The sequence below is a fragment of the Rosa chinensis genome, chromosome 1 (assembly GCF_002994745.2).
Source record: "Rosa chinensis cultivar Old Blush chromosome 1, RchiOBHm-V2, whole genome shotgun sequence".
NCBI classification, from domain to species: Eukaryota; Viridiplantae; Streptophyta; class Magnoliopsida; order Rosales; family Rosaceae; genus Rosa; species Rosa chinensis.
In genome coordinates this window covers 13,746,352-13,818,440 of record NC_037088.1, presented here as the reverse complement: position 1 = coordinate 13,818,440, position 72,089 = coordinate 13,746,352, and the positions used below count along the sequence as shown (strand labels likewise).

Here is a 72,089-nt window from a genome sequence, read left to right as displayed (position 1 = left end):
AAAAGAATTAGATAAGAAGAAAACTCCCATGTTATTCCAAGAATAATAATGTGTGCATTGCATGGATATGAAGCTAGTATATTTAAGTTATTCATTTTTTTCTCTAAATGTACAAGATATTATACACTTACTCACCCGGAATTAATTGAGACTACACCACATGTTTATGCTCCAGGACAGTAAACCACAACTCAAAATTCTAACCAGTGGAAAATAATTGGGTTAAAAAAAGAAAGAAATTAAAGATATCAATTTGCAAGGTGTCCTTGATCCAATTACGTTTTGGGCAAGTTTTCATTTTCTTTTCTTCATTAGATGTGTAACGTATTGCTTAAGTTTCAAGTCAAGGGTTAGTATAAATAGGGTTAGTGGTCCACAACTCCACAATATCTAGCATCAAATCCCCAATTTCTTGTCGGTTACTAATTTTCATTACCATCCTCTTCTTCCAAGTTCATCGATCAAGAGTAGTACTATCATGGCCAGCACTTACCTGTTTCCTCATGATCCCCTCGTTAACCTCGCCAAAATGGCTGCTGTGAAGGCACGAGATACTGCAGAAGCGTTTTTCAAGCTTCAATACTTCGAGTTGGCGATCAAGCAGGCTATGGTAGCCAAACAATTCGACCCGGATTTGCAAGACGTCGATCACTTCATCCTAGCATACCAGATTCATAAAGCAGTGTCAGAGAAGAAAGATTGGTATCATGTTCTTGGCTTCCAACAGGTTACTGACTATGTAACCATCAAGAAACAATACAAAGAATTGGCGCGCTGTGTGCACCCAGACAAGAATAGCTCTGCTGCTGCAGAAGGGGCTTTCAAGCATGTCAAAGCGGCATTGGACTTTCTCTCTGACTCTGCCAAAAAGAAGGCTTACGACAAGTTGTTAAGTACTGCGCGGTTTCAAGGGTCTAAGGTCAAGAACACTCGCAAGAGGGCTTGCCCACAGGCTAAGACCAGTACTACTGGAGATGATCGGGATGTTTTCAAGAAGACTATCAAGATAATGAGGAAAACGAACCCAGGTCAAAAGACATGTTGTATGAGGATATCTGTATGTAGGGTTGCTTGATTGATCTTTCAGTTTTCTGTACGTACGTAGTTAATTAATTATTGCCTCCATCAGTTTTTGAGTACGTGCTTTTTAATTAAGTAATAACCTACGAATCATCTCAAGGTTCCCTACTTCTAAATTGTATGTAAATCATTATCAAACTCGAATTTGTTCGTCAGTTCAACTTATAAAAGTTTCTCCTGTTTTTACGTGCAGTATCTGAATTATAGACAAATTAATTGATTCTCTGCACTCTGCGGTTGTGCTTAGGGTTTGTACTCGCTATTATCAGAAAAGGAAGTTTCTGTTTACAATTACAATTAATTAATATCAACATAGATTGAATTGTAGTAGATTCGAACTCAGATTAACAAAGGGAGCTTGGTGTCAGTGTACTACCATCTATCAATTTCAAAGAATGGTTACTAGGACAGGCTATGCACCTCAAATTAATTGGAAATTTTTAAAAGGTTACTTATGATCTTATGGGCTTTATAGAATAATCAACACATGCAACAAGTTATGTTACATATCTGTATACACAGATCTGTGTATATAGATATGGAGAATACGGTAGTGGAATTGGAAGAATCTGAGGCGAGATCCGGATTGTTGTTGCTAATGAGATCCGGATCGTTGTTGCTACTCTATCAATTTAAGATCAGCCACCTATTGGTTTCAGAATAACAAAAGCAGTCAAAGAAGGAGTTGCAAAAAATACAGAAAGTAAGAGAGTACACAAGAAATTTTCCTTTGACAACTTCATTATTTGGATCCAGTTGCAAGGCTGCATGAGTAAAATCCCCCAGTTAGTATGAATATGGTTACTGCCACCTTCGTTTAATAGATTTGCTTCCCATTTTTCAGTACACTATATAAGCTTTGCATTGGGATGTTGCTCAAAAGAGATTTCCTTACTAACCTTTCTTAAATCCCATATCAAAAGAGATGCCTTGTTATAGTTTGGGCCGATCTCTATACATTTGAGGCAATCTATGACTGCTTCAGAATGCACAGTTGGAGCATTTCACATGCGCCGAATCGAAGGGGTTTATCTTATTGGGCCTATGAAGCCTTTGGGTTCCTCTTGACAAAGTAAAAAAAAAATGACTGCTTCAGAATATATGTGTATCTGAGTGTAAGCAGCTACCCTGAAGTATATACATCAGAAGTTGAAGTTTTTAGATAGTACCTGCGGGATCTTTTCTCTTGTCATTAGCTGTGGTAAATTTAAGTGGACATAAGCGTCCTGCTGCGGTTGCAATGGTCAGATCGAGTAAGAAGATGCTTGCCTTGCAACTCCGGCTTTTGTTGTGATGAACGATGAAATGGCTTTGGCCACTCCTCAAAAGAATGGGAGGCTAGACAATTTCACCTCATAACAAGAAACTTGGAAAACCGGAAGAGAGTAAAGAACAAACCTAAGATAGAATAGGAACTTCTCACGCTAAGACAAAAGAGACTCGACTTAAACTCAAAGGAAGAAAGCAGTTTCTTAAATTGTTGGAGGATAAGGTTATTTCTGGGGAGGAATCTCCATTTGGTCAAGGAAGCTACGGCTTCTTCCATTTTTTTCATGAGAGTGGAAAAGATCAACATGCAAAGAAGATAGAAGTTCCATTATTTCATTTATTCCTCTTCAGAGCTCTAGTTTTCTTTGTTTTAGGTGTAATCCTAAAAGGTTGGTGTGCCAGCGGTATGCTTAGTGTACTCTGTTTAAGGATGTGCTTGGTAATGTATTCTAAGTAATGACTATTTTTTAACAATCCTCGGAGGCAAGACATTAGTATACTACTTCCTGAATTGTATAATAGATACCCTTTTCAACTCAAAAAAAAAAAACAGTTCCCAATAATTATTGCAAGTTTAATGAAATAGTGCATAGTAGAATGTAGACCACCAGCTTGAATCATAAAACTTCAATTGTGGAATTCAGCTTAATCACACCTTGCCAATTCTTTTCTTTTTGTGGTCAAAACAAGTGATTGTTAAATTGCAATTTTGGGTGTTTGAGGGCAAGATCGAAGCTCCATTTTGATGCTACCAGCAATTATGTACGGACGGATATGATAAAGAAGGCATGCGATTGTAATAGTTTGCATTTCAGGTGTGACACATGATGCCATTAATGATGCAGAGAACACAGTCAAATACTTGCTCCCAAGAAGAAAATTACTTTTCTTGTGGAATCAATTACTGAAGCTAGTTGATACTAACATCGGTATACTTGATGGATTATATTTTCACACATAACATCAGCTATCAAGAATTCAAGATTATGACAAATAACAAGATAATCTAATCAATTGGAGAAAGATTATTCGAAAAAAAAAAAAAAAAAAAAAAAACCATTCTCAAGTAAGTAGTTGGAGACAGATACTTTACATAACATCCAGGTCATACATGATACACAAAATGCCTTGCCTAACTAGCTGGAAACAGGCTACATTACCAGAGTTCTTTTTCACACAAGTACTTTCAATTAGAAATAGGCCATAAACAAAATGCTTTGTCTAGAAACTGCCTTATCAAAAACCATCACACAAGTACTTAATCACCATACGTGATAATGCCATCCATAATCTTACCCACAACCTCCTTGGATTCTTTAAGCTTGTTGATGCTCTTTTTCAGCTTCTCACGCTTCAATGCTACTGACGGAGACTCTTCCAGCATCTTCTCAATTCCACCTGCATTATTCGGTCCCATTAATTCTGTAACAATCTTCATCTCCATGTGCTTGTTCACAAGATTGGCAATACTTAGCTGCAAATGCAATGCCATGGAATCAACCAGCCTTCTCAGAACGACCTTCCAATATGCAATCATCCGCATTTTCAAGTCAAAAGCTTCAGATAAAAGATCCCGCGGGTACTGCCTAAAAACTTCAACTTCAACCATGCCAATATCGTCCACAACAAAGCTAGGAGGTTTGTGCTCATCCTCCAGGACTCCATGGAGAAATCCGCCCAGATTATTCATAAGCTTTTGCCATTCAGTAACATACTCGGGATTACATGTATAATCAGTTTTCTTCTCCATTTCTACAATCTCCATCATCCACTTAACTGATCTTTCTTTCATCTTGGCGATCAAATTATGACCAGCTCTTTTAGCACACAACTGAAGCTGAGAATAATTTTCTGAATGTTTCATTAACACAGATATCATCACATCCTCAATGTAGTCCCATATCTTCTCAACAAATCGAATCGGAATACTCGAAATTCCCTTCACTTTTCCCTGCAAAATAACCAGAAAAGCACTGCGGGGAAGAAAATTTGGAAGACTCATACGTTTTGCCTCCCCTAAAATCCTAATCTCCTGCATCAAGAAATTACTTGCCACATCAGTTCCATCACACTCGTGCAGTTCTTCAGAATACTGATTAAGCAACTCAACCAGTCTAGCTGTCCCATGCTTGTGCTTCTCTTCTGGGTACTCATCAAATTCTCCTCTCACAAGAATTTTACTGAGCGATTCTTTCGACGATCCAATTATCTGCATGAAAGCCGTTATCGCCTCAGCAAAAGATGAAAGACCTTTAGGCAGTTTGTTCAGCTCCGAAAGACAAATATTCAGCTTGTCATCTATCTTCTTCACGATCTCAGGTAAGCTCCTGGCTATACTTGTAGCTTGAATTTGCACCAACTTCTGTGCTAAAACATGAACTCCAACCATGGATTTATCAATTTTAGAAAGCAGAGGATGAGTTTGGAATAGTTGGTCAGAGAAAGCCCTTGCCTCCTCATAGGTTTCCTCTCCAATCCTATTCCTGACACAGACATAGCCAAGCCCTATGTTGACATCATCACCTGTTACTTTCTCTACAAGTCCCTCCGGAGCCTTGTCAACTTTTGTAACCACGGCAAGAGTCCTCTCACCAGTTTTGTCCACACTCTGTGACATCCTAATTGATTCACAAGTGGTAAAATCGACAGTAGCCGATAATACATTCAGAATGATACTCTGATCAGGATTTATATATTCCATGATCATATCTTTGATCTGGTCATAGATATTCTCAGGCTGACCATGAACAGGAACTCTGGTGATTCCAGGGAGATCCACCATTGTTAAATCCGGAACACCATTCTTCTTCACTAACAGAGTTAAAGGCGTGTTAGAGATACCCTTACCTCCGCCTGCAATATCATCAGTCGCTTTAACAATATCTTCAGAAACTCTGCCCTCATCAGTCCGCTCAACTTTACCATTGTATTCCAAGGAAAGCTCCGGTTCTGAACTTGAATGGTGTTGAAGCCTCATTATAAGAGGCACCCTGGTGCAGATACCTTGTCCACGTGGCAGGCTGATGCTCGCGAGGGATTCCAGGACGCTAGACTTTCCAGATGATTGGTCTCCAACGACGACAATAGTGGGGAGCTGGATCCCTTCTTCCATAACCATCAGGTTACGGAGCTTGTCAACGGCATCTAGGAGGGGACGGATTTTGTCGTTGTAGGAAGACACAATCGGTGCCTCTTTGACGTTGAGAGATACGGCATGTTGCTGTTGGTCTGCTTCATTACGTGCTCGTGGTGCAAGTGAAACTGATGATGATGAACCTTCTTCAAATTTTGCGAAGACGGTGCTTGATGGTTTGACGCCTAAATCAGTTTGAGTATGCTTTCCTCCCATTTCTGAACTACTACTCCTGGTGTCTGATTTGTTTTTGTTATTTCCCATTTTGTGATGTTGAGAAAAGTAGTATGGGCTTGTGAGGAAGGAGGAGAGACTATATGATACGGTTTAAGAGGGATAGAGTATACAGTTTAAGAAGACGCTCTGGACGTATGTGCTTTGGACTTCAAACATTTATCAAATGGAGTGGAATACTTGATAAAAGTGAAGCAGTCATTGCTCATTAATGTTACGTGACAACACAATGGCTAAGGCCATCTTCTCAAACCTCAGTGATGGATTCGACATGACGATGCCTACAATAGCCTACAACCCTCTATGACACCAGCGGCCAGCCTAAATTAATTTTTATATGTTTTTTTTTTTGGTCGTGAAACTGATATTCATAAAGCCAAAAGGCATATGGAGGCCCAAACAAAGCCAAAGGCAGGCAAACAAACCCCTCAAAGTCAGAAATTCATAAGAATTAAGACATGAGTAGGATAACAACTAAAAAAAACCAAATTAAAACTAAAAGCCCAAGCAGCCCAACAAAACCCAAGCCCTAATCAAAGCTTCTTCTTCCTCTCCACTTTGCAGCCGCCATAGCAGATTCGTCACCGGAGCTCCGACGGAAATCGCGAGCAAGGATTGGTAACCAAGGGTGGTCTGCAGAGGTGAGGATACGGACAGAGCCGCCATACATTCTCCAGTTGACCGATTACGAAAAGATCTCGCATAAAAGGATAACAACAACCAAACCACAATAGATCTTAGCAAAGAAAACTGAGATCTGAAGAGGTGGTTGCAGAGGTGTACGAAATCTTCCATGGCAGGACAAGGTAGACAAGAAGAAGGAGATTTGTTCACGGTTTGGGAATCTTGAGGAGCAAAGGGAGAACAAAAACTGAGAATGACCATGAGAACAAATCTGTCCAGATCTAGATCTAAAAACAAATTTGATCTGTGAGGGCTGAAACTCAGATGCAAAGGAAGGGGAACAAACAAGGAAATCAAGTCACCACTTGGGTGAGGAATCACCACACAGGATGAGGAGTCACCACAGGGGATGCGGAGTCACCAGATGGGTGAGGGAACCAAAGAAGAAAGGTTTGCTGTAGAGATGAGAGAGCTTGGGTTAGAGAGAAGCAGGAGCTTCTCTCTCTGTCAGCACCACCTATTAATTTTTATATGTTAGGTTTTTGTTTTAGGAGAAATGACCTTAAAGCAAGTTCACCCGTAGTCAAGAAATGTCAAGGTCAAAAAGTCAAGGCGTCGACCAGTCAAGTAAGAGTAAGTCCACCGGATTATTTTTCGCAAGATCCCTTAGAGAAAATTCACCCGTAGTCAAGAAATGTCAAGGTCGAAAAGTTAAGAATTCGACCAGTCAAGTTACTGTTCACTGCCACTGGACATGGGTTTCCACCCGTTTTTTTCTTGACCAGTCAATACTGTTCATATTCCACTGTTCATCATTTTTACTGTTCATGAATTGTTTTTGCTGTTTAGTTTTACTGTTCATTGGTTATATATATATATATATATATATATATTTTAAATTAAAATATATTTGATGATAATAATGGAGATTTATGAATAATTAATGTCATAATTATGCAATTTACTTTTTTTTTTCTAATATTTTCGGTGGACAAATTATTAGCCACCGACAATTTATCTTGAAATGAGTTAAGGCACCATCGACAATCTTTTTTAAACGCTTGAAATAACCACCGACATCTTTGAACGGACCAGATCATTTGCATACTATTCAATCTAACGGTTATTGTTAATGTAATCTTATCTAAGATTTCGGATCAGATTACGTCAAACAAGAAGTGGACACGTGTCCTCGAAGTCTGATCACGTTTTATGTGAAAATTATAAATAAATAGAGCAAGAGGCAGCACACCATTCACACACAAGCTAATATTCACAAATCTTCTTCTTTTTCATATCTCCAAATCCAACACATTTCCTCTCCTTCTCTCATTTCAATGAAGAGATTGTGGGCTAAGTATCGACAATCTCGAGATGAAGATCATGAAGAGATGTGTACTACTAATGCTCTTGTGGTAGCAGCAGTTGCTGAAGCTGAAGCATCCTCCGGATCAAGACGACGGGGTTCTCAACTGGGGCGTGCACTGAATGAGGAGCGATTTAGGGAATTAAGAGGGAAAAACAAGATGGAAGATTACTTTGTGGAGCGTCCAGTTTTCAGCGAAGAGGTATTCCAGACACGGTACAGGATGAGTCACAATGTTTTCAACCGCATCTCTAGTGACCTTTGTCACTAGCTATGACCAGTACTTTGTCCATAAATCAGATGCTGCTAAGAAAGTCGGACTACTTCCCCAGCAGAAGCTGACATGTTCCTTAAGAATGCTTGCTTATGGTGTCGGGGCAGATCAATGCGCTGAGTATTGTCGGATGGCGAAATCTACCTCTATCGAGACTCTGAAATGATTTACAAGAGGAATCGTTAATCTGTACTCGGCAGAATACCTCCGGGCTCCTATTCCGGCCGACCTCAGAAGACTTCTAGCCAAAGCTGAGAGAATAGGCTTTCCTGGGATGATTGGAAGCATCGACTGCATGCACTGGCAATGGAAGAATTGCCCAACAGGTTGGGCTGGAGAATACAACAGTTGAAAACGTGTGCCCACTATCATCCTCGAAGTAGTCGCTTCTTATGACACATGGATATGGCATGCCTTCTTTGGAATGCCTGGATCATGCAACGACCTCAACGTGCTTGCTAAGTCCCCGTTGTTTGACGAGCTCACTGCTGGTCGAGCCCCTCAAATCCAATTTCAAGTGAATAACAGGATTCACAATTTAAGCTACTATCTTGCTGATGGTATCTATCTGCATTGGGCGACTTTCGTGAAATCAATTCCAAGGCCTACACGACCCAAGGATCTGAAGTTTTCAGAGGCTCAAGAGGGGTACATGAAGGATGTGGAAAGATGTTTCGGCATTTTACAGTCGCGCTTTAGTATTGTTCGAGGAGCGGCTCGTGGCTGGGATAAAGAAGACGTTCGATACATCATGCTGACTTGTATTATATTACACAACATGATAATCGAGGATGAAAGACCAAATGACAGAGATGACGATTTAGAGTCCTATGAAGAAGAGGATAACAATATGAGGCCCAGGTTGGCCTAGGTTTGGGAAGGACCGACCGGTGATGACTTTGATCCTGTTGGTAGAGATGGTTATTACTTCAACGGATTCATGGATCGATACGATGCCATTAGAAGTGCAAACAGTCACTCAAACCTTTAAGAAGATCTGATAGAGCATTTCTGGAACGTTCAAGGCAACATGGAGATCTAGATCATAATAGAGGTTTTTTTGGAATAATTGGCTAATATCTATATTTTGTTATGTTTGTGGGCTTTGAATTTGGCTTGTATTATGTTTTTGGAAGTTGGTGTGCTTTTAATTTTGCTAATGTCTATGTTTTTTATGTCAATGTAATTTTAATTTAGCTTGTATTATGTTTATTATGTGCTATGATTTTGAATATAAGGTGTGTGCTTTAATAAGGGGAATTTTCAAATACAATTTTTATTTCATAAAATTTATGCTTACATAAATGAAAAATAGGAATAAGTACAATACAATTACACAACAAATTAATCACCTAATTATTCAAATCATGATCCTCATCCTCTCTACGAATCCAATTTGTGTTTGAAACATCATTAGGGTTAGGGTTGGTGGAATCACCCGTAGAGAAAGGTGAAAATTGTGGTTGTGTAGGATATCCCCCGGGGTAAGGTGGTTGCGGATAGTATCCACCGGGGTAAGGGGGTTGTGGGAATCCACCGGTGAAGGGAGGTTGTGGGAATCCATCGGGGCAAGGTGGTTGTGGGTATGCACCGGGGTAAGGTGGTTGTCGGTATGCACCGGGGTAAGGAGGTTGTGGGTATGCACCACCAAAATTTGGTTGTGGGAATGCACCACCAAAATTGGGTTGCGGATAGTATCCACCCATAGAAGGTGGCGTCTGCTCGCTAAGATCTTCTTTCTCCGCCATCTTCTTTTTCTTTATTGACCAATAACGCTTTTTATTTGACGTCATTTGACTTGTATCAATCTCCATAATACGCTCTTCCCTCTCTTGTAATAGGAGTTGCTCTTTTCGAATTTCGATTTGCAAGAGGATACATGCTCGTTGATTTTCCTCTTAGAGACTTCGAGCGAATTCCTCATCTAGTTTTTTCTTGCCCGCGGTTGCCTCTATTAGGTTGTTCGCTATACTCTCGAGTGTGGTTGACAAAGGACTTTGATCTTTCGCTGCCTTCTTTCCTTTTCGAATTGCTTCTTTCGCATCATTCCTTCCTTGAGGCCTCACATTAGGATATGCAGTTTCACCTGCAATTACCTCATCTACATCAATGTCCAAGTTGATGGGGGAATTTTCAGCAATTGGTTGTGTGTGGTATGTTGATTTCCTACATTTGATGTTTCTCCGGATGTATGGCTAGGGATGTCTTTAAATTGTGCAAAGCCCTCCACAACAGCGTAACTATCAAAACTCTGAAAATTGTGTCTTCTTTTCTTCCTTTTTCTCTTCATCCCGGCATGCCACAATTTATGTGCTTCCTCTTGCTACATAATTAAAAATAAAAAATGCAATTAGTACAAATATAAACTCTATTATGAAGGGTCATCTATTATAAAGGTCATAATTTTAGTAAAAAAGTATCTCAACGTTTTACAATAAAAATCAATAAGTACAAATATAAACATCGTTGTAATTACATCATTATTTATCAACTAATTATTTTAATTATAACGAAAAAAAATTACTACAATTAAAACGATATTATAATTACTACATTATTTATCAAGACATATTTTACTATAATGTATCAACAAATTAAATGATTTATTAACAAATATAAATGTCATAATTTTAATAAGAAAGTATCTCACCGTTTTACAATAAAAATCAATAAGTACAAATATAAACATCGTTGTAATTACATCATTATTTATCAACTAATTATTTTAATTATAACAAAAAAAAATTATTACAATTAAAACGATATTATAATTACTACATTATTTATCAAGACATATTTTACTATAATGTATCAACAAATTAAATGATTTATCAACAAATATAAAGGTCATAATTTTAATAAGAAAGTATCTCACAGTTTTACAATAAAAATCAATAAGTACAAATATAAACATCGTTGTAATTACATCATTATTTATCAACTAATTATTTTAATTATAACGAAAAATAATTACTACAGTTAAAACGATATTATAATTACTACATTATTTATCAAGACATATTTTACTATAATGTACCAACAAATTAAATGATTTATCAACAAATACATACGCATTCGAACCGCTCTTGTATGAATTTTTCGCTTGCCTTAATGCACAATGCCACTCAAAGAGTTCAACCTTCAAAATTTTCCACCTTCCCTGCAAACAGGAAGCTGATCGGCTCTGGGGCCAATTTGCGTCAAAGTGTCACTTCACGCGCCTCCATAGGTTTTTTTTTTTTTTTTTTTTTTTTTCTGATTTGTGCCCACAGCCGGATCTTTGCTTACAATTTTCCAAGACTTGCACAATTGAACATCTTCCTCATCCATCCATCTCCTTTTGTCTTGGATATAATCATCTTCACTTTGATCTCCCTCTTGTTCGACCACTAGACGTGTGTTTCCCCTTTGTTAAGCCATATTGGATATAAATAAATTTGGAAAATGAAAGCGATATGAAGAGGAGGAAGCACAAAATTGGGTAACTATGAAAGATAATTTTTTGGGTGTGAGATGTAAAATAAATGGTAGGTATTTATAGAGAAATGTTTAGAATTTTTTTAAATTTTTTTTGTTACCGTTTATTAACGTTACAAACATATATATACATGTTAATTGTAAGCTGTAGGATTGGCCATTTAATTGAAATGAAGGGTTGGGATTAATTGACCATTAGGCCCAGATTTCAAATAGGACCAACGACTATCTTCCACATGGCAGGTCGGCCCCCTCTCTCTGTCGCTACGCGACTGGCTTCACGCCTAGTCTCTTTGCGGCGCCACGCGTCGTCAAGTTGTCGTCCACTTCCCTCCCTCGGCGCGTCGTCGTTTGCTGAGATAGTGATCACGTCAACCACGATCAGGGCTGGGCCGAGCTGGCATGTGGGCTTGGTCGGTCATGGACTTGACTATTTTCTTGGCTGTAGTCAAGAAGGGGTGGGTTTTGCCCGGTCAAGCTTCCACCGCTGAAGCTGTTTTTCTCCTACAGTCGGTCACCACATCAACTTTCTCTTGACTATGACCAGTCAAGTTCACACCGGTGGACTTGCTCTTAGGGGATTAAGCATAGCGGGCCAATACCTGCAGCCCAAAAAATAAGCTTACTTGGATTTGGGTTACAGCTTCACCCATTCCGAGATCCATAAGGAAAACGAGCCCTTATGGGAGTCAAATAGCGGAGATTGAATAAGAAACTTCAATCAATAATCCTTCTGTGGCAAGGAACAGTCGAAACCCTAGAGTATAAGTACCAGGTTTCAAGGACGAAAAACACACAACTCTTCAATCAATCAATCTTAACGATTATCAAAGCCTCTCCGGAGCAAACCTACCTGCAACCTAGTTGCGAACCAGCGAAGCAAGGGTAACACCCTCGCAACCTAGCGAAGCTAAAGTTGCGCTTTAGCAAACCCTGTGCTTTCTCCCAACTTCCCAGTGATTGCTCTGCTTAGTCTACAACACTAAGTATCGATTCGGTGAACGCAAGAGATCACAACCAAAGCCCTTACTCGTAAGGCAATAAGTCCTTTTCCGGAAGTCAGAAAAAAGAACCTTGTGACGAGGTTGGTGCTCTCCTCGTCCACATCATTTGATCAAGAAGTCAGGTCAAGGGACACCCCGACGACTGCATCCCACGGTGCTGACACGCCTGCATACACGCTCAAAAGAGACTGTTTGCAACCAGACTGGTTTTGGATCCAAACAATAACATTGTAAATTTCGGGTGTCATCCCAAAAGTCATCTTAGTTTTCAGACACTGTTGGTAAAAAAAAAACTCTTATTTAGTTTATAAAATGGTGGTTCTAGTTGGACCTCCAAATTTGATATTTGGACCTCCAACTTTTTTCATTTATTAATAGACTTTGTCAAGTCATATGAAAAGACAAATAAGGACAAAGAAAGAAAAAAAAAAAAATATATATATATATATATATATATATAAAATACTCTTCATACCTCCCTAAATATAACATTCAACTAAATTTTTTTTTATTTCTTCCGGAATTTCCTTATATTACAATATAGTTTTATAATTTACCTAAAATAATTAAGTAAAAATAATAATTTCTGTACATGGCCCATTATTTAATACAAAAATAAATTCATAACAATCTGATTTAGAATTACCTTAAACTAAATTCATTAAATATTATGCTACAGTTATTACTTGATCTCCAACCCAAAACCCTTGAAATTCTTCTTTTCGTAAATTCAAAATGATTCTAGCAACATATCAAGATCGAGAACCTCTGATTAATTTTGGTGGAGGGGAGACTTACTCATAAGGAAGAAATATCATGTGATTTTGATTCATTCTTCTTTGCATGGTTGAAGATATAGATAAAAAGTAGAGTAACAAATTGTTGTATGTATCTCATGTTTAAAGGTGTTTTGGTAAAAATAAGGAGGTCTACTTAGCTTTTCAAGTATTCTAAAAATTAAGTAAATTAGATATGTACATAGTATGAGAGATCCAAATACCAAATTTAGAGATCAAACTAGAACCACCCTTTATAAAAGGGTTTTTCTCCATTTACCCTATTTCTAGGGATTTTTTTCCCACTTACCCCATTAAGGTTTTTTAATTCTCCCTTACCCAAAACACTTTAAGGAAGTCTTCCCTAATACCCCATTAAGTTTTTTTTTTTTTTTTGAGACTATTTTACCTTCACCCCTTTGTTACTTAGAGAGAGAGAGAGAGAGATGGAGAGAGAGAAAATGGAAGAGAGAGAAACCATAGGAGACTTCGCCGGAGCCCAGTCACCGGCCGTTGGATTCTGGCCATTTTTCGCAGGAATCCGGTTACCGGTCGCCTAATTCAGGTCACCGGTCGCCGCTCACTTGACTTTTCAGAAAACCTTACCAGAGGTCCCCAAAGAGGTCATCAGAGATCTCATAAGTTGCCGGAAATGTTTATTGCCCCCCAATAGAAGGGCAATAGACGTTTATTGCCCCCCTAATAGAACTTTCAGTAGCCAGAATGAGAACTAATCTCCCTAAATTTAGACAAATAAAACTTTGATTAAAGAAAAAAAAACGAGGAGATTACATCAATTCAAAACGTCTATTTGATACACCTAAAATAGGCGTAATAATTTAACCCTGAAATCACAAATATCAGTTCATCGTAGTATAAGAAAGAAGGGGTCTCCCGTAGAGGATTGTGCTTAATATGCAAATCTAGACTCAAAAACAGAAAAAACACTAAAACTAACCTCTAATAAATACGAAATTAAAAACCCTATCTAGACTCAACGAAAAATTATGAAAATTTACAGACACGAACTAGACACGCTAAGAACGATTTACACAAAATTTTAGGGGAATCAGAGTTGATTTACTATACTAAATAAATAAATAAAAACAGAGAACAGAAAGTGACGAAAATAAAGAATTGTTTTTGGGTTTTTGAAATAGATGAGATTAACAATAGCTAGGAACAACCATACACCACTAGACCATGTTTCACCTAAGATTTGTTAACCTATATGCTTCTTTTCAATTGAATGTCTTTACTCAAGCTAAGTCAATGATGTGTTGAACTTAACCTATTAACCTTTCATACTTGATATGTTAAGTGCATGATGTCTGCATCCTAATCTAGCTTCTAACATGGAACCTAGAGTGATGTTCTCGCACAGCTCTCAAGTCAAAAGTCATTAAGAACAAAAAGGTTGTGAATAAAGCTAGGCAATTTCGGTACTGATGTTGTCCTAATCTATCTAGATGCTAGATCATATGAATGGGGCTCAAATCACTCATGTGCTACTCTAGATAACATGCTTGACATGATGATCTAAACACGAAATCATAGCAATAAAATCCTATCATGCTTACTACGTTTGCAACCATAATAAACGAAACCAGAATTTATCAATGAGAAACAATGAATTAACAAACATTCAATATCCAAGAAACTATAAAATTAACGCCAAAATCTTAGTATACACATGTTTAGGGCTCAGGCAGCCCCTAACTATAAAAAACTATTAGCAATACATAAAAGAAATAAAATAAAACATGAAAAGAGAGGGAGGAGAGGATGGCGGCAATGGACTGATATTGTGCATCCCAAGATGTCTACAATGATGCCCTAGACTCCTTTTTATATAGTTAATGAGTCGAGACTTCTCCTCCTCCAAGAACTAAGGATTTTGATCTCTAATTAAAGAAGTGTTGAGATATAAAAAAAATAGTTGTTGCGAGCAACTTTTGAAATAAAAAAAAACGTTGGTTGCTACATATATATGGCTGCCGTAAGAAAAAAAGAAACAGAAATACAAATTCTCAAGAACTACAACGGTTTGATCCCTTTGTAGGGTATGTAGGCAATCTAGCGACCCACTAGATGCAACCGCAAGTCCAAACAGAATCCCTGACCTCCATCAGTCAAATTCATCCAATCTGAATCCCTGGCCTAGGCCTCATCATATGGCCCTTGGGCCCAAAGCCCGCCCGGCCCGGCCTTTCCATTAGGGGGGCCGTCCCGACCCTTTCTAAAATAGGGTAGGGTATGGGTCATACAAATGAAGCCCGGCCTTACCCTACGGCCAGGCCCGATTGATCCCTTTAGGGCTAGGCCCGGCCCTACCCTAAAAATTAATATTATATTTTTATTATTTTCTATTACATAATACATAAATTACATAGAAATGAAAATATATGCTTCTGTCAATCTCTCTTAAACCTAATGACCCAATTAATGTTTGACTGCATGAGGCCCATTTTGCCTGGCCCGAGTCCAAGTCCAAATCCAAAGTGAAATACCTATCATCGAAGGGTCAACGTAAACTCAGTTCTGAGCGACTTGGCTTAGTAGCAGGAGGTGGCAGCCATTTGGAGAGAGAACTCGCACTCGCACAGATCTTCCCGGTTTGACCCTCTCTTCTTCTCTATTACATAGAAATGGAAAGAAGAAATCTGCTAGGGTCCAACCACGTCGCCGCCCAACGCTTCTTTGAGACCCCGTGGGTAGTGAAAAAACCCGAATGTTTCTTGTTGCATCAACTGAGCTGATCGTAGCCGATATCAAATACATCCATATCAACACAATCACACCTAAAACTCCAAGCTATCCTCCAATTCATGAATTTACAATTATGCACATTAAATAACCGCCTCCTTTAGCCACCAAAAACATCAGATCTGGATCGAAAAGAGAGCCATCCATAACCATCACCGGCACACCTCCAGCAATGCAGCTGGAGATTCCCGAAGCTCCGCCACCCAAACCGTGAACCCGATTCCAAACTCGAAGTTACTGCCGCATATCCTCAATGCCTCCGGCGCAGAATCTGAACCAGCAGGTGTTCAGTTGTTCACTTGCCTGACGAAGCTCTCCGACCGTGACACGCACTCGCTGGCGGTGATGGAGCTCGTCTCCATAGCCCAGACTCTAGACCCGACCACCGTGCCGACTTTCCTCTCATGCATCCACTCCACCGACGCCTCCGACAAGTCTCTGGTGAGGAAGCAACGCGTGCACCTAATCGCCAATGAACAACACTAGCTGAACACAAGAGCTTCAGAGACCAAAACCACCATCAATACGCAGATTCGAAACGATCTCATCGAACCTGATGGTGATATGCACAGAGAATCATCCATGGAAAGTAGATCTGGAGAAGAAGAGAGAGGCTAGAATGGTGGTTGAGGAACGCGGAGGCATTGAATGGTGCATAATCATCAATTCATTCAGACTCAATGCGATTCCTTGTTTAGGATTTTTTTCTTTTCTTTTCTTTTCAAGTGGTGTAAACAGTGAGAGGCTCGGCCCGACCCTATTTGGAAGGGCTAACCCGGCCCGTCCCGTTCGACCCTTACCAGATGGGCCTTAAGGGCGGGTAAGGGCTTGCATATTAAAGCCTCGGCCCGGCCCTAAATTCTGTTGACTTAGTCAAAGCCCGGCCTAGCCTGACCCTAAGCCCTAAAATTTAGGGTAGGGCCGGCCCTAGCCCAGCCCATGATGACCCCTACCCTGGCCTCACCAGTCAAATTCATCCAAACATCAGAAAGGTCAAATCATTCCCAAAATGACCTCAGACACAAATCGAATCCCTGGTTCACTCACACCAAATTCGTCCAAACACTATTCCTATTCTAAATAGCAATGCCCTCCAATGGGTCATACACCCATTGGAACTCTTGAACTACGAGTGGCTTGATCCCTCTCCAAGGGTACGTAGGCAACCCATTCAAATATCTGGGTGCAGCCGCAAAAACAAACAAACAAACACACAACCCATCATTGGTTTCTTCATAAATGGAATCAAAGGGTGTTTCCCTGTAACAAGGGATTGTAATTAAGAGGCACATTTTGTCTTGAATGGGTCGAACCCAAAATAATAAAAACTCTATTCTTTTAATGAATACGAGTGAAATTATGTTGGGGGACATTTTCGCTCACTGTGTGCAAATTTTCTCTCAACATAATTTTTGGCACGCCCAGTGGGACCCATTCTCCTTTTCATCTCCATTTATGATGTAACTAACATTTTTGTTGCTTGTTTGCCTCAGGATATAAGATGGCGCCACAAGTGACAATGAACTTCCAAGAGCTCAAAGCTATTAGGTCGAAGGCTGGACAAGCAACACGAGCTGAACATCATGTTTCTTTCACCGTTGATCAAGCTCCACTAACAAGCAATGTTCAGAATCTCAACCATGATGTCCGAGTCATCAAGACCGCCACACTCAATGCTAACCATGCCCTTTTCAGTACTCAGATAATGATCGGGTCTATTCCAATCAGTTTGGTTGTTACACCACATAAGCCCGAAGCCCCATGCCTCAAGTCCCCATAACAAGTACATCTACAATCAGCGACAGCTACTATAGCTTCTGAACCTCAGATAGTCAAGTTCACCTCAACCTCTGACAGCTCATCTGGCCCGAAGGACAAAGTTGTTAAAGTGCACCACCAACAGAATCTATCAGTGGTCAACAAAAAAGCTTCTACAAAGTCCAAGAAAACATGTATACCAGTGGGGGCATTCGAAGCACGTAAATCACAGGGGGCACTCCCGGACTCTTCAGTAGAATCAAGACCATATATGGTCCCTGTTGTTAGTCCAAATACTCAAGAAATGTTTGAGACAAATAACGGCACAAAGCCTGAGGCCATGTCAGTTATGGTCACAAACGCATCGATAATAGAAGAGCAGCTAGAAGAAATGAAGATGATGCTAGCTGAAAAAGACGCTCAAATAGCAGCACTGACTTCTCAATTAGCTGTTATGGCTAACATAGGCAATCACAAAAATGATGACAAGATTGATCGTGAAAAGAAAATAGGAGGACATGGATCCGCAATCGCAAGTCTTGAAGACATAAAGACACTAATTGTAGAAGGAATCCGTGAAGTATACACGTCCTCAAATTTACAATTCTCTGGGTACTTGAAACCCTACCCTGCTCATTACGATGCATTACCATTCCCTAAGGGCTATCAGAGGCCAACTTTTGACAAGTTCGATGGAGTAGATGGCTTTCCGCATGAACATTTGGCTCATTTCTTCTTAGCCTGTGGGGAAACATCGCAATCAGATGCACTGTTGGTAAGGCAATTTGTTCAGTCCCTAAAAGGAGTAGCTTTTACTTGGTACAATCAATTACAACCTGGTTCTATCCTCACATGGGCCGATTTGCAAAGAGCATTTCTGGCACAATTTGTCAGCTCCAAAAAGAAAATCTCGATCATCGACTTGGCTGACACTAAACAGAAGTCTGATGAAAGCACCAATGAATTCATTTCCAGATGGAGGAGCTTAAACCTCTAATGCTCGGAAAAATTAACGGAGCTATCAGCAGTACAAATGTGCTCAAACAATCTCTTACCACAAATAGCAACTTTTGTTAGCACCGTAGAACCTCAAACATTTGAAGCACTAGTCTTAAAAGCTAGTAATGTTGAAAGACAAGTTGCCCATAAAAAGTTTATGACACTGTAGATACCTCTCACTATACATGGATAGTTGGCTACCTCACCAAGCATAAACAACACCCTCATGGGATCCAACCACTACTTGCATTTTGTAGCCCTATGTTCAAGCTACGCTACGGTATCCGGAAGCGGCAAATACGTCGCCGGGAAGCCACCTTCCCGCCCTTGCCAAGTTGCCCTCACAACATAGCTTTTCTATACTAGAATAGTGGTATTTGAGTCCCACATCGGAAACCATGTAAAGGAGATGGCTTCTTTCACCTATAAAAGGAATGCCCCCTCCCACTTAAACATCATCCCATTACATCTCATGTAATCCTCTTGGGCCGCAAGGCCTAACACACTAGTTAAGCTTTCAAGTGGACGTAGTTTCCCGCTAAGGCGGGAGATGAACCACTATACATCTCGTGTCTCTCACTCTCTCTCTCTCTCTCTCTCTCTCTACTTATCGTTAATTAGACCCCTCGGGCACAAACGTTAACAGACACAAAGGGCATCCTTTAAAGACCATAGAGTTGACAACACAGATGAGTCACTGGCAACCTTTGTCGAGACTGACAACAAGTCAAACACATGCAAAGGAAAAGAAGGGTCTAGAAAGCTCACCCTCAAAGAAAGAAAAGAAGTCAAATACTCTTTCGACGATGATGATGTCGAACATATTTTCGGTGAGCTCATCAATGCACAAGCTATTGAGCTTCCTGAACCGAAACGACGTGGTGAAGTCAACAAAACCGACGACCCCAAATTTTGCCAGTATCATCGAATAGTAAGTCATTCAACAAGGGATTGTTTTTTCTGAAGGACATAATCTAAAGGATGGTCAATAACAAGGAAATTGAGGTGGAGACATCGTCGGCAAAGTGAAATCCAAATTTGCCTCCGAACTTATCGGTCTCTCAAAAGGTGCTTCAAAAAAAAAAATCCTTCATGGGAACTACGTATGGCTTGATCGCTTAAATGGGTACGTAGGCAGTCTAGTCTCAAATTCTAGATCCAGCCACAAAATCTTCAAAAATCACTTTCTCACCACTACAGGTTGCGATAAAATGGCACAAAGCATGGCACCTCTGAAGAACTCTTAGTACGAGTATAAACTACGAATGATGAGAAGAATGATGAAGAATATGAGTTGCAAAATAGATTCTATGTGCAACTTTCCCGAACTCTGATTGACCTTCGGAAAAAACAAAAGTTGTCAAGCCTCGCACGCGAAAGCTATTCCACGCACGACGCTTGAGGGGGCAACTGTTGAGATATAAAAAAAAAAAATAGCAGTTGCGAGCAACTTTTGAAATAAAAAAAAAAACGTTGGTTGCTACATATATATGGCTGCCGTAAGAAAAAAAGAAATACAAATACAAATTCTCAAGAACTACAACGGTCTGATCCCTTTATAGGGTATGTAGGCAATCTAGCGACCCACTAGATGCAACCGCAAGTCCAAACAGAATCCCTGACCTCCATCAGTCAAATTCATCCAATCTGAATCCCTGGCCTCACCAGTCAAATTCATCCAAACACCAGAAAGGTCAAATGATTCCCAAAATGACCTCAGACACAAATCGAATCCCTGGTTCACTCACACCAAATTCGTCCAAACACTATTCCTATTCCAAACAGCAATGTCCTCCAATGGGTCATACACCCATTGGAACTCTTGAACTATGAGTGGCTTGATCCCTCTCCAAGGGTACGTAGGTAACCCATTCAAATATCCGTGTGCAGCCGCAAAAACAAACAAACACACAGCCCATCAATTGGTTTCTTCATAAATGGAATCAAAGGGTGTTTCCCTGTAACAAGGGATTGTAATTAAGAGTGATATGAGCATTTTTATGCGACGTTTTAATAATTATTTCCTCATATTTTTTTAGTTATTTCCTTTACTTAATCATTTTTAATTTAGTTTCTATTTTCTAGGTACATTGGAATAAATGACAAGGAAATGAGCTGAAATGAAGAAATGGAGTTTTCCTGGTCCAACTAGGAATCCTAGTCAACGCAGGAATCCTGATGAGGCTAGGAAACCTGAAGGCATTAGGAGACCACATGGCTTGAAGATGACGTGGGAGATATTATGGGAGATTAAATCTGATTTTTGCATGGGAAATGATGGAGATAATGTGAAAATCAAGGAGAGAATCAAGGAGATTACGTTGAGAATATGAAAGGAGAGTTTCAAGGGATTGTGCAACAAGAAAAGACTCATAACAAGTCCAGATTCGTTCCTTAATTCCCTCAAGATATGTTGGCTGAAATTAGGGAATAAAATCTGCAATTTTAATGCGAAAATCAAGAGAAAATCAAGGGGAGGATGTTAAGGATAAAGCCATGGAAAGATTTAAGGGAGAAAAGGTCCAAAATGCATCCAGATACATTGTCTAGGTTCATGCCCAGATATTTGGCCGAAAATTGTGAATAAAATCAGATTAAATCATGGGAAAATCAGCAACAAAATATTAGGGATTGATTTTGGAGCTTTTTGATTGATTGGATGACACAACAGAGTTGACGTGGCGCTACGTGATTGGTCAAAGCTGTGTGGTGAAACCAAAAAATTCTTTGGAAATTAAATTCATGAAGCCTTGCCTTCCCCTATATATAGACACCTCTTCATTCAGAACACACCATGACACCATAACATAACACACCTCTCTCCATTAGAAAATAAACATCAGAAAAATTCTCTCCATTCTCTAGTCTTCAGAAGCTCTGCGTCTCAACTAAGGAGGAGAAGAAGTCATGCCATACATCAAGATCCTAGCCACCATCCACCCTTGAGTCATCCCTAGAAGATTGCTTGCTTTCAAGGATCTTCAAGTTCTTCGTCTCAAGGCCATGTCATCCATCTTTCACGGTGTATTTCATACTTTCTTTTGTTTTCTTTTGTTTGATTTGTAGAGTTATGAATTCTAGTTAACATGACTTTAAGGGCAAAGTTTAAAGCCCATTTATATGTTTTGAAATAAAGTTGTGATTTCTTTATGTTGATTTATATGTTGCTTATGTGAGATTGCTGGATTGATTTTGGATTACAGAAAACTTTTATATGTATGTGTTCTTTGGTGGCCAACTTAGGATATATGCATGTAATTGGGGCTAGATTTAAGTAGTAAAGGCTTTGGATAAAAGTCGAAATCAATTAAGGAGGATTGCAAATAGGTGAACTTATTCATAACTAGGTTGTGCACTTTGGTTAACATCATTTCTTTGTTCTTCATGCATTGAATGTGTTCTTGAGTAGCTAGCTTTCTAGACTATGATTGCATGTTCAATAGGATTGATTTAAGTGCTTTCACTTAGATTAATTATTCAAGGAAAGTAAAAAATGGGAAATCGTTTGCTTTCTAACGTTTCACATGGTCAACTTCTTTCTCATGACATAGAAGATCAACTATAGGAATTGTGATTGGATTTCATTCATATGGATGTGGTTTTGATCTTTGTTCCTTGCGTTCCACCCTTGTACATGTATTTTACATTTTTATTTTTGTTTCTTTTAATTTTTAATTGGGTTAAATACTTGTTACTTCTCAAACTTTTCCCCGAAAAACAGTTTAGTCCCTCGCCTTTGAAATTAAACTGGATAGTCCTTATTCTCTCTAATTCTCGCACAACAAGTCCACAATAGGCCTAAAATGACTATTATAGCCTCACTTCCTCTTTTTATTAATTTTCTCTCCTTTTTTTCCTTTTTTATTTTCATTTTCTCTCTCTCTCTCTCTCTCTCTCTCTCTCTCTCTCTCTCTCTCTCTCTCCCTCCCCCGTGCCTTACGATATGGTAATTTTTCATTACCATCTGTTCTCCTTCATGTTTCTTCTTCTCCTCTACGCCAAGCACTGCAAGGGCGGTAGCTTCGTCGTCATCGGAGGAACCACCGACTCCGGACCTCCCAGCCGGGCGGGTCTCGTAAAAACTCCGGAATCGACCGGGCCGTCGTCGAGGAGTGCGTCAACACGTGGCTCGACGCCCACTCCACTTGCCCGCTCTGCCGCTACCGGGTCGACCCAGAAGACATCCTCCTAATCGAAGACGCCAGAATCCTGCACTACCAGAACAGCCAGCCCCAGACTCCCCACCAAAACGACGTCATCATCAACATCGAAGCCGACTTGGGAATCCGCCGCGTCTCGGGGCGCCACTCCTCCGCCTTGGAGCAGCGACCCGGCTCCTCCTCTCACGACAATACTTCGTCATTCCGGAGATCCCTCGACAGCTGGACCTAGTTCCAGAAAAAAACCGAACCCGCGGTCGCCGCCGGAAGCCAAGAACGTCCGAGAAAAGATGACCTCCTTTTAAGCCACGACAAAACAGGTGGCGGCGGTGAAGCAGACATTATAGCAATGTCTGGTCTGGTTCTGGTACCTAGATGGTAATGAAAAATTACCATCGTCGTAAGGCACGGGGCGGGAGAGAGAGAGAGAGAGAGAGAGAGAGAGAGAGAGAGAGAGAGAGAGAGAGAGAGAATGAAAATAAAAAAGGAAAAAAAAAGGAGAGAAAAATAATAAAAAGAGGAAGTGAGGGTATAATAGTCATTTTGGCCCTGTCGTGGACTTGTTGTGCTAGAATTAGAGAGAATAAGGAGTATCCAGTTTAATTTCAAAGGCGAGGGACTAAACTGTTTTTCGGGGAAAAGTTTGAGGAGTAATAAGTATTTAACCCTAATTTTTAATAATCCTAAAACCCCCTTTTGTTTGTTTTATTTTTGTAAATAATACTTTATACTTATTTTAATTCTTTAGTTGTTTTTGCAATTACAGGTGTACCCTCAATCCCCGGAATAGAACGATCCCTATTTACTATATACTAACGATGACATTTTCAGGATTAAATTACACGCTTGCTTTTAGCGTATCAAAGAGGCACATTCTGTCTTGAATGGGTCGAACCCAAAATAATAAAAACTCTATTCTTTTTATGAATACGAATGAAATTATGTTGGATGACATTTTCGCTCACTGTGTGCAAATTTTCTCTCAACAAGGACTTTTAATTCTTCTTCCCTTATAGCTCTAGGAGACAATCTTTCCTTGTTTGGACTCAGATTCGCGTGCAGCCTGACCTCCTTGTACTAAATCGGTCATAACTTCTTCTAGAAAAATCATATTCACGAACCGTAAAAATATTTGGAAATTAGACATCCGAGATTTTCCATTAATATAAAGATCATTATCTAGATCGTCCTGAGTTGCCCACAGGTTACCACAAAAAAAAAAGAGCCAGCGACTCGAAGTTTGACCAAGATTAAGCACAGAGAAGAAGAAGTGCTCAAGTAGTCGTCGTTTGGGTTTAAGAGGTTGAGATTCTCCAGCAACCAAATCTTGGCATAGGAGAGCACGCCGTAATTGGTCCACTTGTGGAGAAATCTGGTGACGGTGGCCTCATATCCAGTCCATGCCACTATTTCCTCTCTTTTTCATCCCTCCGATCCACCACTTTCTCACCAAATTACTCTTTCTCTAGCCGAGCTATCAACACCGGAGCTCCGGCAAAACCACAATGATATCATTACATAACCAAATCTATTGTGCGCGGGTCATTGCTGTCATCTCTCTCGTTCATTCTGTCATCGCCGAGATCCTCTTCGTCTACGACGATGTTGTCTTCAAACTGCTTCTCCCCCCTCACATAGTCACTTTGTTCTAAGAGGTTCTTCGGCATCTGATCATTTCACATAGGGCTGGGCCCGGTCCCAGACCGGCACTGCTTTTATAGGGACCGAGACCGGTACCGGCATAGCTACTTCGGGCTGGACTTGCAGATGCAGAGAACAGGGACCGGCCTAAACCCGGATCGACTCAAAACGAGCCAGTTTATCCGAGCTTTCGGTTCCTGTCATTCTCTCCTTCACGGCACAAAACCAACCATCTGAAGCCGCCTTCTTCTTCTTCTTCCTTTCTTCCTCTTGTGAAAAAACCCACCATTAACAGACTCAAGTCACTCAACCTTTAAAACCAACCCACCATCACCAAAGACTCAACTGTAACATCACAACCAACACCCAAAGACTCAACCTTTTAATCACGATGCACCCAATCACCCAATCCCCGTCACCCTCATCCCCTCAGCCACCGGCTTCTCCCTCCTCGTCTGCTTCCGCAAAATCACCTGCATATGCACCACCCCCGAAGCAGACTCCAAGCCCCCGAACCGCTTCTCCTACTCCCTCCTCTGATGCGCCACCGACTCCTTCTCCCCCTTCAACATTCATTTGAATGGACAGTTGTTATATCCATCCCCCTTCAGTAGAGAAGAAGTAAGAAGAAAGGTTAATCAAAAATAAGAAGAAAGAATTAAAGAAAGAAGACGCAGAGAGAAGAAAGAGGAAAGGTTCATAAATAAAAAAAGGGAAGAAGAAGAAGAAAGAGGATAGAAGACGCAGAGAGCCAGAGAGAATCTTCTTCTTTATTAAGTGATAGTGATAGGGCCACAGGAGAGACAAAAGTATTGAAAAAGTGGGAGAGGAAGATAAAAAAGACTAGAAATATGTTTCTGACAAAAAAGAGGGAGATGATAAGTACAAAACATTAAAAAAATATTATTAATTAATAATATTCGGGTCTACGGGCTTTGCGTTCTTTCAAAATTCAAAACCGGGACCGAACCCAGTCTAACTCGGTTCAGGACCGGACCAGACTTTTTCCTCAAAATTTTCCCTAGAACCCGGACCGAACCGGTCGGTTCGGATCGGTCTATGCCGGTTTTTCTGTTTGCATTGGTTTTTTTGCCCACCCCTTTTTCACGGCATTGCACCAACGGCAAATACGACATCGGTGCTACTTCTCGAGCTACGACACGTCGCGCTGAGGCTCGATCTGCATTTGGAGGTTCTCGTCGCCGTTGCTGTAGGCAACTTCTCTGGTGACAACGTCGTTGACAGTGAGGTGACGGGAGGGGGGGGGAGAGAGAGAGAGAGAGAGAGAGAGAGAGAGAGAGAGAGAGAGAGAGAGAGAGAGAGAGTGGCATTTGATGAAGTTGTTTAATTAAGTTGAGGGTAAATTTATCATTTCTCTCTAAAATAGGTTAGTGAGAATAAAAATCTGTTGCTGGAGTAAGTGAGATCATTTTAGCCAATTTTAGTGTTTTAGGACAAGAGCCCTTTATAAAATAGGGTTTTTTTTAATTTTTTTTTTTCCTACTTGTCCTAGGGAGACAACTCCAATTGAGTCATGAACAGTTTTCTTATAAAATAGAATTGAGTGTAGGGGTTCAATTTAATAATATTGTACACTTCATAATTTTCCTGTGAACTTGGGCGCCTAGACGTATAAAATGCAGTATTATGCATAAGAGAATTATTTTATCTTGGTCATTATACGTGGCGATTCTCTTTGTTATACTGCTGACTTTATCAATAGATGTTATCATTCTCAAATTATTATATGGTGGTAAAACACACTTTATTATCGTATGATTTTTGTATTATGTTTTATGAGTAGTATAAATAGAAGAATAAAAAAAAATTAACAAGAAGTGTATTTTAATGAAATTGGTATGAATTGCATTGTCTTTTTTTTTTTTTGATACTGTATCAGTGCGATACACATGGAAAATGTAGGGGACAAAAAACATTTGTAACCTTTTTATTTTTTAACGTAAGCAAGGCAGTCAACAATATTGGGTTTGTGCTAATTCATGCACTAGTGTCTGTACAAAGATCATCTTTGGATATGGAAAAGTAGGTACGTGTTCAAGTTTCAAGCATAAGTGTTCATACATTGCACTGAGACGCACTGTGAAAAATTCCTGGCTTCTATAATGATTTGTATTGCAACCCCAGCATTCTTGGATTTCGAGAAGCATCTTTGAATCCTTTTCTTTATCATCAACACTTTTCAACGGCCGGGCCTTTTCGATCGTATCTGCTCTGGTATTGGGGAAAGATTTTACACAAAAACACACCTCAATCTTCTATTAAAACAAAGTTATCTGTCACAGTCTGTTCATATTTCGTCATTGATATTGCATTGTTTGCATATATAAAGAAAATTGGTGAGTCTGATAGAACGCATAGAGGGAGTGGCAGCCAGACGAAAATGTTGACAGTAAACAGTATTGTAATGGTTCATTGAATGAGTTATGCCCAACCAATCTGCTGCTGATGTGATGGTCTTGGTTTGTTGACTTTATCGCTTTAGGCATTTCTCTAAACTCTTGAACTAGTAGTTAGAAGGGTCCTGGACCAGTATATGGGAGTAGTGGAAATCACAAGTGAAAATATCGCATCTTATTCCAAAATGATAAATATACCGAACCTAATATTTAAATTTGGATCAAATAAGAAATTTAGTTTTATAATTTTCTAGAGTTTCGACTTTTTTGTTGAAATAGTTATAACTGTTGCATTAATACATGTGAATATTTTTTTCACGGTTATGCTAATTAAATTACTCAGCATAACTGAAAAATATGAGTCAAACTTTAAAATTTCTCTTCAATTTTAACTAAAGTATGAGCCGGTTGTAATGATGTTTTTGTAGCTAAAATTGCCTCGACTCATGTCAATTTTCTCAACCTTAAGAAATGTTAAACAATAGAAAAGTACAAACAAATAAAATAACTAAAAACACAAACAAGAATAATGAGAAGTGATTTTGATACTTTTACTTGACTACTTGCGCTCTACTTTTAACTGCATAAAAATATAGTAACCTTATCTAGTCAAGCTGTATCGAGCCCATTTTGCAAATCCAAATGGTTAAATTATTTTCATTAGGTTTTCAAAAAAAAAAAAATTATTTTCATTAGAAAACAAACGGTTCCATTAACATATCAAAGTTGTTCACAAGTTGTACTTGTACCACGTATTGAAAGTATCTGCATTCATACCTTAGGAGAAAAACAGGATAATTTATTTAAAAGGAAAATAAATTATGAGAACACCTAACTTAACAGAGGAATTAATAATAATTAAAATCAATTTGCAGTAGAAGTTGCTCAACGTATCAGCCGAAATATCTCGAGTCTGACGCCTCTGATTCTCCCCGATTCGGACCATCACCCCAAACACAATTTTTTTAATCCCCAGAACCAACGGCTCCGATCACATCTTCCTCATTCAACTCCATGCACACGCATGCACCGGATATCTAACCCGCCAGCCTATATAAACTAGTAAAACCCTCGATATATTCCATTGCCATTTGCGCGGAGACATCAAGAGTAAACCTTCTTTCTTATTGCCATTGCGAGGTTGTTGTCGTTTGCTGACGTGGCATTGCCGTCGGTGAGAGAAATGGTCGGAAGGACATCGTCAATATTATCATCATGGTGCAATGTATGAGCTTGGGGTCTGTTATGGTGCTGGCGGGTCTAGCGGCTTTCATGGTGGTGCTGCCGTTAATGCTGCCTCCGCTGCCTCCTCCGCCGCTGATGTTCTTGTTCTTTCCGGTAGGGATAATGGCCGCCCTCATGTTTCTGGCTTTCTCTCCTGCCGAAAACGTTATGGTTTCTTGTTCTGTATAAAGATGATTAGATTAGATCCATCTCAAGAGTCAAGACTCGGAGTCTGCTGCAATTGGGACATGGTGGAAATATTTAGTGATAAATGCAGTTGTTTTGTTACTGATTGTAGTGAATCAGTTAACTGTGGTGATAATCTGGTTGCATTAAAGCCATACCAATGCTAATTAATAGAAACCAAGAACTTTCATGAATGCAATGAGATTTTCGTAACTGGTGTTTTTCCTTTTTAACTATTCAAGTTTATCACTCTGATGGCCTTATATTTGATTCCTGTGGGTGTTTGTTGTAAGAATTAATATGGACTTATCAATGTTCACTATGGACCACAACAACTTAGATACCTTATTTGCAGAATACATAATTAGACAATGCTTTGATTATTCAAGTCTGTAACCTCTATATATAATCAGTACTGAATACGGTATATATTGTTGATTACTTAATTATAGAGTAATCTTAAATGTACATGAAATAGTTTGACAAAAGCCTACATTAATTAGGACTAAGAATCCTTTATGGGAGGTACCTAGTCCTTGATGCCTATAAAAGTCTTAGATCCCTACTCTATCAATCACCACGCTATTCATAAGCTTTGCCCCATAAAAGTTTGCATACAGGATTGGATAGAGGAGAAGATCTATCATGACTAATTCAAGTTGGTATACATGATTTATATTTTGTTCATCTTAGTGTTATGCACTTATCCTTATGTTAATTTAATTATGTTTTGTGTTGTTAGATTGAGTACAATCTTATTTTAGTTTTACATTTGGTATCAGAGCCTTTTGTGCTCAATTAAGAATCAAAATGTTTTGGACCGATTGATCTTAAAAGAGGGGGAAGAGCATGTGTTTAAAAAAAAAAAAAGTGCTGCAGATTATTTGAAAACAAAATTGTAGAGGGTCGACCCGTCTTTAATGGGTCAAACCAGGTTTTTAATGAAAACCCAAAAACCTTTAGTCTTAAAAAAAAGAAAAAAAGTTCTTTCTTTCTGGGCGTTGTTCTTTCTTTGACGCCCGAAGTTCAAAAGAGAACATAGGGTTTTGCAATTTGTTTTGTCAAAAACGTTTTATGGGTTTTGTTTTAGATACTTTTGCAACTCGATTGAGGTATGTTTTGTGAATTTTACTCTGATATTTTGTGGCAAATTTTCAAAACCTTGAAAAGTTGGAGTTCTTCAGTAAATTCTTCACTAAAGCTTGATAAATGTATTTTGTCAATTGGGATGCTTTCTCCCAGCATGTAATTAATCTTTAAGCCGTAGATTGCCTTTCTCTTGAGAATTTCTAAATTTTATTTTCTTTGTGGGTTCTATATTGAATTTTTTTTCTTTTCTTTGGCTTAAAGGTTTTACTACTGGCACTTATGCAAACCGTTTTATACCTTCAAATTGACCAAACTAGATGTTTTTGATGCAAACATTATTCAGTTTTAGTAAACATGGTGTTTAACTTGATCTTTACATGAGTTTCATATATGCTTTATATTTTATCAATTTACTACTGCAAATCTAAATTCCATTGCCTTGAGGCCTATATGAAACTGCTGCAGGTGTTAGTTGAATTCTATGAATGGTTTGCTTATCTGGTTTTGTTTTGTGTGTTTTGTTGGCTGTGTGGATTAAGTACTCCCTTTTTCGGTAAGCAAAACTAAACAATTCCTTAAGTTTTTGTGTAAAACTCTGAAAGATTTCGACATAAGACACTTAAAACTTGTTCTGATCTAAGTTATCTAAAATTTTAATTAACATTCAATATTGCCCTAGCAATTACATGTTAAAAGTTTTTATAACTCTATAGAAAGGATCAGAAAACTTGTGATTTTATTGCCTAAAGATTGTAGTTCTTGCTCCCACAGGAGGTTTAAATAACATGCATCTTTAGGTGTGAGATCAGCACCTTACAAGCTGGGATAATCACTTTCAGATGGTGTAGGAAGTTCTTCATGCCTCCAAACATGTTGACTTAGCTTATAACCTACAGTTGGTTATTTCAGTTTTGGGAATGTGATTCAGTATGTCACAGTCTTGGCACTACAGCTGAGCAGACATGTTATACAAAACTGGAACTTCAGTTTATTTTCTGATTTTTCTTTGGTTTGCATCTTAATAAAACTTATGCATGAGTTTGCACGAAAGATTGATTCTTTTAGGGAAAAATTCACCAACGGTGTCTGGACACTTTGGTGACTTTCAAAATGATACCTGAACTCCGAATGTTATCAATGTGATACCTGGACTCATTATTTCGTATCAACGTCGTACCTAGGATCAATTTCAGTCATGGAGCCGTTAAATTTTGCACGTGCGATGCACGTGAGTTACTAAATAAAGATAAAAAGACCGATTTACCCTCAATTTTTTTTTTCCTTTTTCTTTTTCTTTTTCTTCTTCTTCTTCGATCTTTCTTTCTTTCTTCTTCTTGCTTTCTGCCTTCAGACGCCATCAAATCTGTGTCTTTTAACCCCTCCACCCCTCGTCTTCTTCCTCTCCCCTCAATCAACCACTCTCTCTGACTTCACTCGCCGATTCTTCAGGCACATGACACCGACACAGTTGGCCTCGACGAAAGGATCGGCAGCGCACTCCATGGCCGATTTCAGATCTTCGACAAGCGAGGCTTCGGGAAGACTCTGTCCTTCATTTTGGAGGACGAAATTGAAATTGAAATTGAAATTGGGATTGGGATTGGGATTGGGATTTGGATTTGGATTTGGTTGGGTTCTCTGTAAACTTACTAGTGTTTTGTTGTAGTTAAATAACTTGATATTAATGGATTTTGAGTTTGAGTTCGATTGGCGGAGGTGTGGTTGTGGATGGTGACAGAAAATGAAAATCAGAGTTTCTGCAAGGTCTTCTGGGTTCTCGCCACCGCCGCTGGTGTTGCCATCTGGCTCAGCGGTGCCGCGACAAACTTTATGGTGATGTCGCGGTCGAGGGAGGAGAAGGCGTGGGCGGATTCGTCCTCTTCAGCAATGGGCAACCTAACCCCTTGCACCCTTGTTTTCCGGACCTTCGTCGGTAGGCTGGTGGTGCGCTTGATCGGCGGGCTGGGAGTGAAGGTCGGCAGAGGCAGAGGGAGGTGTTCGAGCGGCGGAGGAGGAGGAGGCAGTTGCTCAGTGGCGGTGGAGTCCAGTGGCCATTGGTCGTGATGGAGGAGTAGCTCTTCTTGTGTCTGCTGTGATTCTCCGTGGCCGTAATCGCTTAAGGCGGCGCCGGTTTTCTTCAAGGCCATGACGTTGCCGGAATGGCCTGCTACTGAGATGATTTGAATTTTGATGATTCAAACCAGGGGAAGAAGAAGCGTTACTAAAAAAAAAAATAGGGGAAGAAGAAACCAAAAAAGAAGAAGAAAGAAAGAAAGAGAAAAAGGAAAAAAAAAATGATGGTAAATCAGTCTTTTTATCTTTATTTAGTGACTCACGTGCATGCACGTGCAAAATTTAACGGCTCCGTGACGGAAATTGATCCTAGGTACGACGTTGATACGAAATAATGAGTCCAGGTATCACATTGATAACATTCAGAGTTCAGGTATCATTTTGAAAGTCACCAAAGTGTCCAGACACCGTTGGTGAATTTTTCCCATTCTTTTATGTTCAGAAAATAAGAAATTTTTGAAAAGAACTCATTTTACTAAAACCAATTCGATTTCACAATGTTTATCCTGACAAATATTTTCGCTTTTTTCAATTTACTTTGTTCCGCCTATATTTGTGTATAATTATTGTTGAAAGCGTGGTTAAGGAAGCCTATTGCTGTGAGTATGCTTTCATTTTGTTGCTATTTCCAAGTTGCAGGATAATTTTGCTTCCAGGTGCGTTTCCGTACCTATCTTAAAATTAAGCAAAACTATATAGTTGCTGTAGTTCAATCATGATTTTCTACATGCTTTACATGATGAATTGTCCTGGTTTTAAGTATTTTTTCATGACCTTAGTGAGGCATGCATGATTTTGGCAAACTGTGTTGATTTAATCCTTGTATTTTATCGAGTTTATGATCCTGGATGCTTCTGTATGCATTGTTTGATTCACTATATGCTTAAAAAATAGCTGATTACTTGTTCTCCCAATTCAGTAAATAGTTATTAGTGAACAATTCATAAAACTCGAATAAAATACATAAAAGTCTGCATACTTTTTGGTCCAGTTTAATTAACATCTTTTAACATAATGTATTGTCAATAGCAATCCCATGTAGAAGACTGTAATTAAACATAAGTATTGGATCAATACCTTATAATATTGAGTTTGGAAGTCAGTGTCTTTGCTCCCCATAGGAGGTTTAAACATTCACAACTTTTAAATTCAATATTAGCACATAACAAAATTAAAATTCACATTTAGAGGTCATTAGAGATGTTCTTCTTGCCACCCTAGGTGTTGACATTATCTAACCGACCTATAGTTGAGTTTTGATCTTTGGTTATGTGATTCAGTAGTGTCAATTGTCCTTTTGCCACTCTAGGTAAGGCTGACACGATGAAGCACTTGGGGCTCTTCAGTTTTAAAGCCTAGTTCTCAATTTTCAAACTAGGGTAAATTTTAAGGAACTGTTAATGATTTGTTACAACAATAAGTATTCTATTAAGTTTTTCCACTTTCTTATTTAAGAGGTTAAATTGGGGCAGCAACTAGAGTTGAGTGTCTGAATCTTCTATCAATTTCATAAATAACTACTGTTTTCTTTTATATTTTAAAGGGGGGGGGGGAGGAAGGAATGTAATTATCCCCTGAAGTTGCTTATTACTACATGGTTCAAATATAGTAGCTATATTTATCAATCCTTCTGAAAGTCTTGGATAGTTATGGTGTTGACTTTATGTTTGGTTTTTGCTCAATCATGGTTCCTTTTTGGAGAGTGTTACATTATTATTTTGGTTTATTCATGGAACCGTAATTAAAAAGGACCATTTGCTTTTCATTTGCTTGGTTGTAATAACATTTGTGATAAATCAAACAATACCTTGATGAGTTACATAGTCAAGATGTGCTGGTTTTACCTAATTATGTATTAATTTTGATTATGTGTTTGGTATACTATCTGTATATGTTGGATGCCAAAGTATTGCCTTGTTTTGAAGCTTGTTCATGATCTTCAAATATTCTTGCAGATCTGATTCTTAGTGTTAAACAAGTTGCTTATATATATTTATTCGGCGTCTTTTATTTATTTTGACTACTTTAAGTTCCTGGATCTTCATATAACCCATTCATTATTTCATGCTATATTTTAGAAAAGGATTTTTCAAGACTAAATATACTTTTTCATTCTCTGCATGAAAATCTACTTCAAATTTTGGGTAACTCAAGCAACTGCCATAAGTGCAGTCATCTTTAAACATTGACTCGTTTTAAAGATAAGTTTTTATCAGTTTGCCTTCTCTACTACAAATAATGTTCTTTTGATAAACGCTACTGTACTACTTATCAAAGAAAATATATTTTGGTATTTGTTCACATTAATGCGATAACAATGAATCATAGTTTTTCTCATTATTAGGAGTCATATGATAGGTCCTCTTTATATCAATATCGGTGCTAAGTCAAACTCTTAGCAAATACTTAAATGAAATAAAAAGAATTTTTGCTTTTGGCAGGTTTATTAGATTCACTTGTTTAAGGGTGGACACAAGTTGTGTAGTTCTTATGATCCTACACGTATTGTCATTTCTGTTACATATAGTCTATTTTGGCAATTTACTTTCTGTTTAGGAAATATTAAAGGAACGAAGTTTAGAGGTATAATGGAACAGCTAGGTTCCAAATAAAATGATATATATATATATATATATATATATATTTACAGGGATATTTCCTTTATGATTACTTTTCATTATGTCGAATATGGTTTTGTGTTCACTTTATGTTATTCTTCGTTATTAATGCCTTGGGAAATTAAGATCATTTCGTGCACAGATTACACAAGTTAATTTGCATTACAAGATATAGATACCAGAGTTGTAGTGAATTTTGTCCTTTTGTGTATTTTTGCAGTTCATCTTCTTTTCTATCTAGTTAATAATTGCAGTACCTTGAAATTGAAATTGAATATACTACAATTAATAAGGACTTTTATAGGGTGTCTATAACAAATTTATTTTTGACAGAGGTAATGTAAATCCATTTGTCTTTCATGAATTGTTCTCACCTTTAAAAGACACACTTTAAGTCATATGTAGGGCTGTCAATTCCGACACGATCCGATAACACGACTCGAAACCCGCACGAAATAAAGCGGGTCGAACCCGCACGATTAAAAAGCAGGTCAGCCATGGGTCAACCCGCCATGACCCATTTAATAAATGGGTCGGCCACGGGTCAACCCGCCAACACGAAGTGAACCCGTATAACCCGATTATGCTATACTTCTTCTTGAAATTTTGGGCGTTGGGAGTATTTGATCATAGGATTAGACAATTTGAAATATTTTTCTTTATAATTATTGGATTTAATTATTTATGAATATATATATATATAATTATTTATATTCTTAGTCTTGTGGAGTTTTTAGTGAATTCAATCAATTTATGCATTTTTTTAGTTAAATGGGTCGCATTGTTAACCCTTAAATGGGTCATTTTGTCTAACACGACATGACCTATTTGTTAAATGGGTTAAGCGGGTTGGAAATGAGTAACCCGTTTAATAAATAGGTTGGGTTTGGGTTTAAATTTTTGACACGATTATTAAATGAGTTGGGTTTGGGTTTGTATATTACGACACGACAAATACCTTGACCCGACACAAACCTAACTCGACACGACCCATTGACAGCTCTAGTCATATGGTTCAATATTTTGCGTTTAATCCAACTGCGTTTTCATTTGCATTTATTTAATCCAAGGACATGCAGCTTAGTCCTTCATATGTGTTGTAGAAATAAAGTTTTAAATGTTGGACTTTATTGCATCTGCCTTGTTATGTCCTTTTACTGAATGCATACCTTAATTAAAAGTTCAGTGGGAGTAGATTCTTTTCAGGGAATGCTATAAATGCTGTAAGATTGGTACATCTGTTGGTTAACTTCATTCACCAAAGTTTCAGCAATTTCATAATCATGATAATCATGTGCAGACTATTAGAGTACTTGAAAATCTTCCATGCTTTTGGACAGTGGGAGTACTCTGATATACTTAAACTACTTTGATAATTTTGAGAACTTGTTGCTGTAAGGATTTACTTTAATTAAATTTTATTGATGTAATAACATTAACCTTTTGAAGTTCCTATTTAGTATTTAGCAAATTTCTGACTTAATTAGCATTGTTGAATTTATCTGCATTTATTTTACTCGAGTAATGAGCTATTTCAGTATTATAGCATTCTTTGTAGATAAGTTACAACATGACTGATGAAATTTGTGTGAAGCTTCTTTAGAAGCCTTAAGTTACAGATTCTATATATTTAAGAATCCTTAAGAATGGATCATACATTGGTTTACTTGCATTACAGATTTTAATCTGAGTAAACTGAGTTTTCATGTACAAAGAATAGCTCCTGTGTTCTATGAATTGTTGCATTATAATTGCAGGGTGTTGATGCTTAGTTAAGTGTTTGATTTCCTACAGTTTAATGTGATTAGTCATAGAATGACTGAGTTTAAGGATGGCTTGATGATTTTGGCTTGTCTATGTGCACACTTCATAATTACTATATCTGATGCAATAGCATTCTTGTTGTTTGAGCATTGAAAGTCCAAGTGGGAGACTGTAAGAATTAATATGGACTTGTCAATGTTCACTATGGACCACAACAACTTAGCTACCTTATTCGCAGAATACGTAATTAGACAATGCTTTGATAATCAGTACTGAATACGGTATATATTGTTGATTGCTTAATTATAGAGTAATCCTAAATGTACATGAAATAGTTTGACAAAGGCCTACATTAATTAGGACTAAGAATCCTTTATGGGAGGTACCTAGTCCTTGATGCCTATAAAAGTCTTAGATCCCTACTCTATCAATCACCAAGCTATTCATAAGCTTTGCCCCATAAAAGTTTGCATACAGGATTGGATAGAGGAGAAGATCTATCATGACTAATTCAAGTTGGTATACGTGATTTATATTTTGTTCATCTTAGTGTTATGCACTTATGCTTATGTTAATCTAATTATGTTTTGTGTTCTTAGATCGAGTACAATCTTATTTTAGTTTTACATTTGTAGTGTTGGTTATGGTTTTTGCAAAACGTAGTAGAGATTGGCTGGCTGGTTCCTGCTGTAGGATGGGTGCTTCCTTTTTTCTTTAATCCTTTGTTGCTCAGCTTTACAGCTTCAAAGCTTTTGCTGCTGTCCGGCTTTTCTCCTGTGGTCTCTGAGTGTCAATTGTCACTGTTATTTTTTTTTTCCCGTCAATTATCACTGTGGTGCTTCACTGCTTCGGTTTCTTGTATATATAGGTATATATATATAGAAGTTTGTAAATAATGCCAATGACATGATATTCTATTTTCTCAACAAAAAAATGACATGATATTCTAGAGATAGCACAATTATTAAAAAAAAAAAAAAAAAAAAGGAACTCAAAACCCTTAATCCAGCTGCTCGGTTAATGTTAATAGATGGAGATTGAAGCTAAGGTCTTAACTCTTAAGCTCCATGGTTATATTTATAGAAAATTACATATCATTACCAGATCAAACATTTTTAAAACAGAAAAATCACATGTGATCATATTTAGACACAGAAAGACAGAAGCCCAGGCCCAGGATGAATTGGAGCAGGCTTGGCTCCGCATTTCAAGAGAAATTGACCAAAAGCCTCCATTTTTTAAAATATTACAACACTGCCACTGAGTGGATCAGATAACCCCAAAACGGAGGTCTATTGTTGCCAAACATGAACACTGATACCAAAACGTTGAATCTGAGAGATTCAGAAATCCTAATTGTCTTAATCTCATTAAATTCAATCATCAGCGGCTGAGGAAGTCAGGTCCTTGGCGACAGCTTTGGAAAATGCAACCCGCAACTCCAGAAAATGCAAAACCTGCCGGAGCTGCTATAGGCTTTCCGACGTTTGATTCTTCGTCCACTGTGCACGATTGGACCAACCAAAACCACAGGCATAACGACGACTGTGTGAAGGACTGAACCTGACAGGTTTCGCGTCCGAAGGTGGTCGAAGCGAAGAATTCTGGTCGGATCTTGATTCGGGTCGGCGGGTCGTCAATCAGGGTCGAAGAAGCTTGAAGCTTCTAGAGAAATCTAGTGTGCTCGGTTCTATTCCAGTCATTATATTTGATCTCAACAGTTGATATCAAGCGATGGAGATAATGCTAGGAGAGTTAGGGTTTTTGTTTTTGATGATGATTGGGTGATTGATTTGACTAATTGCTACTGGTTTGGTAATCTTGCTGTGGGAATAATGTGATTTTCTCTGTTTTCAATTTCATTCATGGATTGACAGATCTAATTGGTACTGCTCCAGCTCCTGCTATTGCTATTACTCTTGCTCCTGCTACTGCTACTACTCCTTCTACTGCTACTGCTACTATTACTGCTCATGCTCATGCTCCTGCTCATGCTACTGCTACTACTACTACTACTATTACTGCTCCTGCTACTGCAAATGAAGCTGCTACTGAACCAATGACATGTTTAGCTTGACAAAGAGCTCTGAGATTCTCTCTCTAAGCAACGTGTAAAATGAAGAGTTTTTTTTTTTTTTTTGCTTTTGAGAAGTAACATAAAATGATTATTCTCAGGAAAAAAAAAAGTAACATAAATGGATTAGAAGTCAAAAGAAGTAGTTAAGGGTAAAAAAATAAATTAACTCATGACATGTGGCAAGTGGAGAGCAGATTGTTCTTATTTGTAAGATTTAGTCCTTATAAAGGGATTAGAAGTCAAAAGAAGTAATTAATGGTCAAAAAGTAAATTAACTCATGACATGTGGCAAGTGGAGAGCATATTGTCCTTATTTGTAAGATTTAGTCCTTAAATGTTTAATTCAATCTTTAAACGATATATTTGTTAAGTCATGTTTTGTCAATAACTTTATATGTAATTTGTTATTATATTTACTCAAATTACCCAAATTAATATAGGCCCAAAAATTGGTATGAACTAGTGGAGGACTAATACACACGAAAAATTGAAGCACCTTGGGGTGGACCCATACGCGAATCCATATATGTATCCGTCGAATTCCTAAGAGACTATGGAATACGAATCTAATTCCAACATGAATTTCATCAACCCAAGTCCAAGACTCCTAATTGAATCTGGAAAGGGAGGGAAAACCCTAAAACCCTGTAACTTCCAAGGACTTCAACCACCACTACTGATCAGACCACCACCACCACTACCATTGCTGGCCAAAACGCCACCGTCAATGCTGATCAGACTAGCACTGTCACTGCAGGCCAAACCATCACCACCGCTTGCATCCCACGGCAATTCCCGGACCTGAGATTTTCAGACCTGAGGCAAACTCTAAAAATTGGGCCCGAAAATTATAGTGTGCATTTAATTTAATTTATTTTTTTCGTAAGGATTTTTCAAAACTAATGTTTTAATACAACAATAAAAAACAAACAATGTATAAGATTCTAAAATATTTATATTATAATTAAATAATAAAGATGAATATATTCCAAACTAAAATTTAAAAATGTTTCAAATTAAAATTATAAAAAAATGAATTAGAGATGTTTTAAACCGAAATTCTCTATATAAATAGGATTACCAAATAATTTATTGTATAAAAAAGATTATCAAAACATCAAGGTATACAGCTCCAAAATAAACCTTGTTTTGGGAATCCAATTTATATAATAAATCTTTAGGTAATTGTATTCATATAATAAATTTTGTACGGCTTTCTCTTATTGTTTTTTGAGTACTGATGGATTATGGGCTTTAACATTCATTTATGTTGTCTGTCTTTTGGAGATTGAGATGCAAGGCATACATATGTGCACATTTATAACATTTATTTAGTTAAATCTACTATATATATCCACATATAATTGTGTAAAAGTTTTCATGGGCCCATGAATGTGGGTTGGATGTTAGTGCTTTCCTTTGATTACGTAAAGGACATGTTCAGTTAATAACTCCACATGTAGTTGCTTCTTCAGTCACAGACGTAGCAAAAGATGTGAAATATATTTTTAGGCCTCTCGAGTTTCAGGGCTTGAGGCAGCCGACTCACAGGTCTCGCCTCAGGTCCGGCCTTGAATTCGCTGCTTGCTTGATAAACTAATCTCTCTGTAATAACTCAAAATCTGGTGGTTTCCATCATAAACATTAAAGGATATATCCATGCAGCTCAAACACCTTCCAATATGACAACTACAGGCTCGTCACTTGAAAACAATTCTGATAAACACATAAGAACTTGGTTCCCTTTGCGATGATGGCAGTATGATGTAGACCAAACTTGTCTTTTCATTCCGTTAATTAGCATATGATTGTAACTGGAAATTGAACTTTAGTTTAGGAACTAGATCCTAGGATGACTAGGGGTTTGGAAATCCCTAGTATATACTAAGTATATCTTAGCTGAGTTCTCGTGTGATTAGGAATAACGGATCCTTATTAGTTAGTATAAATACGTTCACGTTATAGAGGAACCAAGACTTGGTTGTTTTATTGTAACTCTGCTGCTTCTTGTTCTCTTTTGTATTGAATTACTTTGAAACAATGGGGAAGGGCAAGGACAAGTACAAGACCAAGGCCATTGGCCGTCAACGCCAGTTCTCTACCACCGAAGATCTTCTTATTGACAGTACCTGCACCTATTCAAAGCCAGAAGCTGAACATTATAAAGCCGATGAAGTAGAGTTTGCAGAAGGATCAGAAGAGGAGGCATTGAGTGAAGAAGAATCTGAAAACAAGAAAAGCAAAGGCATTGAAGGCATTATTGAGATTCAAAATCCTAATTTGGTAAAGCAGACGAAGGCGTTGAAAGCTAGAGACATTGACATTGGAAAAACAACTGAACTGTCAAGGCGTGAAAGAGAAGAAATAGAGAAAGAGAGAAGCCATGAGAGATATATGAAGCAGCAGGAACAGGGAAAGACTGAACAAGCAAGGAAAGATTTAGAGCGCCTAGCGCTTATACGACAACAAAGGGAGGGGGCTGCGCAGAAGCGAGAAGAAGAAAAAGCTGCCAAAGTACAGAAGAAGATGGTTCAACCCCGCAAACCATTACCTAAGAAGTGAAGTGCAGGACAAGTTGTTGTGATGCTATGGCTGCTGTGAACATATGTTAATTTTCCGTTTCCAGTTTTTACATTAGATTTTTGAAGCTTCTTATTCGAGTTGAAATGTTTTCATTTATATTTGGAGCTTATAATAAGATTTATTTTAATATGCACAGTAACAATCCAGTAGTGTTGTACTAATTACCAGTTAGCCAGTTGTTCTCTCTTTCTTTCTATTTTGTAGCAAAAGTTCAGTAGGAGTTGCCGACTAGATCCAAACATGAAATAAAGCAGCTAAAATTTGTAAGTATTTATGTTCATCGCTTGGACCATGAATGTGTCTGTTCAGTACTAAGAAAACGTTACTATGAGTAATAAAGAATCAAATATTCATGAACATGTCTGATCAGTACCATATGATGGTAAAGAACTGCAGCAACCCAAATGAGAGGAGAGGTAGTCTTCTGTTTCCTTCTTCTCACTGTTCAACTGCAACTGCTTGCCAGTTGCCAGAATGTGCTCCATGTTCAACTTGATATTAGTAGCCGAATGTAATCAGGGCCTTAGTGCAAGGCAAGACTTGATTTCCAAGCCTCAACTTGATAGAGACTAATTTCTGGAGATGGCGTCAAGGTCATTTAGATGATTAACTGAAATTGAATATTGTTGCATCTGTGACATCAATCTTGGTTACATGAAGAGGTTTACTCAAATACAGAAGTTAGCAATACCAGAGAATTGCATGTGTACCTAATGCAATCACAACAGCCAACAGCAGGACTGCAGGAGCGTTCATACACAAAACAACATAACATACAAAGCCTCATAGTTTTCTCTGTAAATTTGCTTCGTATAGTACCTTCAAAGAAAGGAAACGCTCCAAAAACAAACAACAAAAAATATCAAATTGTAGAGACAACAGGATATCATAATTCAACATTACTGCTTCACTGCCCTGACTTATCAACCATTAATGTTCACATCTACGAAAGCTCTTCACTGGACACACATCCTCATATTTAAATGTGTCTACAATTACAATCACAATCACAATCACACGGCTACAAAATTGTTGACTTCCAAATAGTATTTCAGTTAGTACACTAGGACATAGCAAATCTCAAATAGTAATGGGAAGCTTGTACATCACCAAACAAAACCATAGCCCCCAAATATATGCAATGCAAGCAAATCTTTCTGAGACTCCTTCACAATTCGCTGTCAATGATATCCCTCATCATCTGTAATGGAATGAGCCCTTCAGTCCGGATGGCATCTTTACTTGGGTCTGGACTTATAAAGAGCAATGTCGGCAATCCTCGTACCTGAGTCAAAGAGTTTATGAGGCATTTCTTTAATTACTTCCTAGTCATTAGTTGCATTGATGTTTTCAAATAGTAACACATCTATCACTAAACCTAGATCACTTCATGAAGAGATATATACAGAGCAAGACATCCATCAGTTTTTTTTAAAAAAAAAAAAAAAACTCATTTCGATTAACAAACAATCAGGAATGAGGTACAATTGATTTGTAATTGAATCTAGCTACAAAGATCAAACTCATATATTTTGTACATGGCTCGTTACGGTTACTAGAGGCCACAAAATCATAAAGAAATTTCAGTGCTACAAGTAGGCCTTGGGAGTACATGAGAAGATGAGGGAACAGTGATGATATAAATGTAAAAATAAAAAGAGAAGCAATTACCTGCATGTCACGTGCAAATTCATACTCATCATCCGTATCAACCTTAATAACTTTTACGTTGCTCTCATACTCCACAGCAAGCTGTTTTCAAAATTCAAATTTCACTGAATATCATGTCTAATTAGGTATAAACCCAAACATTCTATCTGCTCGCAGCATGCAACCCCTATAACACACTTTAATACTGCATGAATTTAAGAGTATTTTGAACTTGGAAAGTCATCATAATAACAGAGCTAACTTAGAAAACCATATGAGTAACAACTTGTTAACAAAATCCCGTGCTTTAATCAACCACAAAATGTTTTAATCAAGTCAAGAGGTCCACAAAATAAAGAAACGTGCATCAAGAGCTGCAGTTCTGCAAAAGCTGTAGCATTTCCCATATTTGATTAACCACAAAAGCAATCAGCTATTAGGTCCATGAAAATCAACTGGCATCCACACTTCACTACAGTTTAATGCCATTACAATTACAATAGGAACTAAATGTGAGCACATGAAATGGTCTAGGTCCTGACCAGATCCCACACTAGCCCTAAAATGTGGTCTCTTAACTTGACAAGTAATGTTACATACAAAATTTCCATTTTAGATTCAGTTTGATCAACATGAAGGTCCAACTAATGCTGATCTTATGCATACAAATTTATAGCGTCAATATTCAATAAAAAGACTTTCTGATTGCCAGTACATCACTACACTAAGCTTCAAAAGAAATGTGCACATAGGGAAGTGTGTGTGGGTTGGTTCAGATAATCTGATTCTCAATGATCTCTGGTCGAGCCTATCTGCAGAAGTTTGATACATTGATAACTCCATCATGGATAGACCATAACCAGCGTAACATGTTATTCAAATGTCTAAAGACAAAAACCAGCGAATTCTGAGAGATAGCTTATGCAAAAAATGCAACTTTTCTCGCACATTCTTTTTCAGATTTAGTTTGGTTCTAAAGTTATCTAATGCCGTAAATTATCATTCTATGCAAACATTTCTATGGAGCATACCATTTCAAGTTCTTGAGCCATCAATATACAGGGTCCACACCATGTTGCAAAGAAATCAACAACAAGGGGTACCTTTCTGTCTCCTTTTACCAGTTCTTGAACCTCCTGAGCTGACATCTTTTCCTGCCCAACCAAACAAGAAATTCATAAGCCCAAAATTATATTTCAAGCAAGTTATAGAACTCTAAATCCAGACTTGGCCAAATTAAAAGAAAATCTACATACTTCCCCATATCCATACAGAACATAATTTCAAACATCACTATTTCTCTCATTGTCCAAAATTTCTTATACCAACCAGATAAAGTACTTGCAAAAACAAACCACCATAAAACAATTTCCATTTTTATGGAGCAAAAACACATGAATCAAAAGAAAAACCCACAACATAAGAACTGTAGAAAAACCGCAAAATTCAATGGCAATGGCAAAAATTGAATAAGCATTGTAGGGAAGGCATACCACAAGATAGTCTTCTCTGACATGTTTACCATGAGGGGGTCTGCAAAGCACCTTTCTTGGCGTTGTTGAGAGTGAAGACGGCGTGTTCTTAGAAAAGAGTGAGTTTTGGTGATGGGTTTTCACGGAGGTGAGAGAAACAGGTGGTGGGGGTTGGAAGGATAAGAGCACCGGAGAGTGGCTATGGGTTTTGAAGCTAAAGCAATAGGTATGGATATGGGGGGATGTCCGTGCCTGGAGGAGAGCCATGTTTTTTCAGTTCAGAGGCAAAGAGTGAGCTACTGTATCTGCTGCTCTGTTTGAGAATTAAGACCGGGGTTTTGTCAAATTAGATTTACGACTTTATCCAATACATATCTTCTCTCAGGAAAAAGAAAAGCAGTGAAAACGTTCTCTTCGGTAATTCCCGACAAACAGAGAGCCAATCTGTTTTTTTGTTTTTTTTAAGGGCCGGTGCGGCTGTTCTCAAATCTTGATCAATGAAATTGCAGAATACAAGAGGGGACGTAAAGCCTGAACTCCAGATTACAGAGAGACAATCTTAATAAAAGAAAATTATTTTTTAAATTGAGGTTAGAATGAAACGTTCGACTTAATTTTTTTAAACATATTTTAAGACAGGTAAATTTTGTTACTGATGCCTAGTACCATTTGATCTAGTGATATAAGTTTCTATTTTGTAAGTGAGAGTTTGTGAGTTCGACTCACAAAATACTAGTTGTTGATATGAAAAAAAAAATAAAAAATAAAAAATTCATCGTGGATGCACTAGCAAGCTTGGGTCACAACTTTTCCGATGGTCCAACGACCAACTCGATACCTAGAGAGGCTTCAAAAACTTTTTTATTTGATAATGTAAAAACTGGATGTTCAGGAGGTTTCTGTGTCTAATGTTCACTTATTTTCTTATTGATGATGATAATAATAATAATAATAATTTTATCCACATTTTATATTTCCTCTTTTAGTAATTTAAATTTTGTCTGTAATGACTTAAATTTTATTTTATTTATAACAATTTTAATCAAAAATAAAAAGGAGGAATTTAGATTATAAATTAGAGAGTGAATTTCATTCTCTAAAAAATATATGTTAGAAGTAATTATCGCAGATACAATCTAATTATCTATGAGCCAAGAATGCTGATTGTTTAGGTAATAAGCTAATGGTGACTTTGAGTAACAGGTTATCTTACTAGAACTTAAAAATGATGAAGCTTTTTTTTTTTTTTTTTTTTGAATTGAAATTGATATCATTAGAATCAATAGACCGGCATTCAGCCAATGACTAGAGTCTAGTTGCACTTACAAAAAGATAGCTGACAAGAAAGTCTGGAACCCTAATCTAAGCAAAGCAAACTCATTACAAGTCACTGATAAGCTCGCTATAATTAGCGAACTTATAGACAAAGAAACTCCAAAGTCTTTTAGGGCAAAATCATATTCTAACCTCCCATTAGCCAATCATGCAATTCTGGTACCAATAGAAAGTCACTTCCTAGCCAACAAATAGGAGCAACTCCTTATCCATAAGCCGCTTGAACGCCAATTTTGTTCCAGATAATTACCAACTCCCGTAACAGTCTTGATCCGAAATGATTGGTTCTGGACCAGAAGTCGATCTGAAAGCCCAAGAATGTCCACATCTCAAGCCAGGCCCACCTTCATCACTAAGTGACAAATGAGGGTGGTAAAACACCCTCCCTACTGGCCCATAACAGAAAACCCAACAACTCAAACTTGAGCCCAGGCCCAAAGACCCAAACCCAACTCTGAGTAAAGTGAGCAGCAACCCAATTCTGCTGTCGCCCCATCACCGCCGTCACCAATCTCTCCGGCGGCCGGCATCTCCAGCACTTCATCACCGTCCTCGGGTCCGCTGCCTCTCCTCTACACGCCGACAATCAAACCCAGTCGGAGAGGATCTGATCCCCTGCAATACCCACTGGAAGCCGGTATCCCGACCTGACTAGCCGATCAACTCCAGCTCTAGAAGCGTCACTGCCGCCTTTCTCCCACTCAGGAATTCTCCGTCACGGTGCTATGTCAAGACTGTAGCCCTACACCGGACCCACCACGATCGCCTGCAGATCCGGATCTATACCAACCCAGAAGCTAATCCGCCACCGCCGAACCCACCACGATCCAGACCAAAGTCCGCACCGCCGCCACACCGTAGTCGCACCCGAGAGCGCGCTGCAGACTTGCCTAGTCTGGGGAGCGAAGCTACACCGCCGCTAGCAACACGAAACCTAGGTTTCGTACTCCGAGATCGCTCCAAGAATATCAGAGGCCTCCTATTGGTCCAGTATAGGTTTTTTCTCTCTCTCTCTTTATGTAGCTTTAAAAATGATGAAGCTTCTTCCAAAAGAATCAACAAATAGATATTGTAGTATCATTCTTGGCACACAACGTCATATTTTTCGGTGAGAAAACTATATGCATATTGCAGTAAAATTTCAATAAATGAATTGTCTCCCTTGTCTCCTCCAAAATCTCAAAGATCTAACCTGTCTCCCTTCCTCTCTAGGCATAGTCACTTCTGCAAAGAAAAGATGCTATTTCCTCATATTGCACCCATTAGACAAGTCAGATACTTCCACACATAAAACTTCACTTCAAATTTCATCGTGTTTTTTTACACCATAGATGATATAGTAGGTATCAATAATTAATTTTCTAGGTAGGTCTAAACACTGATTGCCTGCTCAGAGAGAACATGTACATTAGAATGAGGTAGACATGTTATTATACCTACAATAACTACTAAGTTGGCATACATCTTACATGTTAATTAGTCCACTCTTCCTCACCTAGTCACCTTGGCTTCCAAAAGTTCTCCTTTCTTCTTCTCAGTGTTACATATATGCTACATTTAAATTCTATACATATATAGAGAGAGAGATGTATCGTACTCAGAAGCTTAGTCATTTGTTCCTCAACTTCTTCCAATTCTTAGTGAAGAATCAACACCTTTGCCAACACCAGCAGCAAAGATCCTTGCAATCTCCAACTGGGTATTGGCAATAATTTCTGTGCGCTTCAGATCCATCTCTCCTCTCTTGGCCTCCGCTTCAACTCTCATCCTCTCTATGTCTCTCATTGTGTCCATTCGTGATTGCTCGGATCTTACCACAACCTCGGCTAACCATCTTATGCTCTCGGCTATCTCTAATTCCTCCCTTCTTCTTCGCGTCTTCTTCTCGATTTTCCTCTTCATTCTCTTGGACCTTAACTTTTCCTTATCACTATAAAGGGCTGGTGTGCTACTGTCTATCTCCAATGGGTTCTTGTCTGATGCATGGTCTGATAATTTCATCCCCACTCCATCTTCCTGCATATTAATGGGTCATGTACATGTCTGTCAGAATTAAAATCAATCATATATACATTGATTTTTTTCTCAAGTGATAGGTGTGTACTAGAACCAAAGCAAAAAAACAATGATGGCATCATTACCCCATGTTTTTATTTTGCATAGTTGCAAAAATGTGTTTACATCAATATTCAGGTCATTTGGTGCTATGATTATGCATCCTTTGGTAAAGTGAAAAAAATGTCAAAAATTAATGACAGGGACCTTCTTATCTTCTATTTGGGAACATGGATACAAGTACAACTGTACCAAGTATTTATTTCTGCTCACGCTGATTTATATCAGTTTCAAGGACATGGGCTTCTGCAGACCTAGTTTATCTGTAGTTGAGGGTACATACATGACACTTGATACTTGATTATCTATATGCCAAGGCATTCATGTAGGGTTCCAAAATTCCATATACAACTAGAAAGAGAAGGATGAACATTTAGACACCCAATTGCCTGCAACAAACTTTGAGGGCTAAAAGCCAACGATCCCCAGTTTATAATGCCTGATATATGGGAAAGTTTGAATCTTTTTTCTTCTTGGTTTGATCGGCAAGTTCAATTGAATTTGAAAATTCAAAATTTAAAAGAAATGGGTAACGAATAAACAAAAAAGAGAAAAGAAAAGGGTGCTGGGTCATGTAGACACTGACCTTGGCATCCCTATCAACGCCATCGGACCCGTATGAATTTTGGGCAGTTCCTAAATGTGGCGGAGGTGGCTGTGGAGGCGGTGGTTGAGGCGGCGATGACACCGGCACTGATGGCTCCAATAGCATCAGAGCGTGGTTGCTATGATGAGCCAGAGGAGCCGATAGCGGCGGTTGTTGCGGCGGTGCCGGTGAAGTAGCTACAGCTGCTACAACAGTTGCTGCTGCTGCTGCTGCTGTGGGTGGAGGTGGTCCGCTGCCACGCAACAAAAGATCAAGTCTTGGATAGAGAGGCCAAGATGAGCCATCAGCCGTGGCCGACTCGGAACGGTAGCGTTTCTTCATGGACTCAATCTTGTTCTTGCACTGCGTCTGAGTCTTGGGGGACTTGGAGCAGCTGGCGCGCGACGAGACGTGTCTGGCTACATCTTCCCAGTCATGGCCTTTGAGCTTGGCTCTGTTTCTGAGAACCCATTTGGCCTCATAAGCCTCCAGAAGACTAGACACAGCTCCTTCACTCCACTCATCTCTCTTCAGCCTGTCACTACCAATCAAGGGTTTTGATCTTGGAGACTCCAAATTGTTAGAGAGGAGAGATGGGTTTTGATCCTGGTTACCCTCTTTCTCCATCTCTCTCTCACACCCAACACTCTCCTTGTTCAATTGTTTACCCTTTGAATTTGGTTAAGCTGCTAACATGCTCCACCACCCACCAAACAAGTTTAAGCGCAACCCACTAGCATTTTTAGAGAGAAGAAAAGTGGGGGTCTAGCTAGTGAGAGAGAGGTGAGAAAGGGAGCACTACCCACTAGCATTTTAGGCCTCCCCTAGCCCTAGTGAAAGAAAGGAAAGGCAAAATGTTAGTGGGCAACCATGGAAATGGGGTGGTCTTTTTGTCAAATGTGTAAATGATGTGCACCTGTGAACTTTTTTCTTTTTCACTTTTTGATGGGGCGAGGGGAGTGGAGGTGGTCTTATGTGATTGTGAGTATGTTGGTTTTATTGCTGTGGTTGGATTATTTTGGCTGTTAGCGTTGATATGAAGCCAACTGAGACATCCACTTGGGCCTATCAGAGTGGCGGTAGTGGGTCTGTCACGTGGGTCTGTCACCCACTCCATCTCCATCCTAGTTTCATTTCACCGTCTTCCATTCTCATTTCTCCTCCACCACCACTACCATCCAATATGCTATGCTGTGTGTGCTATGGCCGTTCAAAACTTGAGCTCCCCTTTTGGCTTTCCTTTATGCCTTTTTCCGAACTTTTGATGGATTCATCATTCATCACCACTTGAGCTAGTGTTGCTGTGAGAGACCTCTAGGAGAGCAATGGCTCGTAATCTATCACAGTTTCAATTGGGCACATACTTATTCTGCCTGGCAATTGTTGCGGGTGGCTCCACTCGATGACATGAAACTTTTTTTTTTTTTTTTGAGAGTGATTTCTTTGATAAAGTTTCGTATTGGCAACGGCTACAGGGCATGTTCAAGAGGTTGGGGCCTTACGGGTTCCCTATTTTCTGCTTTTACAATGAGGGGCGATAGTGCGGGGAGGTGAGAAAGCGTTTTAGAATTTCACAATCATTCATCTAAGGCTAAAGAGTTTTGAGTGAGTGTTCCGTACATGATAATAATAAAAAATAATAAAAGGGTGCTTCTATTGTCACATTATTATTTTTTTAGGTGGTGTATTGTATTTGGATTTATGCAGACTTTTTTTAAATGACAGATTTTTTGAAAAGTCCACAGACTCGTTAAAAAGTTAATAGACTGTTATGGATTTCTTAAAACCATTGATTTTAGCAACAGATTTTTATTGATTCATGAAGATCTAAATATTTTATTATGAATGACTTCTATAGATTTCCTAGGATGTACAAAATATAAAATAAAAAAACAAAAAACAAAAAAAAATAAAACAAATGCAGCCCAAACACAAAACAAAATAATAACTTGTTGTCTCTTCAATGCTCCAATATCTTCTAATAGAAATTGACTCAAATAAATTATTGTTAGTCTGTCTAGCGAGTTTGTTCTCATTCCTAATCTCCCAACAACATAAATATACAATATAGATCACTTGATGTTTATGGTTAATTATTCTCATCAATTTTGTTTTCGCCGATTAACATATATTGTAGCAATATTGGTCAATGTCTTGATCTATAATCAATCCATTGAAATTCAATTGTTCAACTTTTTTTTGAACCGTATTATAAATTCAAATTAATGAGAATAATTAATTAATAAGATAAAATTTAGTATGGTTCAAGTTCTTATGGTTAGACCACAATATTTGAGTTTTAGGGTTTCATAAATCATTTTTATTGCTATTAGGGTTCGAAGTATCACAATTGAAAAAAAAAAAAAGAAGCAAAAATCACATTCAACAACTATACAATGAACATGTTGGGTATCAAAAAAGGTTGATATCATAAAATATTAGAGAAAAGACAAAAAATTAAGAAAGAGAGATGATGAAAGACAAACTTCTTCGTGCGTAGAGAGAAGAACTTTGATAGACCTTTTTTTTTTTTATGAGGAAACTTTGATAGACTTTTTGAAATCTTTGGTCTGGAGGCTGGAAAATTATTGGAGTTTGGTATGTATAGTTAACACTACAAAGTCCATGATTATCCATGATTTTCTAATTCCATAAGTATGAATGATATTTTGAATACCTCTGTACTTTTATTCATTTCTAAAAGTCCTAAATGAATACCCCTAGATTTTGGTGGAATTCATGAAGTCTTTCAAAATCCTAATTAAATACCTCAAGACTTTCATGGACTGTTAAAAGTCTATATTGAATACACCCAGACTTTTAAATTCCATAGATTTCTTTAAAAGTTCCACTAATTCCATATACAATACACTCCCCTTAGTTCACCCTACAAACATTTGAATTATTGAAAGACTATATTACTCAAGTGTAAAATGACTACTAAGTATATTAATTTTCTAAAATCCAAATTTGTAAGGAAAAATAAATAAATAACCAATGAATTAAATAGAAAAATTACTTAATTTCTCATTGGATAACATTAGTCTTCATATTCTCCACCCAAATTTACATTTATTACTATTTTTTTGTCTTTTTTTTAGAGAGTTTCTATTGGGACATCCAAATCTGCTCACTTGACCTCACTCTATTTTGAATTATTAAACGACATATATAACCTACTATAAAATGACTATTAAGGACAATAATTATACCCAAAAAATTGTTATATTTATTTTCTCTAGACTTTCCAATTTAATAATATTATATTGCATTCTTTATTATTTTCCCTATCTATTTTCATTTTCCAATTTCACTACATACTCATTAAAGCATTCATATATATTTAATAAGAAATAAAACTATGATTAAGATAAAAATGTATGATATGCATATTGAACGCATATTGGTCAGGGAGCACAAAATAAATTGTATTATGACCTAAATCTAAATCTATCCATTATATTTGCAAAAAGAAGAAAAAAATAGAGCTAGCAAATAAAAATAAATAAAAAAATATTTAAATAATTAATCATGCGGTACAGAAAATAGAGAAACATTAAGTAAAAATGATTAGTTTGTTTTTTTTTTTTTGCACAACTAAAAAAGAAAAAGTAAATAAAAAATACATAATAGTTCATGTTATCTTATTTTTATTAATTTTCAAAACTCAATACCTTGTGTTTGATTTTTTTTTTATTGGATAAGAGATTTATGTTGTCTAATTAAGGAATGGAGATGTAATTAAGATTTATAGAGTAATTAAATCATTGAAATGACTAAGTTTTTTACTATAAAGATCTTCGTTTGTTTGTAAATTATATGTGTGAGGTTATTTGAGGAACTTTGGTGAGGTTTAATGAGTAAATTTAGTATTTAAAAATTTGATAGGAGCTGTAAAAAGCATAGAGGTCAAGTGAGTAAATTTGGAGGTTCCAATAGAAAAACTCTTTTTTTTACCTCTTCATTATGAATTCTTTATTTAATTCACAAAATCATTAGTGTTAAGTACATCAAAATCTTTGCAATACCTTTTGTGAATACTGAAAGTAAAAATTTAAAACACGAAAGAAAAATCTCAATATCTTCTTCATTGCTCATAGTTGTTAACTAACTAATCTTTGGACATAGATAGGAATAGATGAAACATTGAAGCAAAAAGAGAAAAATTAAAAAAAAGAAAAATAAATTAGATTATGATTTTGTTAGGAAACTTTAATATATTATAGTTTTTTTATTGGTATAAATTAAATGCGAGATTTCATTTTGAAAAAATATCTTTTAATTGGATATGTCATATAAGGATATTCTTGGAAATAGAACTGGGTTACATAAGTAAATTTAATAATTAAAATTAAAATGTAGCGTGTAATGAGCAAGTAGGGTGAACAAATAAAATGGTAGGGTGGCAATAGTTGCACCCATAATAAAAAAATAGGTCATATCCTATTTTTAGTATTTGAGATTTTGTGCTATAATTTTAAAATAAACTCAGGTTCGAAAAATTTACCTAAATGGCTAAATGTCTAAAAATAAATTAACTTCAAACTGCAATACCAAACGGGCCTGAGAAGGCCCGGTCTTTTGCAAGGTTGGGTGCAAGATTCTCCATCTCCATAATGAGAGCCCTTTAATTTTTTTTTTTGTCACTTTATCTCAAATTTAACAGTAAGATTAAAAATATATTATATTATCTTATATAATTAAGTTGAGAGAATAGTTAAATTTTTAAACTACCATATATACTCTCACATAATATAAATACTAAATACTAATAAACAAATTATTTCAATATAAGGATAAGATAGTCAATAGACTGTATCATATATTTGAAAATTTTACAATCCCTCCCATAAAAAAAAAAAAAGGAGAAGATTCCCCAAAATTAGGAGAGAAATTGCTGTAACTTTTTTAATTTAAAAAAATAAAAGTCATTTGACATGTGCGGAACAAATGTTAAGGGGCTAGTATATATAATATAAAAAGTCAAAATCAATCAAAATTTCAAAAAGTTTATGACTAGCCCAAACTCTCTGCCATTTGTTCAGCGATCTTTTATTAAAACCAAACCATCCAAAGATTTTGTTCAAGCTTAGCACCATATTGTTCACGTGGGAGAGTTTCTAATGAAAGAACCCTATAATAAGGACCAAGTGAATACTTTTTAATGAACGGTTGGATAAGTGTTTTGAACTTTAGTTGATATTTTAAAATTTCAACATGCATATCATCCAAGTGTTCATTCAAAAGTCTTCACTTGGTCCTTATTATAAGGTCATCATTAGAAGTTCTCCCTTGTTCACGTTACTCTCCAATTTCCACCACTTTCTTCGATCTTTGCAACTGCAGTCATGATCGTGCTTTGAGCTTTGAGAGCTTGACATCATTCGCTTTAATTCTTCATGGTTGCCTCATAATTTGTGCCATTCGATTTGAGCCTAATTGAGAGAAGGTATTTGTGGAGTCCAAATCGATCCATTTGTGTTTATTTAAGGGTTGCAAACAAAATCAGTGTATTTGGATCAGATTTTAGTTGATTTCTTTGTGGGGCATGTTTCTCAATGAAAAAAAATTAGAGGTTTTCATAGAGGGGACGAGAACCTATTATCTGGTGGAGTCGGGCGAGAAAATCACGTTTACAATCCCATCAGTGTTTTTCTGATGACACAGGGTATATTTCCAACAAGGGCCGAAGCTGGGATGTGGGGACCGATCTCATCCTCCATTTTCCCATTCCTCTCACAAAGTAATTAGTGTTGACTAGCATATTTACCACTACAATTTTTGGAACACTTTTTTTCTTTTATTAGGGGATCATTTTGTTGGTATTTGGTGTGTCTAGGTTTGTATAAAATGGGTCAATTATGTCAATTTTGTAAAAGTCAAATGAGAAATTAGTCTACTCATTTCATAAGATAGTCCCTTTATATAGGGTGAGGATTACAATGGTAATAACAATTACAATAATGGATGATTGAGCTGTAACCGTTAATTCCCTTATTTCCTCTTCGTCAATTACTTTGACGAAGACACATAACGTGTTTTTCTTTTAACAATCCCCCTTGTGCCAAGTCAAAGATGAAATGGTGCATGAATTGTTGCCTCACTAAAAACCTTGCCAAGTAATAATAAAAACCTTGTGGAAAAAATACACCTTGGTCGAAGGAAAAGAGCACAACACACCTATTACATTTAATGATGACATGTGTGTGTTAGACCCTTCCTAAAGTCTACACCTCCCCCTGATCCTTACATCAGTCAAGGGAGCTTGGAAAGTCTTCACATTCCTATGTTTTTCACATGTTTCTCAACTATGGCCTTAGGCAATGATTTGGTAAACAAATCTGCCACATTCTCCTCAGACCTTACTTGATTCACTTGAATCTTGAGGAGACCTTGTTGTTGCTGATTATAGAAAAACTTTGGCGATATGTGTTTTGTATTATCACCCTTGATATATCCTAGCTTCATCTGTTCGATGCAAGCTGCATTATCTTCATAAATGCAAGTAGGTTCTTCAGTCATAGAACTCAAAGCACTAGTCCCTCAAATATGTGTAATGATAGCCCTTAACCATATACACTCACGGACTGCCTTATGTAGAGCAATGATCTTAGAGTGGTTTGAGGAGGTAGCCACAAGGGTTTGCTTGGTTGATCTCCAAGATATTGCCATGTTGCCTATGGTAAATACATAACCAATTTAGGAACGACTTTTATGTGGGTTAGAGAGATACCCAGCATCAGCAAAACCAACCAAAACATTATTTGGGGTTTCGGTGTAGTGGGTGGCGCTTTCACCATCAACATTTCCTTTAGGGTTTGCAGTTCCATCTGCGGTCCCTCTTGTCTCTCTGTAGGGAAAGAACAGTCCCAAGTCAATGGTTCCTTTTAGGTATCGGAAAATGTTCTTGATACCATTCCAGTGACGTTGCGTTGGTGCTGAGCTAAATCTAGTTAACAAGTTCACTGAGAATGCAATGTTTGGTCGAATGCACTGGGCTAAGTACAATAATGCGCCTATTGCACTTAGATAGGGAATTTCAGCTACTCTTCGTCATCTTCCTTTGGATGAAATGGATCTTTCTTTGCATCCAAACTTCGACTGATCATGGGAGTGCTAGCAGGATGCTCTTTGTCCATATTAAATCGCCTGAGCATCTTTTGGACATACACAGACTGGTGGATTAGTATTCCACAAACTCGATGTTCTAGTTCAAGGCCTAGACATAATCGAGTTTTCCCAAAATCCTTCATCTCAAATTCGGATTTCAATAGAAAAACTCTGAGAAATTACGAGATAAATGTGTACTATTTTTTTTGAATTAGCCCGAGGGGAAATAATATCATTCATCTTAAGCCAGAATAGGCCGTTACATACCCTTCCGCTGCCATTTAAGGACATAGGCAGACAAGAAGATAGTGGTAGTACCCACAGTGGTACATATATTAGAAATAGACCTACTCATTATACATTCAAATACGTAGAGGTAGCGGAGATCCTCCTTTAGTACTACTCCAGAGGTGCTAGAGGTACATAAAGTATATACAAATGCTTAGCTTCCTAATACAAGGAATTATTGTAATTTAGATAGAATTGGGCCTAGGGAAAAAACCCTAGCCCAAACATAACCAGTCCAGAGCAACTATATTACTAAGAGATATCCTTGTTCACCTACTCTTTTTCCTTTTTTTTTTTTTTTTTTTTTTTTTTTTTTTTGTGGAATAGCGATTGAGATCATTAGAATAACCAAATGGTTGGAGTTTATCATATACTTGAATAGGATAATGGATAAGAATTCTGAAACTCTATCAAGTAATGCAATTCACTACAAATCAAATTTGCTCACTCTTACCAAATTTATAGACAAAAAATAACTCTATGTCTTCTAGGAAATAAAATGATTGACTAGCCTTCCATTATCCTACATGTACTACTGAAATAATTTAATCACACGACAGTCATCAGTCGACACATAAGTTTTTGCTGTCATCTGAGTTAGTTAGACGACATATTTTTTAAATCTGTCGTCTCACCTCTGCTCATCCAACACATCGTCGTTTGATAAATTTAAGAGATTTCAGACAACACTAACAAGGACATCTGTTGTCTGAAAAACAAAAAAAAACAAACCAAAATTAATTTACTTTTTTTTTTTTTTCACTCAAAATAACCTAGCCTTTGTGAAAAACCCGTGTTCCCTCCCTTAGCTAAAAATTTAGGTCACTCTCTCCCCCAAATCACTCTCAGCCTCTCTCTCACTCACCGTCGCTCTCAGCCTTACTCTGACTCACCATCGCTCTCACCCTCAATCCCCGCACCCTCTCACCCTCATCGAGCCTTTCAGCCTCACCCTCACTCTCATTCACTCTCACTCTCAGTGGGTTTTTCTTACTTCAACCTTCGATACAGCAAGGCAAAACATGTAATTTGCAGAAGTAAGGAAAGAAACAAAGAAGGAAGAGATCGGCAAACTACTTGCAGACCCACTTAGACAACGATTAAAGCAGAGAGAGAAGACTCTAGTGGAAAATAGGAGCAACTAGAGTTTGAGAAAGTTGTCAAAGTCGCAGATGAAGGTCCAATTTCAACCCTTTAATTCTCCAATTTCTGAAATTTTCGATTGTGTTTCGCGATTTTGATTGTTTTTGAAAACCTAATCGCAGTTCTGTTGATTGCTCCTAGAGACGAGGACGCGATAAAGTGCAAAGAGGCGTTTTCCATGATTCGATCTTGCAAAAATCGTGCTCTCTATTTTAGCGTCTTCAAGGTTGGTAAAATCTGCCTATTCTTAGCAGTAAATTTTGTGTAAATTTTTGTTCATTATTGATTGGAAGTTCACAAGATATTTACTAGGTCTATACCTGTTGTAGTTATCCGTAAAAAAGTGTTTAAATGTGTGTTTTTGATCAAGAAGTCATATAATTATGTTTTCTGGTGGTGCCTCTTAGAGTAGAAAGTTAGAAACCTTGAACATAATAACCTCTAGAAGTCACACACACACATACATACATACATACATGTAATAGATGACAAAAGATCCTATCAGAAAAAGAAAGCAGATGTTGGAAGAAACATTGAATTCCAGTGTTCGACTATTATGATTATTAGTCAAATTAGGAATCAGTTTTCCTTACTATGTATTAAAGTTCTATCAAATTACAATATGACAGAAAATGCATAGGATCGACAATATGAATTCACAGTGCAGTTTCTTTTGTCCAATCTAATGTGGTTAACTCATTTTGAGCCTTTGTCGATACACTTTATTTTGTTGTAATTTTCTTCTTTGTATTTGTGCGTTCAAACAGCTGCATAGTGGTTTACAAGGAGATTGACTCTTCATTGTCTACAACATGGCCAACCGGACATAGGCTGGTCTTCATTTTCCTGTTACTTATTTACTAAAGTGGTGAGTTCTAAACCATTGACTTCAAGTTTCTTTTCCCTTTTTCAATGACAATTGTTGTTTAACTTCTTAGATGAATATCAGGTAAGAAGACTTTTTATGTGAGACTAATAAGCACTCTTAGGGTCCATAAATTGCCTTTGGGCTGCTATATATATATGTGTGTGTGTGTATTAGCTACATTAAATGTTCACACGCTAGCTGGAAAGTTTTGAAAACATTTCTTTGTTGCCCAGTTGGAATATCATCAAACGGTATTTTGATTTCTCTTCAAGAACTTTTCAACATGCACTATGGAATTTGATCGATCGATTCAAACAAGGGCCCGGTTACATTACTATATTTTTCTAAATGATTCACACTGAAATGTCAATATGCACAGATATGGCTGCTCTACCAACTTATAGTTACATTATTGTAAGTAGAATTTGGCTTGAAAACATTTTAGTCTGATTTCTTACCACACTTTGGTTCTGGTAAATTTTCAATGTTGAGAGGAAATAGTCATCAGCTATTATATTATTTCTCAAAGAAGAGCTACTGCTTATATGAGATTTCTGATGATGCTTGACTTTATTGATAACTACACTACTGAATAATTGGACCATGGGCCATGATGATTGACATGATTTTCTCCCAAAATGATTTGAACATTAAGAGTTGAAATTGTTTTATATTTGCAGTTAGAACTGATTAGTTGTTGCTCTGGCTATTCAAAAAAATACAAATTTGATTCTGATTGGTTTTGATTTAAATCGTTTCATATTTGCAGATTTCTTGAGATCTTTGAAATATTAGAAGTGAAAAGATGAATGTATTTGGTTTTGTGTTTGCAGATAATGGCACCTTCGACTAGAAAAGCTTCCTCTCAAGCACTAGTAATGGCAAAAAGAATGAGGAAAATCCCGCTAAGAAGGACAAGCAAATCTACTAATACTAAGCAATCAAATGGATCATCATCAAGGGGAACAAAGGTTTAAAAAAAAATTGCATCAAAGTTGTCATTGAAACGACGAAGTAAATCAAAGGGTTCAACAGTTGCGAGAAGAGCAGGACTAAGATTGCTTAAATGAGGCTATGTAACAATGTATCGCATTGTTAGGTGAAAATTATTGGAAAAAGAATGACGGTACAGTTTAACCAAAAACGGCAACCCATAGGAAAAGCTGGAAAAGAGATGCCGTCATATATTGAAGTTTTAGCTCACAAAAAGATTCCACTCTCGATACCATCATGGAAAGATGTGTTAATGGAAAAAAAAAACAAAATATGGGAAGGCATAAAGGTATAAGAACTGGCATTTCTTTGTTCTTTTGGTTTTTGTTATGTTGAATATCAATCATATATGCATGCTAAAAGGTTCATGTACTTATATGTTGATTAAAGGTTCATGTATTTATATGTTGATTTCTATTATATGTAGTTGGCATTTTTGTTGTATACGGAGCATAAACAGATGGTGTTAACCTCAGCAGGAGCAAAATGAAGAGAATTCAAGAGCCATTTGACCACCCGCTACATTTTCCCATATAGAGATAACCCAGAAGCAATCTAGTCTCACCCAGAAGACTATCTTTTCATTAATCAACTTGACTGGGAGATTTTTGTAAAAGATAGGCTATCTGACAAATTCTTGGTAAGATAACTAATAACTTGTATCCACATGTTTTGTTTCTTTGCATTGATAGTTTGAAGTTAAGCATGCATTTAAATGATTATATTATGTAGGAACTGCATGAGAAACAAAAAGGTAAAAGAGCTTTAAATAAGTATCCTTATCGGATGTCGCGTTAAGGAGCTGGATTGGAGGAAGAATTGGTCAGCATTGAACTTTAATTTTCTAGGTTTCAGTACATCTGATTTGTATATGTAATGTAGATTGGTTTACATATTGACTTAATTAATTTCTATAGTCTGCAACAATGGAAGAATCTTCACTTGATCTCGCAACGATGTGGATCAAAGTACGTCAAGATAAAAATGGTGGTTTTAAAGATCCTTCAATAGAGGAGAAGGCACATAAATTTGTAAGTTTGCACTTGATTTATCGCAGCATTTTTAATGTAACTTCACAACATCACTACCTCTATCTAGCTATCCCTCACTCACAGATAATATGTTTTAGGTTGAATTGAAGAAAAAAGAGGCTGAGGGAGAGTTAAGCACTTGTGGTGCAGTTGATGTCCTGATTTTGGCATTGCATGGGGAATCCAGAACATGCTGGAAAAATAAGAGGAGTAGGAGCAAATGTGAAGCAAGCTACATACTTTCACCTCCCTAAACACCTAAAGCAAAGTGTTGAAGCAACCGTGAGGTTGACCGTTCAGAAGATAATGGAACAAGAGAGGGAGAAAATATTGGTAGAAGAATGGGCTATTTGGGAGGAGAGGCTTAAGAAGATAGAAGCAAAGCTCAATGGAAAGGTTGTGGAAAATGACTCCCCCAAAGTTTCCACTATTGACAAGCAAGTTGGTTCTAGACAAGGAATTTGTTCAAATCTGCTAGAGAAGAGTGTCAAGTGTAATGAAAACTTGATTAATAGCAATGTCAGAAAGTCTTTGAATTTAGAGCATGTGGAGCGTGTTCAGCATGTTGGGGGTTATGGGAAAGATGTGAATACTGTTGATGATGAAGTCAACTTGAAAGCAGAAGAGAAGAATGAGCAAAGTGTAGAAGTACCGTGGTTAAAGTTTTGGAGATCCAAAAGTACCAGTGGTTGAAGTTTTGGAGATCCAAAAGGGTGAATGTCAGGTAATCCCCACAGTTTCTACATTGAAATGATTATGGTTTTTTAGGTGAATTGTGTGTTTTGATGCCATGTTATAAATCGAAACATATTATTAAACATAGGAAATCTTTTAGCGTCTCACATTGACATATATATACATATATATATATATATATTCATTTTTTATTCAAAAGAGTGTGGATTGGCTTTAAGTTCAATTGAGAATGCTGTCACGCCCCGAATTTTGAATAAATGAATTCAAATCCGAAACGCGAAAACTCAACAAAAACAAGAAAGCACTCAGAAAATTTTTCATTTCAAAGAGTTTACAAATTAAACTGAACAACAATTCAATAAGTAAACTCACCCACACTCACTCACTACACAACGGAAGATTTAAAACTAAAAGTACCCTTCGACGTCCACTCTACCGAACGTACACCTCAGCTTCGACGAAGATCACTCGATGTTCTAACCTGCACAATAACCCCTACACCATGGAATAGTGCACCGGGTTGAAACAACAAACCCAGTAAGCTTTTGCAAGCTTGTATGAGTAAAACTAAAAAACCACTGAAACACCTTTGCGACCCAAGGACAACAAATCAACACAATGATTAATTCTAACATCAAATCCAAATAAATACCAGTAATGCCTGCATAGAAAATTAGTTCAAGAGGCCACCCAAAAAGCACACAATTCAAAAATAGAAATCACAGTAATCCCTGCATAAAATTTAGTTCAGGAGACTATATTAAAATCAATCAATAGAAATTATAGTAATCCCTGCATATAGCTTAGTTCAGGAGATTACTTAAAAATCAACAATAGAAGTGAAAAAGAAAAAGAAATAAAGAAACCAAACAATAGAAATGAAAAAAGGAAATTAATTAAAGAAATCAACAACTCACGCTAAAACCAAGAATTCACCCTTCAACTCCGAATACACAATCTTACAAAATAACTTGTTTCAAAACTCGACATCGTTACCTCTCAAAGGTAACATACATCACCTCAATCATAGCCCGTCACCGCCTAGTGTTATGGCATCCGATACACTCACCTCAATAGTAGCCTGTCACCGCCTAAGGTTATGGCATCCGATACACTCGCCTCAATCGTAGCCCGTCACCGCCTAGGGTTATAGCATCCGATACACTCGCCTCAATCGTAGCCCGTTACCCGCCTAGGGTTATGGCATCCGGTACACTCACCTCAATCGTAACTCGTCACCTGAACAGGGTTATGGCATCTGATACCCTCGCCTTCGTCACTACTTTGACATTAGATCCATAGACCAAAAACATTTACAAGTCCTACATGACCCAAAGTATTACTCCAAAACTCAAATACTCTTTCTCACAATAAAATCAACAATTCATACACATATCACAATGTCATGCCATCAACTTATATATTCCACACACACACACACACACACACACACACACACATATATATAGACACACACACACACACATAGCCATCCACTCAGGAATGCCTACTTATACCAATTATAGTTCGCACACACCAAAAATCGAGAATTTCATTTTTATAATAAAATTCATTTTCCATACCAGTGAACCGTAGTCCTATGAACCGTAGTCGATCAAGTTCATATCATTTAAAACAATCTTTATTTGCATAAAACGATTTCACAATTTATCAATTAATTTCTGAACAATAAGTAAATTCGTTCATAAATGAACCATGTGAGATTTACTCACCTCAAAATCCCGCTGCATCTTCTCTTATAGCAGAGATAAGATATCGACTACTCTCCGTCAATCACTTAAGAAATGTACGTCATAGCTTAGTACACGAATAAAAAACTATTAAGTTTATGACTCCTGTTTGCGCTATAATCCTGAAAGTACTGCCAATCTAGGTGAAACTTTATTCAAGACCATCTAAGGTCTCCAGAATACTTCTATGATCAATATATGAAAATTACAAGTCAATCGGACATCCGAATCCTCACGTATAGAAAACCGATCAAACCAAAAACCCTAAAACGCTAAAATTCATAACTTGCTCATACAATTTTCAAAAATTACAAACTATATATCAAAATACTCGTATCGACTAGTAGATCGCAATGAGGAGAAGAAACTGCCCGAGAGGGGGCCAGAAGCCACCAGAAAGCGCCACCACAGACGGTGACAGAGCCGTCGTCAACCACCGTGAATGGTGGTGAAACCTATATGCATCTCTTCGTCTCAACAAGACAAACAACTTCCCGAACTAGCATATAATCTACATCAAAGTGGAAGTGGCCAGAAATTACCTCGAAAGGAAGTAGATCGGAAAATCCTCCAAGAATCCTATTTGCTTGATTTCTTCCTCCACACTTCAAATTAGTTCAAACCACATGAGGAGCATCATCAGCGTCTTGAGAGGATTCCAAAAAGCCAAGTGGTTCGAGCTATGGTGGCCGGACGGTGAAGATATCGGCATTGACCTCCCACTGTAGCTCGAATTGGGTTTTGATTGCAGCGGCGACTACAGGCCGAGATAGGCTGTAAAGCCACCACTAACAGGTGCGCAAGGTCACGATGAAGATAACCCAAGAAATTTCACATCCAACGGTGGCCGGAGGAGGGAGAAATGGCCGGAAGAAGAAAAAATGCGATTTTAGGTGGGAGGAGAAAGAAGAGAGCTCAGGTTTCCCAAAATGGAAACCTGTTCTTTTTTGCAAATTTCAGAAAATTTCGTCCCTTATACCAAAATGGAAACTTTTTCCGATAGCCATAACTTCTTCATATCAACTCCGATTTTCGCATTTTGTATGTCCATGAACTCATATCGATGCGTTCTACAATTTCCGTGAAGGAAGTTTTCACAGAATCCTAACGTATAAAAATTCAACCATTGAGATGAAGCATTTAGAGCGAATAATTGTTCGAAACACTTCCGCTCCACCCTCGAACCACGAAATCGTACCAACGAACACTTTAATAATTTCAGGAAACATTTAGAAATTAATAACGAATTTTCGGGGTCTTACAAATGCTGTAGCAGTTGCAACAATTGTAGAAGTCAATGAGGAGTGCAAACGCTAGCTGATCCATGGTGTTCCGTTAGGTGAGGGGAACATGCGCGTGTCAATTCTACGCTCTGTAGTGGATTCAGCTTTGCTTCCATTCCCAATCAAAGATGAAACCTTGACTGTTCTTGATGCTATCGGGACATATGTAGCTTGGCCTAAAGACTTGATAATTTTTCCGACAAATAAGGTAATAAATGATAATCCTTATACTGCTTTTTAACTTCATTTGAATGTACCTTAACTCTATTCTTGCGAAGTTATTAGCAGGTCATTATTACATAACTATATGGCAGCAAAGAGTAAAGCAATGAGAAGAGAAAAATGGCAGGAGAAAATGATGATGATGAGGAGGATCTGGACATTGATTCATTGCCACCAAATATTCCTGCATCCCTTAAAATGATATGCATGTGGGTCAAAGAAACGCTTATAAATGGGAAGACCATTGTCTGTAGCTTTTATGAAAAGCATTTTCGGACATCCGTTTAAAACTTTTGTTACTAAGAAGCATGTTAATAACTTTACTACCATGAAGAAAGTATCGGGTAGCTGCATATCCATCTACATGAGGTAATGTCCTTCTCCTTGATTTAGTTGGAATTAAAGTAGATTGTGACACTAAATGGTTTAAAATTTACATTATTTGATTTGTAACTATCTGCATGGCATGTTGGAAAAATCAAAGATGGTTGATATGATCAGATTTGTTAGCCCCACAGATATTGGTGCCATTGGTTGTGGCAATTTAATTGAACGTTCTCGTGCAATAGCTGACAGGATGACAAAAGGAAAGCGTGGCCAAAATTTTCTTCTTGCCATATAACTCAAGGTATGTGATATTGATACAATTCAAATTCTGACATTGATTTGCTGCAACTAGTTGTCATCTTATAGTGAATGTGAATGTTGTTGTTTTCTACTTTACAAGTTGTCATTGGATGCTAACTGTGATAAATGCTGAAGAAGACATTGTCTACTTCATGGATCCATTAAAGAGAAGACTGATTACCGGAGAGTGGAAGAACATTGTGGACAAGTAAGTGGTTATTTTTCTTAACAAGTAAGTTTTATATAATGTTTATAGTTGCATATATTCTGATCTTTAACACAAATTTTCTGTTAATATTAAAGCGGCATCAAAATATATAATGCTCATGTCAAAAGGCAAGGCCGAAAAACAACTACCTGGAAAAACTGTGTGGTAAGTTTTATGAAATATTTTTTTATTAATTTTGAATTGTTCATCTAAATATATATTGAAGACTATTTCCTCTATTTATACAACTAAAGCAACTATGCAGTTCTTATGTACCACTTTTACTATTTTCCCTCATTTATCTCACAGGTTTCCTCTTATAATGTTTTTAGGGTATTCCGGAGCAACGTACTGACAAAGAGTGTGGCTATTTCATAATGAGATACATGAAGGACATAGCAGAGGATAAGAACTTGGACTTTTTCATCAAGGTAACTAAAACTTTGTGTTTAATTATTGCTTAATGCATTATGTTGGACTATTGTCATATGGTATTGTGGACTTTTTCACCAACTTGAACTGGTTTGTTGGAATATTGTCATATGATATTGCTCTCTGAAAATATATATGCTTATTGAAATTGTGGTTGCTGGGTTGCATTGTTCTGGACTACTTTGCATGTTTTGATCAGTTCATATATAGTCATAGATTTTGGATAGTTTTCTGAGTACTAAGTGCAAACCAATTTGTTTCAGTGGGAGAGAAGAGGGAATGCAGCATATACGCAGCACCATATTGATGCAGTCAGAACAGAGTGGGAAAAATTTGTTGTTAAAAGATATATGTAAGCAATATTGCATCTAGCTGGTTAGTGCTTGGGTTTAGGGACTTATTTTGGTAACCTTGATATATGATAGACTTGCTATATTGAGGTTGCTTTTGGTTTGGATTGCTGAATTGATCTGGATATGAATTTGTACTTTTGTAAATGTGTTGGATATGGCAATGTATGAAACAGAAGGCAGTAATCTATGACAATGTGGTATTTTGGATATGTTTTGGACAAGGAATTTCATATTTGCAACCAATTGTACAAAGCCAATTCAGACGTCAAATATAGGTCAAGTGTCTATTGTCTGAGATTTACTCAGTCAACACATAGTTAAAGCAACAAATAAGTCATGTTGTTTGAACATGATTCAAACAACATATATAACAAAACTCATGTTGTCTGAACTTGCATTTACATAACAGATATAAAAAAAAACTCATGTCGTCTGAACTTCCATTCAAACAACAAATATAACAAAACTCATGTTGTCTACCTTCATCTCAGGCAAGATATATAACAAAACCAATGTAGTCTGAGATTCATTTGACTCATCAGATATTAGAATAAACTGTTGAATGAGGTTCATAAAATGCAACTGAAAACAATAAAATGTGTCATCTGAGTGTTCTATGAGATGACATATTCTATTTTGGCACCGCTATTGTTAATGCATCTGGTACAACTAAGAAAAATGACTCATTGTTGTCCAAGATGTACAGCGGACCATAGATTCTAAAACATTCTGATGTCTGAGTTTCACTAAACACAATAGATTCAAAAGTGGCACTTGTTGGAGATTCATTTCAGACAACAGAGGTATCCCAACAGTGTGGTTTGAAATATATTACAGACATCATGTAGTCATGTTCTGCTTGTCTGAGATTTATTACGCACAACATAGTTCTCTTAAAAGTGTTGGGGTAATATAATGTTTCTCAACATTAAATAAATGAAAATGAACTGTTGTCTGAGTGTCTAACAGACAATAGTTTATCCAAATTAAAATAGTCTGGTAATTTTTAGACTACAGTTATGAGCTTGTATATGTCGCTGAGTGTAACACAGGCATTAGTTTTGAACTGTTGTCTGAGCGAAGTCAATCAAACCACATGCTACTAGACAACAACAACTTTTTACTCAGACGATAGTTCAGGAACTGCCATCGATCTGATTAACTTTGTGGTGTAGTGACGCCATTATGGAACCAACAGAACGCCACTTCCTAGCAAACAACTAGGAGCACTTCTTCTCCATAAGTCGCTTGAAATACGCCAATATCATTCAAGATAGTTACCGATTCCTATAGAAGTTATGACCCGAAAAGATTGACACCAAACTACCCAAGTATGTCTAACTCTCGGGTCAAGCCAACCCAATTCATTAAGTGATACATGAGACATGAGGGTGGCAAGACACCCTCCTTAAAAGCCTAGAAAGCATGCCTAAATAGTCTAAAGTTGAGCTCAAGCCCAAGCAAGCGCAAGGCAACAGGAGTACCTTGCATTTCCTGCCAAAAAATCACTGCCACGCTCTCCAGGGCTGACCCATCCAATACAGCGTCTACAATACGAATCGCCCAAGCGATCAGCAGTTAACACTGACAGATTGAAATGAAGCAGCATTACACTATTGACAATAGATCAAAGCATAGCAACACTCCACACCGTATGCTACTCCACCACAGACCCAAGCCTAGTGAGAAAATTATGTCTACAACAGGCTAGAGCAGCCTCGATCTAACCAGATTTGACATGTTTCAAGTCTTTTCAGGTCCACAAAAAAGTTAACCCTATCGGCAGTGCACATGAAATGCCGCACCCACACAAGTGGATGACTGAAAACCCACAAGAGTCGACGAAATTTTCTATGCTCGACAAACCCTAGTAGAGAGAGTGTCGCTTTGTTTTAAAAGTTTGTTATTTTATTCACCTACTCATATGTGCTTGACTGTTATTTAATATTAATATAAGGATGCGACAGAATAATGAGGTAGTTGGAAAGTCTCTATTTCCCTCATTATTCTATATTATTGGATTTCAACTTAAGATCAATTGAGCACATTTTTTTTAAGAGAAGAGAATAATAATTTCATTCTAACATACTAGTTACATAAGCCAAAGTCGTTCATACACCTATCAACATTTTGAGGAGAACTTAATCTCGGAATATAATCAAAGTAAAAACTACCTATTAACTGTTAACGAAGTCAACTGTGATACTCGTAGTTAACATAATGAGCTGATATTGTTGACTAACAAGCTGCTAATGTGTTCAACCTTAGTGTGTGCCATGCTGGAATTACAGGCTGTAATAAATGCTAGTGTTTTTCTGTTAGTTTCTCCAGCTGTTTCTATAAATAGACCAAGTATTGTAATAATTAAGTAAGCTCTCATTTTCTGTTAATTAAACGAGATATTTTCATTGACTTTCTCTCTCTGTAAGTCCTACCTCTTCTTCTTGCTCCTGCTTACTTTTCAAGCTTGTAGATCTATGGCTGCTATGTTATCATGGTATCAGAGCTATGGCTCTTGATCCTGTGGACGATTTCATACTGTAGATGTGTTCTTCTTTCGTTTGCTTCCGCATTTGAGGTTCATTGTTCTTCATCAGGTGACAAACCCTAGATCTGTGATTTCTGCTTTATTTCTGTGAATCAAGCTCTTTTACTTCATCCTGAGCTTCGTTATAGTCATGACTTCTACTGGTGAGCTTGATTCTCACTTCGGATCTTCTATTTCTGTGTTGTAATTCTCGATCTGAGCATTATAACTGTTACGTATTACGTACTATTCATGCTGTTTGAACTCATCCAGATCTATAATTTTGTGAAGTGTGATGGTATAATTGCTTATAAGGATGTTGAGTTTGTGATAATATAATAGATTGATAACATAATTGAGTTTGTTAAAGTGATTTGACCTAATAAGCTCTATAATCTGTGTTGGATTTGGTATAATCGAAGCTATGGCTGTGACACAATCAGAGATCAATTCTATGCTGAGCATGATCACTGTTCGTTTGAATGACAACAACTTTGTGAAGTGGAGCTTTCAATTTCAGTCTATTCTTGAAGGAAATGATCTGTTTTGCTACTTTGATGGTTCATATCCTACTCCACCACATTTTGTTCTTACTGATCAAGGTGTAGCTACAAATGAAATCACTACTGCTTATAAGAAGTGGATGAGAACTGATAGAGCTCTTCTTGGCTTGTTAATGGCTACACTTGAGGATGATATACTGGATATCATTGTTGGATGTAACACTTCCCATGAGGCATGGCTTTTACTCCTTGAAAGGTTCTCAACTGTTTCTAGGGCCAACATCATCCAACTCAAGATTGATTTGCAGACTATCAAGAAAGGAGCTGACACTATTGATAAGTACTTGTTGCGCATTAAGCATGCTAGAGACCAACTTAGCTCTGTGGGAGTGTCTCTTGTGGATGAAGACATTGTAGTTGTGACTCTCAATGGCCTACCTGATGAGTATGCAATGATTAAGATTGTTATCAGGGCTCGAGATTCTCCTATTTCTCTAAAAGATTTCCGAGCTCAACTTCTGGCTGCTGAAAGAGATATTGAAACTCAACTGTTGCCTCATGGCTCTATGTCTGCAATGGCTGCCAAGAGCTCAAACTTCAGGGGCAGTTCCTCAAGCAATTACAGTGGTGATAAAAGCAAGGGTGCATGGAATAACAATGGTTCCAAGCAGTCTTCCTGGAACAATGGTGGAAAGTTTACTCAAGGAGAGTCATCAAATGGTGGAGGTTACAAGAACTTTAACAGCATTGAATGTCAAATCTGTGGCAAAAGAGGCCATAATGCTACCAATTGCTATCAAAATTCAGAATGTCAAATTTGTCATAAGAAAGGTCATATTACAAGCAAATGTTTTCAGAATCCATCAAACAATCAGAATGCTGAATACAGAAACAATGTTGGTACATCACCTGAGTGTCAAATTTGCAGTAAGAAGGGCCATACTGCAATCAATTGTTTTTATAGAAGTGATATCCCTGCTGATCATCCCTCACTCTCTGTGGTAGTATGTCAAATCTGTGGACTCAAAGGGCATGTTGCACTAAATTGTCATCATAGGAGCAATTATGCCTATCAAGGAACTAAACCTCCAGCATCTCTCACTGCTATGACTGCACAATCTAATCACCGTGGTGCCAGTTCCTCAAATCCTCAGAATCACAACAACACTGAAGTTTGGATTGGTGATTCAGGTGCTACACATCACATGACCTCGGATCTCAGGAACCTATCCATTGCTCATCCATTTGAGTCCAATAATACAATAACCATTGGTAATGGGAAAGGTTTACATGTCAAACATATTGGAGCTGCCAAACTTACACCTGCTTCACACACTTTTCAGCTCAATAATGTGCTACATGTTCCTAGTCTAGCTGTTAATCTTCTCTCTTTTAACAAGCTATGTAAAGACAATCACTGTTATATAACAATGGATGATGTTGATATATATGTGCAGGACAAGGCATCAAAGACACTGCTCTACAAAGGAAAGAGTATTGGGGAAGGCCTTTTCTTGTTCAAAACTCCAAAGTCTCTACCATCATATCAATCTACTCTTTTTGCTTATGTTGGTGGTGCTGTGAAATCTTCACTCTGGCATCATAGACTTGGTCATCCAACTTCTGATGTCACTGCAAAAATGTTGTCCTTGTCTCAGGTCAAGTTTAGTAATGATAAGTCATCTCATGTTTGCTCTTCATGTCTTAGTGGTAAAATGCATAGATTACCTTTCTCTGAGTCTGTATCCAAGTCACTTGTTCCTTTTCAGAAAGTACATTCAGATTTGTGGGGCCCTGCTCCTTGTTTGTCACTTGAGGGTTTCAAATACTATGTAACCTTCATTGATGATTGTACTAAATTTGTGTGGCTTTATCCACTTATCAATAAATCAGATACTTTTGCCACCTTTGTTAAATTCTATAACTTTGTTTCCACTCAGTTTAAGCATCATATCTTATCTCTCCAAACTGATGGTGGGGGTGAGTTTAACAGTAAAGTTTTTCGAAATTTTCTTGATCAACAAGGTATCTTACATTTTATCACATGTCCTCACACCCCTCAGCAAAATGGTGTTGTTGAGAGAAAGAATCGACATATTGTCGAAACCTGCATCACACTTATGACCACTGCATCTCTTCCTAAACCTTTTTGGTTTCATGCTATAGCTCATTCTGCATATCTCATTAATCGCATGCCCTGCAGATCCTTGCAGATGTCTTCTCCATATATTCAACTCTTTGGTCGATCACCTGATCTCTCTTTTCTCAAAATTTTTGGATCTGCCTGTTATCCTTACCTCCGACCCTACTCATATGATAAGCTTGATCCTAGGACTACTCAGTGTGTTTTCTTAGGTTATGCCTTGGGTTTCAAGGGTGTTTTCTGTTATAGTATTGCACAGAATAAACTTTGGATGAGTCGACATGTGTGATGATGAGTCTGTTTTTCCTTTCCACACATCGTCTTCTTCTTCACTACATTTTGCTCCTCCTTCCTCCCAGTCATTCTCTATCTCTCCTCCTTCAACTCCTTCTCCTCCTTCCACTCCTTCTTTGTCTTCTCTTAGTTCTTCTCCTTCCCCTACTCTTGATACTGTGAACCCTGTCCTGTCACCTGCTCAGTTGCCGGTTGTACTTCCCTTTGATGGTTCTTTTCAGCCTCACTCTGGAACCCCAGTTGTGTCTGATGGGGGGATACATCGTAATGATAATTTGTCTACTAGGTCTGGTGATGGTGGTCTAGTTAATTCTGGTGATGGTGATCTAGTTAATACTACTGATAATTCTCATGATGGTAATGTTTCTGATGGTACTGATAATTCTCATGATGGTAATGTTTCTGCTGGTGGTTATGCATTTGATCAACCTATGTTATCTCAAGAGCTGCAATTTATCAATGATCCTGCTCAGGCATACAATAATCATTCCATGATGACTAGAGCTAAAAATGGTATTGTGAAGAAGAAGGATTTCCAAGAGTTTTGTGCATATTCGTGGGTTGTTCAACAAAATCTCCTTGATGAATTTGCTTTCTTTAGTGGTTTTAGCTCTATTATGGAAATACATGATCCAGTTGAACCAAAGCATTTCAAAGCTGCTACTGGTGTGTCAGAATGGGATACTGCAATGAATGAGGAGATTGATGCTTTAAAAAGGCAAGGTACATGGGATCTTGTTCCTTTACCTGCAGGGAAAAATATTGTTGGGAGTAAGTGGATATACAAAATAAAGAAGAACCCTAATGGCAGTATATCAAGATTCAAAGCAAGATTAGTTGCGCAAGGTTTTAGTCAAGAAAAAGGGCTTGACTATGATGAAACTTTCAGTCCAGTGGTCAGGCATAGCACTGTAAGAATCATACTTGCTCTTGCTGCTATGAACAACTGGGAATTAAAGCAACTTGATGTTAAAAATGCTTTCTTGCATGGTGATCTCAAAGAAGAAGTCTATATGCATCAACCACTAGGTTTCATTGATCCTATCTATCCAAATCATGTGTGTCTTCTCAAGAAATCATTATATGGTTTGAAACAAGCTCCTAGAGCTTGGAATGAAAAATTTACCAATTTTCTTCCAGCTTTAGGATTCAAATACTCTCATTCTGATCCAAGTCTCTTTGTCAAAAACACTGATCATGGAATGGTTGCATTGTTGTTATATGTTGATGATATAATAATTACAGGTTCTGACAGAATTGGCATTTCAGCTGTGATTACTGAACTTAGTGATGTTTTTGATATGAAGGATCTTGGTCCACTATCTTATTTCTTAGGCATTGAGGTTCAATACAAAAAAAATGGCCTTCTATTATCTCAGGAGAAATATGCAAAGGATCTTATTGCCAAAGCTGGCTTAGAATCTTGCAGGGATTGCATCACTCCTTGTCTTCCTCATATGCAGCTACTTAAGGATGAAGGAACCCCTTTGTCTAATCCTACTCTCTATAGAAGCATTGTTGGTGCATTGCAGTATCTGACTTTTACTAGGCCTGATATTGCCTTTGCTGTGAATACAGTTTGCCAATTTATGTCTACACCTACAGATGTTCACTTTGCTTCTGTTAAAAGAATTTTGAGGTATCTGCAAGGTACATTGTGCAAGGGTTTGTTCTACAAGTTTGGACACAGTGTTCCTTATATCAATGCATATTGTGATGCAGACTGGGCTGGGGAAGTTAATCATAGGAGGTCTACAACAGGATTTATAGTGTATTTGGGACACTGTCCAGTTTCCTGGCAATCTAAGAAGCAAGGGTCTGTATCTAGGAGTTCAACTGAGGCTGAGTATAGGGCTCTTGCTAATAC

The 72,089-nt window shown here is 37.6% G+C and overlaps 6 protein-coding genes and 1 non-coding gene across 8 annotated transcripts; 4 read left to right on the top strand and 3 right to left on the bottom strand.

Moving 5' to 3' along the window:
- Nucleotides 1-478: 478 nt before the first annotated feature.
- Nucleotides 479-1,075, top strand: LOC112201708 (dnaJ protein P58IPK homolog B-like). The gene has a single exon (XM_024342620.1). It carries the CDS (start codon nucleotides 479-481, stop codon nucleotides 1,073-1,075), a length of 597 nt encoding a protein of 198 aa, XP_024198388.1.
- A 2,532-nt stretch (nucleotides 1,076-3,607) lies between these two features.
- Nucleotides 3,608-5,698, bottom strand: LOC112201696 (dynamin-related protein 4C). The gene has a single exon (XM_024342612.2). The coding sequence runs from the start codon at nucleotides 5,696-5,698 to the stop codon at nucleotides 3,608-3,610; it is 2,091 nt and encodes a 696-aa protein (XP_024198380.1).
- A 1,979-nt stretch (nucleotides 5,699-7,677) lies between these two features.
- LOC112201686 lies at nucleotides 7,678-8,146 on the top strand. Its single transcript, XM_024342601.1, has 2 exons — nucleotides 7,678-7,922; nucleotides 7,978-8,146. The coding sequence occupies exons 1-2, from the start codon at nucleotides 7,678-7,680 to the stop codon at nucleotides 8,144-8,146; spliced, it is 414 nt and encodes a 137-aa protein (XP_024198369.1).
- Nucleotides 8,147-40,049: 31,903 nt separating this feature from the next.
- LOC112201677 (28 kDa heat- and acid-stable phosphoprotein-like) lies at nucleotides 40,050-40,571 on the top strand. The gene has a single exon (XM_040519319.1). It carries the CDS (start codon nucleotides 40,050-40,052, stop codon nucleotides 40,569-40,571), a length of 522 nt encoding a protein of 173 aa, XP_040375253.1.
- Nucleotides 40,572-41,528: 957 nt separating this feature from the next.
- Nucleotides 41,529-44,060, bottom strand: LOC112179901 (thioredoxin-like protein CITRX, chloroplastic). 2 transcript variants are annotated; one of them, XM_040510393.1, is made up of 4 exons: nucleotides 43,736-44,060; nucleotides 43,346-43,396; nucleotides 42,264-42,344; nucleotides 41,529-41,877 (listed from the first exon to the last, which is right to left on the bottom strand). In XM_040510393.1, the coding sequence occupies exons 1-4, from the start codon at nucleotides 43,979-43,981 to the stop codon at nucleotides 41,761-41,763; spliced, it is 495 nt and encodes a 164-aa protein (XP_040366327.1). In that variant the 5' UTR covers nucleotides 43,982-44,060; the 3' UTR covers nucleotides 41,529-41,760. The 2 variants fall into 2 exon arrangements, with proteins under 2 accessions (XP_040366327.1, XP_024174160.1); XM_024318392.2 differs by having other exon boundaries at nucleotides 43,274-43,396; nucleotides 43,736-44,058.
- A 2,254-nt stretch (nucleotides 44,061-46,314) lies between these two features.
- On the bottom strand, nucleotides 46,315-48,697 carry LOC112181467 (trihelix transcription factor ASIL2). The gene is made up of 2 exons (XM_024319820.2): nucleotides 47,751-48,697; nucleotides 46,315-47,065 (listed from the first exon to the last, which is right to left on the bottom strand). The coding sequence occupies exons 1-2, from the start codon at nucleotides 48,375-48,377 to the stop codon at nucleotides 46,670-46,672; spliced, it is 1,023 nt and encodes a 340-aa protein (XP_024175588.1). The 5' UTR covers nucleotides 48,378-48,697; the 3' UTR covers nucleotides 46,315-46,669.
- Nucleotides 48,698-63,752: 15,055 nt separating this feature from the next.
- Nucleotides 63,753-64,126, top strand: LOC112201668. Its single transcript, XR_005809643.1, has 3 exons — nucleotides 63,753-63,763; nucleotides 63,901-63,970; nucleotides 64,066-64,126. It is a non-coding gene; the product is annotated as an uncharacterized LOC112201668 (transcript).
- Nucleotides 64,127-72,089: the final 7,963 nt, after the last annotated feature.

What these genes read in the sequence shown, in the direction of transcription:
- LOC112201696 (XM_024342612.2), bottom strand. Translation starts at nt 5,698, where the DNA reads ATGGGAGGAAAGCATACTCAAACTGATTTAGGCGTCAAACCATCAAGC.
- LOC112201708 (XM_024342620.1), top strand. Translation starts at nt 479, where the DNA reads ATGGCCAGCACTTACCTGTTTCCTCATGATCCCCTCGTTAACCTCGCC.
- LOC112179901 (XM_024318392.2), bottom strand. Translation starts at nt 43,981, where the DNA reads ATGGCTCTCCTCCAGGCACGGACATCCCCCCATATCCATACCTATTGC. An exon ending in TCAGAGAAGACTATCTTGTG is followed by an intron (nt 43,397 to 43,735) that starts GTATGCCTTCCC and finishes TTGGTTGGGCAG; the next exon opens with GAAAAGATGTCAGCTCAGGA. An exon ending in AATTTGCACGTGACATGCAG is followed by an intron (nt 41,878 to 42,263) that starts GTAATTGCTTCT and finishes TCTTTGACTCAG; the next exon opens with GTACGAGGATTGCCGACATT.
- LOC112201686 (XM_024342601.1), top strand. Translation starts at nt 7,678, where the DNA reads ATGAAGAGATTGTGGGCTAAGTATCGACAATCTCGAGATGAAGATCAT. An exon ending in GAAGAGGTATTCCAGACACG is followed by an intron (nt 7,923 to 7,977) that starts GTACAGGATGAG and finishes CTTTGTCACTAG; the next exon opens with CTATGACCAGTACTTTGTCC.
- LOC112201677 (XM_040519319.1), top strand. Translation starts at nt 40,050, where the DNA reads ATGGGGAAGGGCAAGGACAAGTACAAGACCAAGGCCATTGGCCGTCAA.
- LOC112181467 (XM_024319820.2), bottom strand. Translation starts at nt 48,377, where the DNA reads ATGGAGAAAGAGGGTAACCAGGATCAAAACCCATCTCTCCTCTCTAAC. An exon ending in GCGTTGATAGGGATGCCAAG is followed by an intron (nt 47,066 to 47,750) that starts GTCAGTGTCTAC and finishes ATTAATATGCAG; the next exon opens with GAAGATGGAGTGGGGATGAA.